At 50.5% G+C, this 70,452-nt stretch overlaps 1 protein-coding gene across 4 annotated transcripts; it reads left to right on the plus strand.

The window, feature by feature from the left end:
* The first annotated feature begins 3,874 nt into the window (after positions 1 to 3,874).
* On the plus strand, positions 3,875 to 54,927 carry BCL2L1 (BCL2 like 1). Of its 4 annotated transcripts, none has more exons than XM_020807867.3 (3): positions 3,875 to 4,116; positions 10,609 to 11,281; positions 51,601 to 54,927. In XM_020807867.3, exons 2-3 carry the CDS (start codon positions 10,736 to 10,738, stop codon positions 51,736 to 51,738), a joined length of 684 nt encoding a protein of 227 aa, XP_020663526.3. In that variant the 5' UTR covers positions 3,875 to 4,116; positions 10,609 to 10,735; the 3' UTR covers positions 51,739 to 54,927. The 4 variants fall into 4 exon arrangements, with proteins under 4 accessions (XP_020663526.3, XP_020663528.3, XP_020663525.3 ...); XM_020807869.3 differs by having other exon boundaries at positions 3,875 to 4,070; XM_020807866.3 differs by lacking the exon at positions 3,875 to 4,116 and adding an exon at positions 8,974 to 9,126.
* The last annotated feature ends 15,525 nt before the right edge of the window (positions 54,928 to 70,452 follow it).

Below are 70,452 nucleotides of genomic sequence, written 5' to 3' on the forward strand. Positions count from 1 at the left end.
GGGTCCATTTCAAAGGGACATGTTTGCACATCAGAGCAAGCCATGGTTTATTTTAACTTTGGCTTGTTGCTTTAACCATACATTTCTCAATGGAAGACCTCACAAACTGGGGCTTGTCTCCCCCAGATCTGGTTTGTCTATCTCCTGCCTGTTCCTTGGTCATCTTTTGGGGTGGTGAGCTGGATAAAAAAGCCACAGTCAAGACATGATTGCAAGTTTGGATGGCATGACAAGCCGTGGACTGAACAAGTCAGAGTCAACAGCAAACTAAGGGTCCAGGTTGTCAAGATATGGGGAGAAACCCCATTGTTAGGGTGCTAAGGGCATAATGAAGCATCAGCGATGCTATCACAAAGTCACACAAACTTGTTAGAAATCCGATTTAATGCAGGAAGGGAAGGAAGCCACTCACATGCTCCCCTGTTCCCTTCGCATGCAAAATACACACACACAGAATACAACAAAATATACACACACGGACACAACTTAACTACTAAACAACAACAACCTCTTGCCAGGATATTCATCTTATCAGAATTTTGAACCTGGAATAAAAAGGCAAACCAAAATTATTCGCTTTTGTGTGAGCATTGCAAGCCACTTCTTCAGACACACTGAATGTTCTTTTTTAAGATGTCACAATACTTTTGTATTTGTTGTAAACACTAACGTTAATAATGCACGTCTCATGTATCCCTCTTCACAACCATGTACATTGTGGGTAAATATTTTGTGGCCTCAATACGTATTACAGTATATCACAGAAGTGAGTACACCCCTTCACCTGTCTTAAATATTTTAGTATACCTTTTCATGTGACAACACTGAAGAAATGACACCTGGCTGTAATGGAAAGCAGTGAGTATACACACAAAACACGTAATAAAAACAATTAATATGAAATAACAGATTCCAGCATTAACACAAAAGCAGAATACTCTAGATAAAGATAAAGAGAATTACATAGTGTCTGGAGGGAAGGCCTGTCTATATAACCAGGTCTTGAGTTGGTTTTTGAAAATGCCCAGCGAGGGGGCCAGACGAATCTCGGGGGGGGGGGGAGCATGCTTCTTTAGCAAGGCAGGGGTTGTTTGATCTGTAGAACCTACTTATTTTTTTTCTTTCTGGCAGCCTCTATTCTCTTTAAAGCTCTTCTCTAACATCAGATTTCAAGTGAATTAAATATTTTCCTGTTGGTTTTCTCCACTGCCCAGCTTTGACATTCAAACAGCATATCAGGAATATCACATAAACAGATGAATGTGTGTCTCTAGTGTCACTTCCTAACAGTTGGGGAAAATTCTGTCCTGGTGGCCTTCCAGGTCTCAGTCTTTTTCTGAGTTCTTGGTTGCAGTCTACAAAATCTTTTTAACAATTTCAACGTTTTCATTGTCAGCATTAAAGTAATGCACTGTAATTCTTTAATAGATGTGATTTGTGTCTTTTTAAGTATTCAACTGCAGTCTTGCTTCTACACTTGCTTCTTTCAACTTCATCTTGAGTCATTTCAAGTTATTGCTGCTTTTTGACAGTAAAATAATATCATCTGCATATCGCCAGAAAACCACCGCAAGTCACACACCCTGAATCTTTTGTACAATGAAACAATTACACAGGCAAAGCACCATTTGGAGTGGTTAGAAAAACTTAGAAGCCCACGGCAGAGGGTGTGTGTGTGTGAGGGTTGATTCATATTGTCCTTTATGTTTTGTGAATCACTGAAAAATATTTTGAATTCACCCATGCCAACTCCAGAACTCCAGATCAAATTGCAAAGTATTTTCCAAAGTAGCTGCATGCTTAGATGCAGCCATTCTCTCTCTGAACTGTTTTCAAGGCCAGCCCCACGTAGAGCACACTGCAGTAATCCAGGCAGCCTGTAATTTATTGTCCAAGAGAAGTGATGTGATCTCGTGATGTCCAACTGTATATGGGGAACGAAGGGAGAGTCAGAGGAAAAGTTTTCTTTTTCCGAAACAGGATCATTATTGCCATATAGCCGCTCAGAGTGGTATAGATTTACCAGATGAGCGGGATATAAATCAAATAAATAAATAAATAAATAAAAGCCAATATTGGCTCCCCACCTGACTCACTGATTAACATTGCGTTAATGAGGGCTAGCAGGTCAGCCAGCTATTTTATTTTTTTAAATTTTGCTCAAGAAGCAGTCAAGTGCTTCTTGAGCAAAACTGTGCAGTTATGAAGGTACCAACAACTTCCTAATGTCTCTTCAGCAGCTGGATCGTCTATCCTGCTGCTTATCTAGTTGTTTCTTTGCTGCTTCAGTTCCCCCCCCCCCAAAAAAAACCCTTTCCATTCTATGTCTGATCATTAAATCTGCCAATCACACTCGCTATAACTGGAAGCATCACAACTCTGAAGCACAGCAGACGCAGCCATGTAATGTTATATGCCATGAAGTTACTTCCAACATGACAGAGTCCTTATGAATTTGTGACCTCTGAAAGCTGCCTCTCTTAACAGCCCTCTTAAGGTCTTGTGAACTCAGCGCCACGGATTCCTTTATTACAACAGTCCTTCTGCTGTTCGGCCTTCCTGTTTTCCCAGCATTACTGTGATTTCCACCAAGTCCTATACTTTTCCCAAACCTCTTAACTTATTTATTACTTGTATCCTGCCTCTCTTCTACTCCATGTTATCGCCACAACCCTGTGCTAAATAGGTCAGGCTGAGTTTAAGCGTCACCGGACCCAAATCACCCGGTGAGTTCTCCATCGGCTGAGTCTGGGTGTTAACCTGGATCTCCCACTCTAAGATTCAAACCCACGACGCCACACTGTTTTCCTCATTATAACACAAGTTCTGTATGAGCTTAACTCTGGATGAACTCCTTGTGTATGAAGGAGCTCACCTTAACATATGTCAAATTTAAGGAAAATTAATTTTTTTGTAATAAATATTTATCCTGCTTTGCAGTGCGGTTTCCCAACCTTTATTTTGTGACACCTCTAACTGCCACAGATTATGGAGTCCAGCAGGCCGAGGCCAAGAGGCCGTCCCGAAAGCAGCAAAACCAGGGAGCTGGTCAGGGGACGGATGGTGTTTGTCTCCAGTGTGGAAGGGATGGTGTCACTCCCGAACTGGCAGCCTCAGCCACACTGGACGCTGTTCTAAGACATCTCTATTCAGAGCACGTTGCCATTGTCTCTCAAGACTGAAAGAGGCCTAATCCTATGGAGTGGAATATATACGGGATGTATACATTTGGAAGGACCACTGTATCCAGTGGGTATGAGTGCTCAGTAAACATGGAATCAGATCTGGTGGCAGGTTGCAGCTCTGCTGCTTTGGAAATGTGCCCTTGCTAAAGAATGTTATATCGGAGACGGACTCTGGTGCGTGGATGGAATGGATGCTCACGCTGCTTTTGTGCTGGGGATTCCACCTTCCGCTTTATGCTCCCTCAATTCTCAGCATAGCATGCATGGGAAGCAATTACAGCTACCAATTCTGCAAACGTGATTTGTTTTAGTGCTTTTATCTCCTGCCGAACCCAAGGCGGCTTAATATAAAATTGACCCTGATCTTACACGTTGTTAAGTCTCCTTTGGGGTTAAATTATACTGGGAAAAGCCCACACTATGATTGCCCCTCTTGACCATAATTTTCCAAACGTCCGCCGGTCTCATTTTCCCAAGCGGTTCCTACCCTCAGCCAGAAGGGGGCGCCAGTGCCTTGCCTTTGGCTGCCAGCTTCTCAGTGCGCAACCGCATTAATTCCGTGGGCGAGCGTCTCCAACGCGGCCCCGTTATGTTTTTTCGCATGCGCACTACCGACGGTCGGACCTCGAAGCCTCTTTCCCCCCCACATGTCCGAGGTGCGCATGTGCGGCACCGGCTCGAGCCGGAGCTGTGATTAGCGCATGCGCATTTCTCTTTCGCCCGGCCGGTCAAGGAGCAAGGCAGCGCCAGCGGAGAAACCGCCGCCTGCTGGGCGGCAAGAAAACCTGGCCGTAGCCGCTGAAGGGCCCGAAACCCTTTCGGGGCCTTCCTCTTGGCGGCTCCTCCATCCCGCTTCATCCCCGAGATCGCCGGTCACCGCGGCCGGTGAGGAGAAGCGGGGGCAGGGGGCGGGGCTTTGTCGGTTTCTGAGGTAAGGGCGGGGCTGGAGCAAGATTGACAGGCGCGCGGCCAGTCAGAAAGGTCCGGCTCGGGGAACGAGTGGGCCCGCCTCCCCTTCTCTGTGATTGGTTCAGCCTCAGGGAGGGCGGGGCTAAAGTGCCTCATTTGAATGGGAGAAAAATGAATGGGAGAGAAAAGCGAGGGAGGAGTTTGGAGGTTCAGGAGCGGAAGCGGGAAGCGTTACTTTTTCTGAACTACAAGACACACACACACAGACAGACAGACAGACAGACAGAGCTGGTTGAGAGATTCTGCAAGTTGTCGCTCAGAAAAGCCGTTCTGCTCCAGCTTGCCTGTCCAGCGAAGGATGGTGACCCTGGTTCTGCGCAGCCCCTGGCCTTTTCTGGATGTTAGGCATTGCGTGGTACAGAGGGACGGCACCGAGCCTGGGAAAGGCCTTTCCTTTCAGGGTGACAGATCTCAGAACTTCTCTTTCCCTCCCCTTCCCACAGACACGCTGTTGCTTAGGGCCATTCTGGGACCTGTAGTACTCTGCAAGAAGGTACACCTTTTTTTTTCCCCCAGCCTGTAGGCTAATTGGGGAGCCCTCTGGGTGATGGAGTCAGGAGGGATCTGAACACCCTAACCCTTCCCGGAAAGGGGGAGGAAGGAGATGCTTAGCCCGCAGAAGAGAAGGTGGTGTGATGCTTGGAGGGCCGTGGCAGGGAAGAGGGAGCAAGCTTGCTTCCTTCTGCTGCTTAGGGTCAGATGCAGTACAAGCCATTCAAAGGGTCAAACAGGAGATTCTGACCAAATCTTGGGAAGTGTTTCCTAAGAGGAAGAGCTGTTAGAGGGTGGAATGGGGACCCCCTTGGAAGAGGCTGTTTTGGTCCTGGAGGTCTGCTGAAACCTCAGGTATGTGGGGGGGGGCTCCTGGAGGGTTTTAAAGAGTGGCCACTTAACTCTGGATTTACGGCCTCGGTGGACTTGAGGACTCGTGGGATCGTTTTTCCGCGATAGGATTCCGTGATTTCCCCAGAAATTTCAGGGATGGGGAGCTGTTGTGCTCTGGCAACAAAATTGATAGATGTGTAGAACCTTGAGGACTAGCAAACCTCTCCTGGTTCTGCAGCCCATTTTGTGAAGGTTTATCGGATCAAGCTTATGCCATATAAACCTTGTTAGTTTCTCACATGCCACCAGATGATCTTTGGCTCTCCGAAAGAAGCGGTCTGCTTGCGGCTTCTAGAAAGCCTGCTGGCCGACTTTCCTCTTTCCCTGGTTGTGTATTGCAATTAATTAAAAGCTTTGCCAGGTGGAAGAAGCCTGCAGGGTTCAGCTTGGTAAAGAATATGCCCAAAGCAGAGGGGGTAATAAGGATCTGGAGGGAGGGGCAGGGGAAGGGGTGGGTGAGGGGGTGAAAGGGAATTGAGCATGGTTTAAGGAACTGGACAGGGCGTGAAGGGGGAAATGGGACAGAGAAGGACTGTGCTGTGCCTTGTAATCTGCATAATGCTTTGCAATCTCATTAGTCGTGGCCCTGAATTGAATGGGTAAAATAGGTCACTGTTATGCCTTTGTTATTCTTTATTTATACAGTGTGCTCTGTGTACATGGTCCTTTAAGAGTGGCTTGTAAGCAAGGAGAGCCTGCCCTGCCTGCTCTGCCTGCTGTCTGCATCTTGTGCCTAGTGTAGAGTCAGGGGATGGATCCAAAAGGCAGACCAGGGTTGACTCCAAGCGCCACCCTTCTTAGCCCTCCTCCCCGAGGAGAGGTCAGGGAGCAAGCAGGCACCTCTCTGCATGCAAAGTCTGTGTTCTGCCCCTTCTCTGCCAGACTGCGTCTGCTCCCTGCTCCCTTATTAAACAGTTCCAGGAGGAAGCTGCCTTAGTCTGGAAGGAAGACGTCACAGGCTGAGCCGCTCACTGGATGGTGTAGAGAAGGTCTTTCTGTGGGATGTTGCCTCCAAGCACCTGGATGAGAACTGTCCTTAGTTCCTCCACCTCTGAAGGACACCTGAAGGCAATGGAGTGGTCTCTAGTGCCCATTGATCCTGACCGTTGCCTGTGTTTTCTGGGACTAATGGGAGTTGTAGTACCTCCCTCTGCCTCAGATTGTAGAAGAGAGCTTTTGGTTTTCTGGAAAACTTTGCATGCGGTGCCAGTAAAGTGCAGTTAGAGTAGACCTCACAAGATATTGAGAAAGTAGGCGGACTCTCCTTCACAGGAAGGGTGATGTAAGTAAACATTGAGCAGTGGAAGAATGATGCGGAGAAGTGTGGGTGAGAGAGTCCGTGGGCAAAGTGAACCTTCCGAGGAGCTAAAAGAGAGAATGGTTTTTAGCAGCCAGGGAAACCTCTTGCTCCCACAGGGCTCAGCTGCCCTGGTGAAGGAAGGCTTTCGGGACAAACCCACAAGCCATCAGCATCCTCTGTCTAACTGGAATAAAGCTTCAGACACCAGAAGGAGGAGCAAGGCCCTTTGTCTACCCCAAAATACCTAATATCCCTCATAATCACAACTGTATCTGCACTGCCTTGAACCCTCCCTGTTTGTTGTTCTTGCTTACGCAAGCAAAACCCTGATGGATCCAGCCAAGGATTCCTCTGGCCCACACTTTTATTCACACATCAGGATAAGCAACTTTATCTCTGTGAAGGCTACAAGCCAAATATGAACTGTTCCAGATAAATCGTTCCAAATTTCTATTTGTAACACATCTACGTTTTGATTATCCCAATCTTTTTTTAAAAATTATATACACCTATTCGTTGGTTACCTTTCTATTCCCCCTGTTTCCCCGTTCTCTCCACTTCATGTCCAAATTCCTCACTTAATACTGAGAATTCAGACTTATTGTCACCTTTCTCACTAATATAAAGTGTTCAGAAGTAGTTTCCTGGCACCAGACTTCTTAGTATTCCTTTTAAAAAAAAATTAACCTGTCAGGGTCTTCATGTGATGTGATAGGATTAACATTTTGAAAGGAAGAGCGTTCTGGTGCGGGAAATTAATTTCTTTCCAATTACTTCCTTGCATCACAGCTTGCTTCTTTTTAAAGTGGTAATTGTATGCGGGGCTGCCTTTAAAGACAATTTGGACACTTCAGCCGGTTCAAAATGCCGCGGCCAGACTGGGACCAGTGATAGGGAGCGTATAATGCCCCCGCTACGACAAATATGCCAGCTACCAGTCCATTTTCAGGCCCAATTTCAAAATGCTGGTCATATGATCTATAAAGCCCCATACAGCTTTGGTCCAGGCTATTTGAAGGACCATCTCCCCCCCCCATATGAGCCTTTTCGGCCTTTAAGATGATAAGAGGAGGCCCTCCTGTAGGCACGACGGATGGGAACACAAGGGAGGGTCTTCTCGGTGGCCGCTCCTGGAGGTAATGGGATGCTGTCCCTCCGGAGACCAGCCTGGCCCCCTCCCTTTTATCCTTCTGCCGGCCGCTGAAGACCCACCTTTTCGGGCAGGCTTTTAATAATTGAGTCTTGTACTGTATGTGGATTTTTAGCTTAGTAAATTTGTTTTTAATGTTTCAATCATTTCATATATTTTTACTTCTTGCAGTTTAATTCCTTTCCAATACATCATTTATTGTATTTTTAATGCTACCTGTTTTAATGGAGTGAGCGGCCAACATGGTCTCCTCATCAGGAGAAAGGTGGCCTGCAAAGGATTCAAAATTTAATACAAACCAACATATAAATAGGACTGCGGAAGGCCCAGGTGTTTAGCTAAGGAATCCTCTCTCTGTCCTTCCCGCAGCCCCACAGGGAGAGGGGCACACGGGGGAACTCGGATTGAACGCACACGATACCCACGGACCAAACTCTTACTTTTGATTCTAGTTCTGGATCCCTCCCTCCCTCCCTACCAAGCTGGCCCATTTTGCAGACAAGAGAATTCACACACCGAAGTAAGCATCCACTGTGAAAGCTGAACCGGGCGCCTGTGATGCAGAATTACGTATTTTTGGGGGGGGAAATGAAAGTCCCCTCGGCAGTGGGGCTCGCTTGGGATGCTTTCCTGAAAGCGGGCAGGTGCCTTGGCCATCAGCGAGGTGTGGGAGGTGTCCGTCCTGCCCTGGCACACCTGCCCTGGCGGCTCCCAGGCCAGTCCCTTCTGGGTGCGTGTTGATTTCTCTCCCTCGGGGGCATCTCTTCCTGTTTCTGCCCAGTTTTCTCGCCAAGGAGAGTGGAGGCAGGACTGTGGGGCCTCGGGCCGGTTCTGTGAGGGTCCTCAGGGCGTAGCGGCCAGAGGGGCTGCTGGGGTCCCGGAAGACGGGGCTTGGGAGATTTGGGTGCAGAAGTCCCAGTGGGCCAAGGAGGCCCCGGGACTTGGGACCATTCATGAAATACCTGGAAGGCCAGGGTGGGTGGGTGGCTGGAAGAGCTGGAGAAGAGCGGAGGGGGGTCCGCACAGATGTGGCCGTGGGTCCCGGGCCTGCTCATATGCACCGGGGCTTCCCCTCTTTCGGGAAGTGAAGTGGGGCCCCCCTTCCCCTGTTGTCTGATCCCTGGAAGCGTAGACCCCCGGCGGGGAGAGGTGGCCGAATCCTGCGAGGACAAGCTAGCCTCAGAGCAGAAGAATGGGAGGGAACCGGCGTCCTCCCAGAGGGGAAGGATGTAGAGGACGGCAAGCCGGATGTGCGCACCGAGGAGGCCGTGCTCTCGAAAGCGCAGCCAGTGAGGCTTTTAAAACAAAAAGCCGACAAACCCGAAACTTCTGAAGAAGAAGCCGTGAACTGGCGGGGGGGGGGCAAACACTGTCCCCTTCTCCTGGGCCAGAGCCTTGACATTTGCAGAGCGCCTGCACAGCTGGGGGTGGGTGGGAGTGGGGGCTTGGCTGGAGGGGGGCGGGCCCAATCTCCAGAGGCGGGGCCCCGAGGATGACAAGGAGGGCTGGCGGAGCCTGGAATGCCTCCCTGCCTCCCACCGCCTCCAGAACATCCTCGCGCGCCAGAGGCAGGCGGCAGAGTTCCCTTCTCCGGCTGAGATTCCCCAGCTGCGCAGTCGGCCTCCCTCTCCCAGGGGGTGAGTACAGTACCTGCCAGATCAATGGGTCCCGGGACGTGTGCCGCCTCCCCCCCCCCAGTTGCTGCTGCCACTGTGGGGCTCAGCCGCCTCCCCTTCTCAGCTGAACCTCCTCCTTCCTCCTCCTCTCCCCGGACAGGGAGGAGAGGTGGCGGGTGACAGGAGAGGGAGGGAGCCCGCCACCATCAGCTGATCCCTCCGAGTCATCCGACATCAGGTTGGGTCCTTTGATGTGCGGGGCAGGAGCGCTTCCTGCTCTCCACCCCTCTGCCTGCTTGCTTGGTGCGTAGCTTCCCTGGCGGTTGCCTAAAGTCTGCCAAGACTTGGCTCAGTCTTGTATGTGACTCATTCCAGTTTGTGATGGTGGTGGGTGGCGGGGAGTCTGTGCTCAGAATCCTGTCGTCCCCCCCAGCGTTGCCCCTTCCTTGGGTCAAAGACCTTTGGCTGCTCCGCCTCCCCCCCTCCATGCTTTACTTTCACGACTGCAACCTTTAAGCGGTTAATACCTAAACGAGGACTTGGAAAAAGCCAGAGGAAACTCTTGACTTTGCTACCAAAAGGGGCTGCGGGGAGGGGATGGAAAGCGAGCTGTTTTTCCAGTGCAAAAAATGGAAAGGCTGAGTAATAAAACTCTCCCCTCCCGGCCCTTGGCTGGCCTTGAAATCCAAGTCAAGGTGATCTCTCCTGGCCAGAGCACACCTGAGCTGCTCCCCCAAAGTTTGATCACTTTTTTCAATTTTGGCAGCCCCAGGCACCCCAGACTTTCCTGGCTCTTGGGAAAGGCATCGTCCGTGGCTCCCAAGGAAGTACGCGGAGGAGCTTCCTGTAGGACTTAATCCCTTTAACTTAAAATCAAGAAGCGCTTTGATCAGGGAGGGAGCAGGAGGGAGGGAGAGAAGGAGGAGATGGCGAACGAAGAGGGAGGGCTCTCCACGCTTGACTGCCGAAGCCGTCGTCACAAGCGACAGAGCCGCAGCACTCGATCAAGGTGGCAGAGGGAGCCCTCCTGGGTTTCTTTCCAGCCGCCTGGTTCTCTGCATCTTTCCAGCCTGGCAAGCGGCAAGATTGCTCCAGTCAGAGCCGGTTTGGCATCCAGAGCTTGTTCTGAGATGAGGCAAAGGGACCCCCGGCCTGACAAGCGTCTGCCCCCCCTTGCACAGAGCTTTGGGACAGAGGACCTGACTGGTGGCACCTGAGTCTGGTAAAGCAGGGCTGCCTGGACCAGGTTGTGGGGGGGGGGGAAGCCCTGTCTGAATGGTTTAGGGAGTGAAAAGTGGGAAGGAGATGAGCTTGTCGGCCACTCAGTCGCTAGCCTGGCTCTGCCTACGGATAAGCTGCAGAGGTGCTGATTAAATTTTGAGTTTCTCCGAGTTGGGAAGGGGCAGTTCCCATTCGCCTGCCAGGGATTGGAACTGTTGTCCAGTTCTTTTAACTGTTTTCTCGCTTCTCTCTCTCTTTCTCGGTGCTCTTTCTCTCTCGAAGCTTTCTGCTTGGCATCTGGATGGTTGCTACCGGCATGGAGAGGATCGGAGTGAACCTGGCTCGGTAAACCTGCAGGCCAGCTGGTGTTCCAGACCATGGACTCTCTGAGACAAGCTGAGGTGTGAAAATGTCGAACGGAAACCGGGCGCTGGTGGTAGACTTTATTTCCTACAAGCTGTCGCAGCGGGGCTACAACTGGAATGAGATCGAGGGGGAGACGGAGAACCGGACTGAGCTGGCGGAAGACATGGGCGGCGTCCTCAACGGGAGCCCCTCGTGGCACCCCAGTGCCAGCCCCGTGGTCAACGGAGCCACCGGGCACCTGAGCATCCTCGAAGGTCACGAAGACAACCCTCAGTGGGATGTGAGGCAGACGTTGCGGGAGGCAGGGGACGAGTTTGAACTGAGGTACCGGCGGGCGTTCAGCGACCTGACCTCCCAGCTCCACATCACCCCGGCCACGGCGTACCAGAGCTTTGAGCAGGTGGTGAACGAACTCTTCCGAGATGGGGTGAACTGGGGACGGATTGTGGCGTTTTTCTCCTTCGGAGGAGCCCTGTGCGTGGAGAGCGTAGACAAGGAGATGCGAGTGTTGGTGGGGCGGATCGCCAGCTGGATGACCACGTACCTCACTGACCACCTGGACCCGTGGATCCAAGACAACGGCGGCTGGGTAAGCCATGGACAGAAGGGCACGGGGGAGCTGGGCAGGGGGGAGCAGCACCTCCTTGATTGAAGCAACAGAGAGAGCCGTTTTTATCTGCAGTGGCTTTGGGTGCCAATCCTGAGGATGCTGAGCGAGAAAGAGACCCGTCTGGCATCGTAGGTGGCTGCTGGGAGGCTCCCTTCATGAACCTCCCCTTTGGTTGTTTCTGGGAGTTTGTTCCTCCAAGAGGGATGGAAGCATCCGTGCCTCTTCACTGAGTGCCTGTTCCTGCCATCTGCAATGGGTTAGATTACCACTCCCATCCTCCCCAGCTGCCGCGGCCAACAGCCTGCTAGTTGGAGGGATGGAGGGTGTTGTCCATCTTATCCAGAAGAGTTGGCAATCACAAGGCTTCTCTTTTAAGGTGCCTGTGAAACCCTTTTTGTTGGAAGATGCCCATGGGGGTCTTGATGACTGACTTGCTTGCAAGCCCTGAGCTATTTTCCCTGCTAACCCCTTGCTCATTGAGGCTAAATGTACTTTTTCTTTCTTTTTTGCATGTGCTGCAGACATGCATCTCTAGGGTTGATGACGTGCCAGCTGGTATTTTGCCTGTTTCAATCCATCACTTTGTTCATTAGAATGTTCTTCTTTCGTTAGAACATTCTGCATCCCACAGCCCATCGAGCAGAGTTGCAGAGATGCTTTGTATTGTCTGTGCAACACCATTAGGTACAGAAAGAGAGGTCCTTACCCCATGGCTTTGGTTTTTGGTTTTATTTGTAAACCGCCCAGAGCAGACCCTTGGTCTAGATGGGTGGGACATAAATCTAATAAATAAAATAAATGAATGGCTTCTAGGGAGCCTCATGGTTGAGGAGGGGGTTGAACTGCCCCTTTCCCACATCCAACACCACGTGCTGGATGGGTCAGCGTGCCGCCAGGGGTCTTCATTGCAAGGCTCCAAAACTGTTGTTCAGAATCAGGGATGATGGAAGATGTCAGCCCAGAGATCAGCCGGTTGCACAGCCCACAGCCTGGCATGCCGGGGGCGGGGGCGGGGCCGGGGGGGGGGGAGAGCCAAGGAACAACGAACCCTTGAGTGGCTACTAGGCTTGACATCTATATTATTATTTCTTCTTCTTCTGTTAGCCCAACTCAGGGTGGCGACCAACACTTGCCCTCCTGGTGCATGGAACTTGGTTTGTCGCTAGCGTGTCTCTCTTAAGCACGGTGAGAGGTCTGTGGAAAAGGTTAGCTCATGCAGTTGATCCAGTGGCTGCCGGGACGTGGCTTCAGAGGCCCCGGATGTGTTTCATTTGGGACTGGTGGCTCCCAGTGTTTTCCCACCCCCTTTTGCTTGAAAGAAGGTTCCGTGGTCACCATAGCCGTGGTTTTCACAAGTGTTCTCCGCCTGTGGTGAGGCATGGAGTGTGATGGGGTGCAATTCAGGGCTGACACGGAGAGCGTGCCTTCACATCCTAGAACCCCAGGGCCTGGCCCTGATAAAAATTTCTGTTCTTGGGTTTCGGAAGAGAAAAACCCCTTCGGCCAGACCTTGTCTTTCCACGGACCATCTGTGCGTGGCAGAGCAGCCTGTGCGGTAGGCGAGCGAATTGATGACCTAGCTGAAACGAAGTCTCACCCTTAGCTGAGTACAAAGCCGCTTTCATCCCTGTGGTTGCCATTTTTGTGTCTGCCTTATGTTAAAGTTGGTACGAGGCTTCCTTATATCTTTGCCCTGTTTATCTGTTATCTCTGTTGCCAAGAGATTGGCAAGACTTGGGCATTGAACCCTTCCCATCCCAGGTCTGCTGTACAACGGTCAATTGAGCCTTTACAGTTATGTCCTTTACCTCTTTTAGCTGCGTTGCCAAGTCAGGGGTTGAAAATATGACTTTAAAAACAAAACAACGAGTGGGCGATTATAGTCCCCAGAACTAACATTTCCACCCTCCCTGTAAACTTGAGGAGACCCTTGGCCAAGCCTTAGCGGCTGCTCCCACCCAGAGAGCCCTCTGCCTCTGTCCAGCAGGGCTGAGCTGAAAGTGTGGTGCTCAGTGGCAAACTAGGAGCCCGCCAGGATGCTGAATAATTTACATACAGTACGTCCTGCCTTTCCTCTGGTGAGCTGCAGACCAGATCCCCTGACTCTCTTCCCCACTTGATTCTTACAACGACCTGGCGAGGTAAATTAGGGTCTGAGCATTCATGACTCAGGGAGGACTTGAGCCTAGATCTCCAGGCGTTTAAAGTAAGTTTTGTCCCATTTGCAGGACAAAACTTTGGATCCACCATTTAGAAGAAGAGCATGCCCCTATTGGATCATTGCTCCTCCTCCTGCCTCTACCCTGTGGGAGGTAGGATGTCATCCTGGCTGGTGGGACACCTGAAGATGTGGCAGCTCTAAAACAATCACCTTTTGTTGCATTCACAACAGGTTGTGAATGCAACACAAGGTTGTCAGCCCACCGAGGGCTTTTCTCATTCACTTTTTACCGTGTGTGGTCAGCTGTAAGGAGCTGGCCTTCTCCCTTCCCCTTAGGTGACCAAAGGATCCACCTGGCTCAGTCCGGTGGCTCCATACAGCTGGAAATGACTTGAGGGTCTAGAATGCTCTGAACTGCCCAGAAGGAAGGGTGGCCGGCAAGGGGTCAGAGGGAAGAGAGAGGTAGGAGCCTGCAGTGAAGTCCAGGAGCCGAAGAGAGCTGGGCTGGCAAAGCAAGAGAGCAGGTGGGGGTGGGGATGGGGAGGAATATTTGCCAGGTATGCCCGGAATGTGCTTGTTTATTGGGGCCCAACCTGAGGTGTGCCTGCCCAAACAGACCAGACTGGTTCCTCTTTCTCTTTGGCCCCCTTAGTGCTTTTCCTGTCTTCTCTCCTGATCCCCTCCTTCCCTCCCTCCCTCCCTCTGTCCCCCCCCACCCCCTCCAGTTCCTGTTTGCGAGATTAGTCCCGGGCCCAATGGAGATTTCCACATCCCAGTCGCTCTGGTGACGATTGGGTTGTATCCTGGAGACCAAGGCGATAATGTAATCTGATTTTGTAAACGAACTCCCTGGGGGGATTTAGATTAAAGCACTGATGGAAAGTCACCACTGGCCCCTCCTTGACAGGAGAAAGAGGTCCCCCTCCTCTTTCCATCCTGCTCTTAACTTGTCCCTCTTCCCCCACGCCCCCACCCCACAATCTTGCCTTTTTGTGTCTGGGCACAAATGCATTGTTTGTGCGAGTATGGTAGGGGTGCCCAGGTGGCCAAGCCCGTGGTCCCTGCTCTTCAGACCTCCGCTTGCCTGCCTTCCCTGCATTGTAGCCTCTCCTTCACCTTTCTTGAAAATTATTGGGAGTGAGCGGGTGGAGGTACGGGTGGCTTCAGTGGTGGATGAGGGAGGTGTTGAACAGCAGCAAGAAGCACCCAAAGCTGGGCAGAGCAAAGCTGCACAGCCCAGGCGGGCATAAGTGACACCCTCTCTGGTTATCCTGAAGCAGGTTGTTGTTGTTTAGTCGTTCAGTCGTGTCCAACTCTTCGTGACCCCCTGGACCAGAGCACGCCCGGCCCTCCCGTCTTCCACTGCCTCCAGGAGTTGGGTCAAATCCATGTTGGTCACTTCAAGGACCCTGTCCAGCCATCTCATCCTCTGTTGTCTCCTTCTTCTCTTGCCTTCACACTTTCCCAACATCAGGGTCTTTTCCAGGGAGTCTTCTCTTCTCATGAGATGGCCAGAGAATTGGAGCCTCAGCTTCAGGATCTGTCCTTCCAGGGAGCATTCAGGGTTGATTTCCTTCAAAAATTTTTTTTAAAGGATTGATTTTTATCCACCTTGGTAAGGAGTAGGTTGAAGTGAAGTGAAATCTGAACACCTATAATAAGTTTGTTCTCCTTGCAGTCCAGGGGACTCTCAAGAGTCTTCTCCAGCACCACAATTCAAAAGCATCCATTCTGGAGGGGATCAGGAGAGAATTATCTCAAGCAGGCCATGCAGGGGGCCTCATTGCTGGACCTTGGCCGGCCGGCTTTGTCCACCAGGCTAATCCCACCTTGCTCAACCCACCTTGGTGCTCTCCAAAGGTCTTGCATTCCAACTTCAGTTGACTCCCGGGTTTTACCTGAAAGGCAGCCTGTGTGTTCTAAAGGAAAGAATGGTTGTGGAGTTCTTGAATGCTTTGTGCTCAGCCTCCCTTCCCCACCTATAAAATGGGAATATTAGACAATCGCCTACCTTACCGTTTTTTTAAAAAAACAAAAGAGGCTATGGTTACTGGAAAACAGTCAACAGACAAAAGCCTAATGTGGCCTAACGGGTTGCACGTTAACATGGACCAGGAAGAGCTGGGTTCAAATCTCTCCTGGGCTGTGAAGTTTTGGCACTAGTTGCATTCCTTCTTGTACCTTGACTCCTCAGTTAAGAGTACATTTGGTCGCCAGCTGCTCTGTTTAGCAGTTTCAAGACCACTTCGCTTCTCCACCCAGTTGGGGCAGGCACCCTCTCCACTTTGCGAGTGACGCTTTTCCCTGGGGGGGGGGTTAGTCAAGTGCTGCGCACAGGAACGCTGCGGTCCCGGGAGCAAGAAGAGGCCTCCCCTTGGCCCCACGGAGGATCTCCCAGTAACCTGCAGGGAGCACAGCCTTCCCGTTATCCCAGCAGGCCTTTGGCTAGCCATAATAACAAGAAAGCTGGCGGATAGCAGGGTGAGCGAGGAACAGATGGCCAGTCAGGGCTGTGCAGAAAGGAGCAGGCGTGAGCGAGTCTTAATATTGCAGCAAGCAGGGGCAAGGGACTTAGGCAGCCCCGAAGAAGAAGTGATTCTGCGGAAAGGTGTGTTGTGCCCCCCCCCCCCCCAAATAAGCAGATTGCATGCCAGCCTCTCTCCTCTGTATCCTTGCAGGATGCAAGCCCTCTTCTTTGCATATAAGGAATAAGTAACACACGTTCAAGTGCTGCTGGCTTGAATGGAACCGCCGTTTTTTGTAGCAGTCCCTCTGTGGTGTTCTTAGACAGGAGAGCCTCCAGGACAGAGAGCCTGTTCTGTTTTCTCCAAATGCCCGTGGCGACTCTAGTGCCAGCCTTCAGCTCCTGTGCATCTCTATCTCTATCTCAATTTCTTTCTTTCTCTTCCTCCCGCCCCCCTTCTCTCCCCCCCCCGCCCCGAAACAGCCTTGGTCTTGTTAGCCTGGGATTAGCTCTCCCTCGGTGCCTGGGGAGCAGCCTTTTGCCTGGCCCTTTTCAGACAACACTGTTGTGAGAAGGCGGAGGGCGTAGCTGGCAGGAAGGACCCATGGAGAGGCCTGCAAGTCCTGGCAGGCCTGGCGTTGGCAGAGAGCAGAGAGGAGAGAGAGCGCTTCACGAGCGGCTGAGCATTGCAGGGCCGGGAGGCTCTGGGGAGGGAGCGCAAGGCAAGGGTAGCGGCCGCGGCACACACTTCAAAGGCGCTGCCAGGATAATGCTTGGACTCTGCCCACCTGGGAGAGATCAAAGTTATTCCCACGTGTGATAGATAAGCAAGGGCACATTGAGAGGTGGTCAGCTGGGCCAGAGCAGAGGGAGGGGGGACGACGATTCAGGCCCCCTTTCTTTTCCTCCCCTTTGCCAGCTTCTCCTAGAACCCTTTTGAGGCATCCAAGCAGGCTGAGGCGGTCAGAGCGGTGTCTCTCTCTCTCTCTCTCTCTGCCCTCAGCTGGATCTATGTAGGTGATGGAGGGCAGAAAGTGTAGCTTTCGTGGTGTCAAGCGTGGTGCCTCTCTCTCCTGTGCTGGAGGGCCCGTTAAAAAGAAAAGCAAGCTGGCTTCAAAACAGGACGGGCCAACCTCCCTAAAAGCAGAACCTCCTGCTCCTGCCCGACCCCGGGAAGTGGGAAAGCCAACGCACAAGGGCTTGCAGAACCATTTGGAGATGTTGCCGAGTGGAAGCAGTGGTGGCCAGTGAAGGTGTGGATGTGGCTGTTTTTGCTTGCTTGCTTGTTCCCGGAATTGTAATGTAAAGACATAAAAAGAGTTCCGATGGACCAGACTGAAAGCGTATCTGTTTGCACCGTGGCCAACCAGATGCCTCAGGGAAGCCCACAAGGACGGTGTGAGCAGAATCGCACCTTGCCCGTGCAACTCAGCAACTTGTATACAGAGGCAGATGGTCTCTGATCCTCAGGGCGAAATATCATCATCATTATTAGAAGCCAACCTATAGCTTTATCCACCTTGAAAAGGGAAGACCCCAGAAGACCACAGGAAGACCTTTGGAGCCCACGGACCCAGTGTTTTCTTGGTGGTCCTCTTGTTTCCCTTTCTGATGGTATGCAAGAAGGTGTGTACCAGGTGTGTCGGTGATCTGGATGACTTAAGCGCTTTGGCATGATGGACTCTTCATAGCTTCTAGCACCCTTCAGATGGTTCCGCCAGGAACATCCAGTTTGCTCAAAGTTGACACCCAAAGCAACCCATTTACTCCTGGCCTATTGATCTGCCTACTTGCTCTTTAATGCCTTCCTTGTCAAATGAGGCGGTGTTCTTGTCTGTTTGGAATTCAACTGGTCTGGCAGGGCACACCCATGGGTTGGGGCTCGCTCATTTACATAGTAACTTTGCAAGTCAAAGATCACATCCATTTTGCCAAGAAAAAAGCAACCACTGTGGCCTGTATAGAAATGCAGTGTCCATAAGGGAAATCACTGCTGGGACCACATAGTAGGGGTGTTGCGCGTCTGCGTAGCCCAACAGTGTGGCTGCAGCCCCTGGGGTCAGAGGCTTATGCCATCTAAGGAGGTCCCGGAGATCGGTTTTGCATCCTCTGTTCGTTTATTTATCGCTACATTTATTCCCCACCTTTCCACTGGAAAATTGTATTCAAGGTGGTTTACAAGCTTCAAAAACAAACAAACAAACAAACTATGAAACCAAATTCTTAAATATAAAAATATGCAATCAGGAAAAGCCAACCCTGCCGTAAATACCATTTGAAGCAATTATATATATTAATACCACTAAAATTAACAAAGAGTACATTCAAAACATCACAAACAGGCAGGTTAAATCCCATTCACCAGTTCTGAAAATAAGTGTTTTTGCTCCCATCTTAAAATCGGTCATTTTCACCTTTCCTCCATTTGCGTGCTTGTGACTTGTATCATAGCATTCCCTGACTTCAGCAGTGGTTTTTTTTTCCTTTTTAAATTTGTGGTGCCAAAGGCATCCTATTTCCAGCTTTTACATGGTTGTGGTCGTTATATCAGATAATATTTTTTCCCTCCGGCTGAATCCATCGTGCCTTGGCTGCTTCCACCGCCAAATGTAGTGTGGAAAACTACCTCCTCCGTTCCTCGAGATGTTTAGCCTGTCGGGTTGCACAATCATGGAAGTTCAGTTGTGCAAGTGTCTTCCACACCACTCACCACCCCATCCCTTTCCGGTGGACTCTCCTTTGCACGGCTGTCACGAAACTGATTCTGCGAAGGACTGTCGGTAGGAGGGGAGGAAATGCTGCTCCGTTGCCTTTGTGGATTCTGGCCACAGCTTTCTCCAGGTCTTAGAAACTAGGCCCGCAGACCCCATGGACAGCTATCCCATCAGGGACTAAACGGGGCGGCTGCAAGGCTTTCCTTGTTTCTCCCTCTCTCTCTACACCTTTCCGCTGACTTTTCCGATTTACGGACGAGGAGGGAGAGAGCGATCCAGTGGTTTCACTATTGGGGGGGGCGATTGTGAACTAAACTTCATCTCCCATGACTTTTGTACATGCTTCCGTGCATGATCTGTCTGGTGCTACTCTTGCCACACTTTTAGAGGGCCACATCCCGGCAAGACCTCATCGGTGCCCTGAGTCAGTTTGACGGGTCAAGACCACAAAGGCCGTTTTTGTGTGGTGCTTGCGTGCACAGTCCTGGCAGATCTGCCCCAGGCAGCATCTTCTTCCTTTTGCCTCTGAGGAGCCAAAGGGTTGATCCTGGCCTCCCGGGCTTCAGGATCTGATTGCCTCCGAGCCACGCCAGGGGCAGACCCAGATGTAAGCTGCAGGTAATGGCTGGCAGTGGGACGGAATCCTCCCCATCTCTGCTGTGTTCTCAGGTCTGGCAGCCGCTCAGCTCCGTTCGGAAGTGGGAGGGTTTTCTGTCGAGCGCTTCAGGAAATGCCGATGGAATGACTTCCCCCAGCCATTTCCTTTCCCAAGTAGCATTCCTGCCTCAGAGAATGTGAGAGATGAGAAAGAACCCTTTTTTTTTTTTTTTTTTGGCAAATCACCCTCCTCCTGTTTCGTCTGCAGCCTCCATATGGAGGCCCTTGTTTTCCTGGTCTGGGTGGCTGCATTTCTGCACATATGCTTTTTTTAAATTTTAGGTATTGCGCCCCTGCTTTTAGGTTGGGAGCCCTGTGAGTTTTGTGTGGCTTCTCTGTAGAGATACTTTTTGAGGGTTATTGTGAAAAGCATATTATTCTCCCTTCCTCCAAGTCGCAGAAGGAAAGAAGAACGAATGCTTCCAGGGATCTGTCCTGAAGATTGCGTGATGATGCTTTGGCCACAAGCAGATCCTGTTTGTCTCTGTTGCCGTGGGGTGCTGCTGACTGAATCTGGGCCCCCCAAACTGGAGCTTTCTCTCCTGTGGTTGCGGAGATGTGGGGGCCAGCATAGCTCTGCGTGTGTGGGTTTCATTCACAGAGCAGAAAGCGCCGTCCTGCCTGGCACGCCAGCCTTGTGCCTCGGAACATGACGTCACTGGCCGTTATATAACAAGGACGTGAACACGCTCCCTGAGCCCTGGGGGCACCCAGTGGGGGTGGGTGGGGGGCCAGAGCCAAATGCCAGTTCTGAGCGTTTGCCTTCCCACCCCCCCACGCCATGGTTGTCTTAAATTATTAAGCAAAATCTAGAAAGCTGTGAGCGTAGAGTCTCCTTCCTCTCTCAGGTGCTGATAACATCGCCCGGGAGAGCTTTCTTTGGAGTGGGGGGGGGGGGGAGAGACCGATTTGATGCATCTTTCCAGCCATCCAGGAGAGCCGCCGTTTGCCTGGATAATTCACGAGATGGCAGCCACCTCAACCACCCCGGTGAGCCAACCGAGGCTTCTCCAAGCATCATTGGGGCTTGGCTCATTCCGGGGGGGGGGGTGGGTTCAGTGTACGGCTGGACCGAAATCTCTTAAACTGGCTAAGCGGAGCTCTAATCCCACCCTAGTTGAGAGGCGGGCCAGACATCGATGGATTGCCTGGACTGGAATGTATGGTTCCTCTTGGACTTCACATTGCGACAAGGCCCTGCTGAGCTCCCCCCACCCACCCGAATGGATCCCAAGCCTCTTGTAATAAGGACAACGTTTGTGGAGGGCCTTCCAAACTCTCTGGGTGACCCTTTCAAGGAACTGCTTAGAGAGGCAAGGTGTTTAGTCTCATCATCACGCCTATATTGAAGGTGGGGCCTGAAGCTGAAACAAGGGGTTCAACTGGAACTACCCTGCAGCTTTGTGAATGAGGCGACATTGGAAAAAAGGAACTTCTAGAGTCCCACTCCTGGCCTCGGTATGAGACACAACCATCACCCACCGAAGAAAGCTGATTGAGTCAACCGGATCTTGACAATTGCTTGAGAAAGCCACATTATTATTGTATTCTTGAAGGCTTTTCACAGTGACAGATAATCTCTCCCCCTTATCACAACAAAAACACGATGATCACCCTATCTCCTGAAAAGGACAAAAGCTGTTCCCACAGCTATAAATACTCAACTATCCAGCAAACAGAAACAGAGCATGGACAGAGTTCCTACTCCTGTCCTCTGAAGATGCCGGCCACAGAGACTGGTGAAACGTCAGGAAGAACAACCTTCAGAACACGGCCAAAGAGCCCGGAAAACCCACCACCACCACCACCACCACATCATTATTGTTTTTTGCAGAATATCTCCCAGAAATTCCAGCCAACCAACCGTGCTGGCTGGAGGAATCTGTGAATCGCTGTCTCCCAGCGTAATGGCTTGGGTCCTGGCACAGATATTATAATGGATGTTCAGGGTTCGGGTTTTACCAGAGCGCCCCTGGACCTGGCACAGCAGGAGGAAAGGGCACAGTGTTTATTTCTGCAGCCCCTTCCCTGTCGCTTCCCTACGAGACACCCGTAGGTCTCCTTGGAAGCAAGTCTTGTCTCAAAGGAGGCCTTAGCCCCCTCTACTACTCATGAGGCAGAGGCTTTCAGGAAGCCAGCCCGAACCCTTCCCCTTACCGACACCCTATCAAGCAGGGAGGAAGTAGACCGTTTCTAAGAGAGGCAGGATGGGTGCGGGGCGTTTTCCAGGGCACAGTCTCAGATCTTTCTCCCTCTTGGGTATTTCTTCTTGTTGCCCAGCTTTGGGGGGGGGATTACACTTTGGCACACAAGCAGTGCACCTGGGGTGTGTGTCTGAAGGGGAGGCATGGAGGGTTGGGTGTCAGAACTGGGGTGTTGGTTGACAGATGGTGCCAGCTTTTGGGGGGGTTTCTGGGGAGCAGGCGTGATGCTGGGGAGGCAATGTGGCAGAGGAACCCCTCAACCAACAAGGCTGGTGAGGGTTGCTCGCCTGCAATGACGGGAAGCTGGCCTGACCCAGTTCTTGTGCAAAAAACAGCAGCTATTTTTTTATATTTTTTGAACGTTGGGCTTATTTTTATCCCCCCCTCCCGTTTTATTTTAACTAGACTGAGCACCAGAGAGGAGCAGGGGACGGGGAAGGGGGAGGAGGAGGACAGCCTCCGGCGAGCAGGAACACCCAGCGCAGCTCTTCTGCGCAGCCTGTTCATCCGTGCAGTTCCACGTGTTAGCTCCCGGGAGCCGGCTCACGTGGACTTTGCCAGCTCCATCTCTCAGGATTCCCGTAACGCTGGCTGGCTGGCTCGCTCGCTCACTGGCTCGGCTGCGGCCTCTCTGGAGAGGGTGGGGGGCAGGCGATGGAAAGGGTTGAGGAGGAGCAAAGGGGAGTTAACCAGGCTGCAGCCCGCATGTCTCTGGGGAGGCGGGGGGGGGGAGTTCAAGTCAATGTTTTTCCCTTCTGAGGCGGGTAGGGAATTGCAGCTTGGTTGCAGTGGTGCTTGGCACCCTGTGGACTGAGCACCAGCTGGTTCTGGCTTTAACCCTTGTGAGCCTGGAACCCTGGCTTCTTTTTGCTGTGGCCAGTTAAAGCATTGGGGCTTATTTGTTGGCTGGTTTGCATCGTCTTCAAGAGCTGTTTTCTTGCATTCCGCTCAGGAGTCTCGAACAGCCTTCCTCTACCTGCTCCCCTCCAGGTATGTTGGACTTCAGGTCCCAGCAGCCGAGGCCAGCATGGCCAGTGACCATAAATCCTGGGAGTTGGAGTCACAAACTTCTGGAGATCCCTAGGCCGAGGACAGCAGCCTTGTGTGTTTGAGACCACAGTTCTGTGCCCGTTTGTTTTGCAATAACCATCCTTGCACCCTTGTAAAGCTGTCCAGGGCTGAGCTACGTGCCTGTGGCTTCTCAACCAGAGCCACGACTCAAGCGGACTTCTGTGGGCTGGGATTAAATCGGTGTGGTGGGGCAATGAAGAACAACGTTGTGTTAATGCTTAATCTAACTTGAACCTTGGAAGGCAGAAATTCCACCCTACGTCTCCCTCCCGGCCACTTTAAAGCCTCCGTATCTTTGCTTCCCAAACGGGGAGGGGAGGATTCACCTTGAAATGTGAGAATGTGGGACTTTTTACTAAGCTGTTGTGTTCACTTTTATCTTTAAATTGCAGTCGTAAGTGGCAGCTAGAGCAGTTCCGTTGAATCACTGGGGATTGGGTGAGTCCGTTCCTCTGGAAGTTCCATTGATTCCAAGGGGCCAGCTTTCATTTATGACTTCCAGTTGGATTTCAGGCATTCAGATGTTTTCTCTGGGAACAGGTTGGATGTTGAGAGTAAAGGAGTAGTAGAAAGGTGTGAGGATTTCTCAGAAATCAAAAGGTGGGGGGGACGTTCCCTGAAATTTTGGGAATGGCTGCTCCATAGGGAGGGAGTTCTGCAACGACAGATCAGCCAGTCGGATGTTCTCTCTGCACCCTGTGTATCTTAGGTGTGGGTCATGGCTGGTGTGGTCCAGTGGCCTCTCTCAGTTGACCTTGCAAATGACAGTGGAAAATGGGAGAAGGGAAAGCAGTATTTGCTCTTGATTTCGGAGGGGTAGCTTTGACTCTTCCATCCCAGAGTAGTTTTAAGCTGAGGGTGACTTCAGGGACTGAATCATTCATGAAGTGACAGCTTCATGTGAAATTTACAGGAACTGAGGCTGAAAGCTACACCCCCAACGCTCCAGTTACATCACCTGAACGAGCCTGGTGACAGCTTACAGAACAAACAGTAAGTTACCAGGGCAGTCTTTAAGGCGGAACAGGTCTCTTTGTCCTTTGGGCTGCAGCAGATCAGCATAGCTGCCCCTCAGGGCTCAGAAGGTACTCTTTTAGCTAAAGGTGTGCTGCTTTGGAATCAGGGACGTGGTGGCGCTGCGGCTTAACCCGCAGAAGCGTCTGTGCTGCAAGGTCAGAAGACCAGCCGTCGTAAGATCGAATCCACGTGATGGATTGAGCTCCTGTCGCTTGTCCCAGCTCCTGCTAACCGAGCCGTTTGAAAGCATGCAAAATGTGAGTAGATAAATAGGGACCACCATGGAGGGAAGATAATGGGACTCTGTGTCTAGTCGCATTGGCCACATGACCACGGAAACTGTCGATGGACAAACGCTGGCTCTACGGCTTGGAAACAAGGATGAGCACCGTGTCGTAGAGTTGGACGCAACTGGACTAAATGTCCAGGGGAACCTTTACCTTACCGTTGCTGCTTTGGAAGCTTGGAGGAAAGATGCTCTATATGTGCAACATGGAGGATGGAATACAAAGAGGATCCCCACACAGAGACTCCCTTGCCGACCTAGATGGAAGAACTCTATCATCCTCTTAATTTGCCCAGATTTTGTAATATGAGGATTGCCATATTTTTGGTGACTTCTGCTTCCAGCTGAAACCAGGAACCCTCTCCTTCCCTCAAAGGCTTCGGAGAGTTCACTGGGTGACTGGCAACCTGCTCTCTGCAGGAGTGGAAAAAGACAGTTGATTCTGTGTTCCCTGGGGTGAACCTGATAACATCCACACCTCAAAGCGATATGGTTAGAATCTTTGGTCTCCATCTTGGAATGTCAAAGGCCCGACAGCTTTGAACCGCTGAGCCAGCATGATTTTGGTGCTTTTCCTTTTCTTTCTTGTGTCCTCCCCCTTTTCAGCTCACCCTCTGGCTTTTAGCACTGGCCTGCCTGAAATGCAGAAACTCCTGCAGGCCTCGGTGGTTCACCTTTTGATGGTATTTTATTCATGCAGTAAAGTTTTTAAAGAGGAATTTGGAAGGGGGGGGGACCTTGTACAGTATTTGGATTTGGCACCTGCACCAGACGGTTGTGTTTCCTCTCATCATTCTCCTTTCTTCTCACTGTAATTGCTGTTGTTCTATGCTGTCAAATCATCTCCCACTTAAGGCGATCCTATGAATGAGCCATCTCCACAGTGCCCTGTCCTCAACAGCCCTTGAATTCGTTTGAGAGAGGCTCGTTAGCTTTCTGTCTCGAGTGACTAGGTGGCGTAAGGTGGTTCCTTGCGTCTCTCTCTCTTTCAAGATTCCCAAGGCCAAAAATCCTAACCAAGCCCCTTGCGCACAGCCTCTGCCTGGGTTTCTCTTGAGCAGCCTCTGCCCACTGCTCCAGGCTCTCCGGACTGGCTGCGCCAGCCCACACAACACCAATACTTTGGGACGAACCTCAGGAAGAGGACATTTGCCATCTGTTTGCAACTCACTTCACCTTCACCTTCCCTCTCGATGAAGCTGACCTGGGTGGGAAAAGGGAGCTTGCCAAACACTCCCCAGCCTTTGCGAATACACTCCCTAGACAACTCTTTCGTCTGACCCCAGGGCTTGGTAGAGCCATTCCCAGATTCTGGGGGTTCTCCATCCTCTTCCGAATCTGTGTGCTCTGGCTGTTACAGAGAGTGCCAGCCTTTATCATCCATCCGAACCAGGCTGTCCAGTTTCCTTGGGAAATGGGGAAGTGGCACCTGCAAGAGTTGGCACATATTCCAAGCCCTCCCCCCCCCCAAGCGATTTTGAGAGCCTAGGAAAGGGCTGCCTCCTAAGTTCAGCTACAGGAAGCATTTGGATCTAGAGATCAACTCTGAGAACCCCACAGCCCTCTTCGCTGAAGACTGTCCGCTTCAGAGAATGGTGGACTAAAAAGCCAGCATTGCTGCCTAAGATGACCAGTGAAAGACGCCCACCTGATGGCTTAATAACATTCGCAGATGGAGGTGCTTCTGCTTTACAAGGGAGAAAAATGCAGCGTGTGGCACCCATGATCTACATTCTGCACTAGGAAAAACAAAATTCTGCAATGCTCTTGTGCAGATTAGAGAATTCAAAATGAATGGGCGAGCTGCTTGTTTTGTCCACTGTATTCTGGGGTCTCACCGAGCAGAAGGCACGGGCCTTCTGTGGGAAGCTGAAATCTTTCCCCAAGGCTCACAGATTTATCACACACACCCAGCGGCCTTCAGAGTTTCTAGAAGGCCTTGCCCACCTACGGTGTGTCCCTTGAACCTGAGACCTTCTGTGCTCCAAGCAGACACGCTGTCCCTGAGCCCAGATTCCCCTGCCCATCTTCAGGAGGAGACGCACGTGACAGGCAGCTCCTCCTGAGTGGCTTTGGGCCCTATGCGCGACGTGCATTGCGCCTTCCTCCTGCCCCCCACACTTGCTTTTGCCAGGAGCTTGAGCACACAGGATATTTTACAAGCCCCCAGGGAGAAGGAAATGGCCGGGCGAAGGGGATTCTGTTCACTTTCTCCCCGGCTGTGCACTTTCTGTCTTGGGCATGGCCAGATGGTCCGTCCCTGGGCAGCCCTGTTTCTCCAGAATGGCTGTGAGAGTCCTGCAGCTCAGAACACACGAATGGCTCCGTTTGCCCACCTGAAAATTGTTTCCTGTGGCTTTTGTCCCCGAGGCGATGTTCCTTTTTTTGTTTGGCAACAGATAGGCCAGCTTCCAGCATTTTCAGAAACAGGACTTCCCACCAACCCCAGACTTTCACTGGACATCTACCTGTCGTGCTCGGCTTGGATATATTCCTGTGTTTCCTCCTTCTGCACTTGTCGGCTTCTCCTTCTCTCCATCTTTGTCAGTACTTAGCCGTTAAGAAGCAGGGGTGTTGACGCTGTCCCTGAGTTAGACCCCACTGCCCACTGGCTGGTGACAGCAGTTGAAGGCTGGTGGGTCCCTGGGCTGCCCCTTCTTCTGAACCCTGGTCTCCACCTGATGGGAAGATTCCAAAGGAAAGCTGGTTAACCTTTGGCCTCGGAAAAGGTGCGCTCTACAAATATAGCAGTCCCAGCAGGCATCGGTCCACACTTGTCCTGTCCTGAAACACAGGGCGAACGACCGTGCATCCATCGGGTCCCACCTTGCCTTCTTTGTGAGGTATGGAAGAGACTTAACAACGGCCAGCACCACTCTTGTGTCGTCATTTTGTCCCCAGGGATCCTGGATGGTGAAGAAGGTTCGGAACCAGGAGACCCAGGCCGGAGTCTCCTCTCCGTTGTGGACTGGCGGTTGGGTTGGCCAAGCTGTTGCCTTGTAGCCTTGAGTGGAACGGGAGTCGTCACGACCCACTTTACTCGGCCCGTTTTTTGTGATTTGGCGCAACAGAAAGCCCATTAATCATACCGTGGGCTTTGAAATGCACTAGAAATTAGAAATAATAAGAAGCTTAATGTGTCTCTGCCTACCGAAGTGCAGGCGGGGAGGGGGGGACGTCTGTGTTTTGTGCGTCACCATGTCAGACCGCAGGTAGACGTTCTGGCGTGGTGTGTGTCTCCCATTTGTGCCCCTCAGGAGTGTGGGGGGGGGGAAGAGAAAGGGGCTCAGACGCCATATGTCCACAAATGGGTCCATGGGGGCAGGAATGGGCAAAGCCCCTATTTTCCGAAGGGCATTAGCTAGGATCGTCAGTGGTAACAGCCTCTTCATCCTCAGCAGGTGTTAATCTCCGGCTCGACCTACATGTGTGGCCTTTGTGTCGAAGCATTCCCGCACCACCCCTCCCCTCCCCATCCGTGCCCCTTCCCACCCCTTGCTCACCAGACCCCTGCAGCTGCTTCATTGTGGCATGTGGGGTGGGTGGGTGGGTGAGTATTGTCCTTTCCTGTGGAAGCTGGGTGCTGGGACCCTTTCTCCCCCAGGGACTGAGGGCCACGTGCACCTGGCTTAGGTGTGCAAAAATGGGAAGCCCGTGTAACTTGCAGCATTTGGCAACTGCTGTTCTCCTAGGTAGGAAAGCTGTGGCATGGAACAAAACCCAATTCAGACCTTCTCTGCTAGAGGGCAAGGCCGGGGAGCTATGTATGGGCCAGAGGCTCCCCACTCCATCCAAGGTCATTGTGGCTCGAGGAAACCTGGGTTCTGGTTCCACCATTACCCTATTCTCCTTCTGCAAGCCTGGCCACAGCCCACGGCCTGCGTGGATCCCACTCCGCCTTTTTAAACATGTCGGTGCCTCCAAAACATTTCTGTAACTAAAACAATAAAACCATGTCCCAATGAAGCCATGATATAAATTGCTCTAACTGGGAACGTTCACATTGCATTCTAATGGGAACGTGCAAATAGCAGTTCCACTTCAAAGAGCCATCTTTTTAGCCACTTCCTAAATTATCCCCTTTTCCTGGCAATTCTTCGTAAAGCTGGGAGCCACCACGGAAAAGGCCCCATTTCTCCTTGTTGAACCTCGGTGCCCCAGGCACTGGTGACACCTAAGCTGGAAAGGGACAGTCTTATGTTTTCTTTGAAAGCCCCAGGAGATCTGCTTTTGTGACCTACCTCAAAAGCTTAGCTTGCAAGCGACACATACTGTATTGTCCTCTCCCCCACCCCCCCGGTGTGATTTATGTTGTGGCAGCCAGACGTCAGCCATCTCTTTTTATCAACGGGGTGAGTGATGGGTGGCAGAAAATGAGTTGAAATTACTGCTTGCTTTGGTTAAGTACTTCTTCCTTCCTTCCTTCCTTTCTGGAAGACCATTGCACTAAAATGTAGCTCGCACTGAAATATGGCGGGGTGAGTCTTTAAGGTGCCCCAACAGCCTGGTCTTTGTTTGTTTGTTTTGTTTTGTTCTGGACTGACTTTTGTGATACCCACCACGTTGCAGAGGGACAGCCTCATGAGGAGAGATGTTCCTTTGGGAACACTGAGGCAGATTTCACACCCAGTTTTGTGAAATCCGCAGATTTGATGGAGTTCCTGCATGACAAGGGGGGTTGGACTCTTCCAACTCTGTGATTCTGTGACTGTTTCGGATTAGCACACATAGAAAAGATCTTGTTGATGATGATTAGCAGCCGCCTCGGCCGTTGAATGAATCTTATCGCTGGCCAACATGAATCGGAGAGCTGGGCATGCTGTTACTCCTCCTTTCTACGGGGTGCTTCCCAAGCAGGCGTGACGTTCCATGGGCCTTTGCGTCGTGCTCTGCATGTATCAGGTACGTGGTACTTTTAAGATCACAGTTGTAGATCTGAACGTGCTATTGCACACACACACACATCAAGAGGGAAACAAACCATGGTTGGCTGCAGCTTCCTGCCTAGCGTGTGCCTCGCTGTTAGTGGAACAAGATGCACACCAGTATAACTGTCATCTAGTGATTTATGTGGTGGTTTATTGATGGATGGGTAGGCTGATAGATTCTGATTTACCTCTGTCCTTTCTTCAAGGACGGGACCCAGGACTGGGGCTGCAGAGCTGTATGCCTCTGCCTGTACAGATACGCTTCCTTATATAGACGTTGAGCCAAGATTCAATCGGGTGCATTGATATCCATTGTCAGTGGAATTGGGACTCTGTGGCTAAGATCCAGTGTCAGAATTGCAACTTTGGATCCTGGTAGGTATGTAAATGCCCAGTTTTCTCACATGCAAATGAAAAGCCTCAGAAGCTTATTTCTCATCTGAGAGATGCCCAGGTACACTTGGATGCTCCCTGTAGGAATTCTCTTGCCAGTGAGGCTTCCTTTTGCGGCTTTCACACAACTTGGGGAAATGGTGCAAAACCACAGGAGCTGCTGCCTTGTTTCATGGATTGTGTTGATAGGTTGCGCGTGCGTGGTTTTGATCAGCCAACCAGTCCTTGTCTACTTGCCATGGGTGCGCTGCGTGTGAGCCCCTGAGCTTTGTGTCACTTCATGAGTAGAAAAGACATCTGCAGTGGTGCCTCGCTTAACGGGCGCCCCATTTAACGACGAAATCGCATAGCGATGAAGATTTTGCAATCGCAAAAGCGGTCGCATTGCCATGTTTTGAATGGGGGAAAATCGCTTTGCGATGATCGGTATCCTGTTTCGCTTACCGATCATCACAAAGTGATGATTTTTTAAACTGCTGATCGGCAGTTCCAAAATGGCTGCTGGTTAAAAAAAATGTCCACCCGCTGTGTTTAGGGACGGATTCCTCGCATAAGAGGCAGTGAAAATGGCCGCCGTATGGAGGATCTTCGCTTTAAGGTGAGTTTTAAGCCCATAGGAACGCATTGAAGGGGTTTCAATGCATTCCTATGGGCTTTTTAATATCGCATAGCGACGAAATCGCTTTGCAGCGATTTTTGCTGCACCAATTATCGTCACTATGCAAGGACCACTGTACTTTGCTCAGAGATGTTTTGCACAAATTGTGAAAATCCTTTCTTGTTCTTGGGTCAGAAACAAGAAATCCTGCACGGTCCTGGATGAAGTTCCAAGGGTCCGATGCCTTATGGAGGCAGTCTGTCTTGTCAACAAGAACAAGTCAGGGAACAAGATTTGTCACATTCCCCCCCTCCTGGCCTTGGTGGGGTTCAAAGTGGCTTTTTTTACAGCCCAAATCCTGTGGCAGGGTACCATCTTGACAGGCGGTCAGCCTGACCGTCCAGCTGACATGCAGTGCAAGCCTGTGAGACTGGACAGGTGAGAGGAGAGGCCTGGGGCACCACCCTTGCAGAACACCCTGGAGCGTCTGGAACCTGAGCCCCAAACTGGGAAAACTGGGCTGAAGTTGCTAGGGGGCAAGGCCAAGTGGAGGGATGGGCAGAAACGGGGTGGGGGTGGGGAGGGGACTGTGTTTGATCCTTTAACCCTTTTGCAGTTCGCTTTCTTGTTTAGCATCAAGTTGCTTTATTGCCTCCGCCCTGGGTTTGTTTGCTCTGTGAGCTGTTGAGCCCAGAATCCCCTCCTTTGTCATTGAAAAGCACCAGCTGCTCTCATGTAGGTCAGTCATTTGCATAACAGTTTAACCGGAGTCCCTGAAGCCTTTGCACCTGCAGCGTGGCTCACTGGGGTGTCTCCCTTCTAATCCTGCCTCTCCAGTTGGGTGGGTGTCGGAGTAGAGGCAGGGGGCTGAGCAGCTGAGCTTGGAGAGCAGATGGTGGTAGGAGCCCCCCCCTCCCTCAGAATTTAGGGTTTCCACCAATGTGGAGGTGAAACAAGGGGGAACAGGCTGCCAGACTCTAACAATGCATAAGTAGCAAATCTTCATCGCTGTGCGATTTCGTCGTTAAACGGGGCGCCCGTTAAGCGAGGCACCACTGTAGATGTCTTTCCTACTCATGAAGTGACACGAAGCTCAGGGGCCCACACGCAGCGCACCCAGGGCAAGTAGACAAGGACTGGTTGGCTGATCAAAACCACACACGTGCAACCTATCAACACAATCCACGAAACAAGGCAGCAGCTCCTGTGAGTGCTCATTGTACTGGCTTGTAGTGATCTACCCAGTAGCCTTGTAAGGTGGGACATTTCTGTTTTGTGGATGGGGGGGCAGGGTTTGCCTAACGTTCATCATGTCTGCAGTAAGGTTTGATGTGGGCATCATTACATCTGAACCACTGAGCTACCTGAGATTTCAGCTGCTGATGGTTAGCAGGCGGTTGTTGTTGCTTAGTCATATAGTCGTGACCCCCTGGACCAGAGCACGCCAGGCCCTCCTGTCTTCCACTGCCTCCTGGAGTTGGGTCAAAGTCATGTTGGTCGCTTCAATGACCCTGTCCAACCATCTCATCCTCCATTGTCCCCTTCTCCTCTTGCCTTCACACTTTCCCAACATCAGGGTCTTTTCCAGGGAGTCTTCTCTTCTCATTAGATGGCCAAAGTACTGGAGCCTCAGCTTCAGGATCTGTCCTTCCAGTGAGCACTCAGGGTTGATTTCCTTCAGAAGGAATAGGTTTGTTCTCCTTGCAGTCCAGGGAGAGTCTCCTCCAGCACCACAATTCAAAAGCATCAGTTCTACGGCGGTCAGCCTTTTCATGGTCCAGGTATCACTTCCATACATCCCTACTGGAAAAACCATAGCTTTGACTATGCGGACCTTTGTTGGCAAGGTGAGGTCTCTGCTTTTTAAGATGTTGTTGCGGGCGGTAGATCTTGTCTGATCCTAGACTTTGGATTTTGTGGAATCAGTGGGAGGGACAGGGAAACCCTGGGGCTTTTGAAGCTGTTCCGACCCGTGGGAATAACTTGTCTTTGGGTGTTCCTGGAAGCCCTGGGTCGCAATTTTTTTCCTTCCCTCCCTCCCCCACCTTACCACAGTAAGTTTGTTGCTGGGATTTTGACTTGGCAGAGCTTTCTAGCTCCACGCCTAGCTAGTAAACTGGCGAACAAAGGTTCTTATTTGTATGATAACAAGGAGGAATGCCAGGTTTTTTGTTTTGGATTTGGGGGGGGGGGGGCTGGGAGGGAGCAAGCCTTGCTGAGCAATGTTGTCTTCCTACCATACCTCTTCAAAATCAACAGATTGATCAAAGCCCAGAGATCTGTAGGCCACCCCTGTGATATGGGAAAACTTCACACAAAAATTTGACCTTAACCTTTGCCCAGTTGCAAGGCTCCTGGGTTGGGCTGGGCAGGAACATTCTCAAATTAACAACATGGGCTAGAAAGTCATGCATACCCCGGGGGGGGGGAGGAGGTGTGGCATTGGGAAGGTTTTTCCTGAGGTAGGTGAACAGGCTTTCAAGTAGCAACTGGTTTCTCAAGAAAAACACGGACATGGAACATGGAGCCATCCCAGGCTTCTTGGAAGAAGGAAGATATGTTATTCTAGCACACCTTCTTAGGCATCCTTCAGTCTTGAGAGACTCTGGTAACGTGCTGTGTATCGAGGTCTTGGAGCAGCGTCTAGTGTGGCTGAGAAGTCCAATTCGAGAGTGACCATGCCTTCCACACTGAGGACAAATACATATCTTGTCCCCTGTCCAGCTCCCTGGTTTTGCTTGTTTCGGGACTGCCTCTTTGCCTCGGCCTGCTGGACAAGGGTCTCTTATTCAAAATGGGAGAGGCCATGATGCACCGCCTGCCTCCAGGCCGAACGCTCAGAGGTCAAGGTTTCCCATCAGTTGAGGTCCATTCCTAAGGCCTTCAGATCCCGCTTGCAGATCTCCTTGTATTGCAGCTGTGGTCTCCCTCTGGGGCGATTTCCCTGCATTCATTCTCCATACAGGAGATCTTTTGGAATTCTTTTGTGCTCTGGAGAGGACACTCCAGCTTCACATACAGTGTCAAAATAACATCACCCCCATGATGTGTGGAATTGCCATGTGTAAGTCCTAGTCAGGCTGCTCAGATCAAGGTCTCCCATCTGTCCCACCTGGCATGACAAAGTTCCAAGTAGTGTAGTCCTAGAACAAGCTGGAATTTTCAGCATGTATACATTCCTGAAACCAGCGAGGTCTACGTTGGCTTGGGCATGTCGTGAGAATGGCTGATGGTCGGATTCCAAAAGATCTCCTGTATGGAGAATGAGTGCAGGGAAATCGCCCCAGAGGGAGACCACAGCTGCAATACAAGGACATCTGCAAGCAGGATCTGAAGGCCTTAGGAATAGACCTCTGGCACAAGTGTGCCGTATAAAGAGAGGTTGTGTGTGGAGTTAGGAGATGTTGCATTTTGGGGCCATAACTAGTAGGATGCCCCCCCTCCGGTCAAGCCAGTAGAGCAAGCGATCCTGGGCGTTGTCTCTGAAAAGCAGTACCTTCTCCGAGCTTGACTTACTTGTCTTTGTTTACGAGGACAGAAGGCTTGAAACGTTTCCCTGACGCTTGTGGACGATGGGGAAGGTTCCCTTCTGGCTGGCCCCCATAGCAGTACAGCACAGATTGCATGAGGAGACCCACACCATCCCTGTTGTCGCCGGGGCTTCCTCCATCCCTGGCGACCCCCTTGCCCAGTAGTTTTGGAGGGTCTTTGAGGCGGGAGCCTGTGGAAGGTGCCCTAGTTGACGACAGAGCATCTTCTCCCTGGCGAGCTGTCGGGAGTGGAGGTGTTTTCTGGCCTGATCTTCTCTTGTCTTTGGTAAAGCAGGTTCTGTGTGAAAGGCTTCCCTTCTGTTGGACCTTGCAGGTTGAACACAGTCTTCGGCCTGGCCTTTCATCCGTCAATGGGTGGGTCTTCCTGCTCTGGACTCTTCTAGTAAGCTGTCTCCAAGGCTGGGCAGCCTCGCTCTGCTATCACACCTTCCTCCTCCTCCTTGTTCATCCTGACAAGACAACACCTATGCACACCGACAGCACATAACTCTCACCTACCCCACAGGGAGCTCACACGGCCTCCTCACACTTAGCCCTCCTCATATTACTGCTGAGCTGTAGAAATGTTGCTCCTCGCAGTGAGGAGACTCCAGCTGCATTTTGCAGTTGGGTTGCATTTTACTTTGTTTAGGAAAATCTGGTTCCAGCCCTTAATTAGCAGGTGAGAGATGCAGCCTGCCTTCCCTGACTATAGTGTGCGTCAGGAGGGTTTTGCCCAAAGGACAGCTGATTTGGGATTTGAACTCATCTCCTCTGTATTTAGTAGCAACCTGTCCTCTGGACGTCACCACATGCATTCTCATTCTTTAGCCCAGCATGACTCCCGCCGTGTCCCTGGGCTCTTATAGGAGAAAGTTAGAGCAGATTTTGGCTTTTTCTGTCTGTAGTTAAGAGGAAGAAAGGATGGTTCTCAGTGTGGTGCCAACTGAGCCAGCTCCATTATTTGTTCTTGTATTATTATTATTATTATTATTATTATTATTATTATTATTATTATTATTATTATTATTATGGCACTTTCCCCTCGCCCCTTTCCCAAGGAATCTTTAAGGAGAGCGTGCTGCTCTTCTTAAATGCCACAGCACTGTCCACTTTTGTTACAAGACTGTCTGAGGTCAGCAGGGCTGAATTCTGCTGTGCTCAGGTAAGCGTGTGCCTGGATCCCTCTCCGGAACTCAGGGCCGGGCCAGAATCCATGTGGCTCTCTGCTGTGTGACACAGTCAAACCCACGAGGTACCGTGAGTCATGGAAAGCCACTCGAGGCAGAGAACATTCTGTCCTCCAGTTGAGTGTGCAAATCGACAAGCAGCTTAGTCACCCCCTGCGTGTGTGTAACAAGGCGGGCTGTTGCTACCACCATCGTTTGAGTAACTCTGGAATGCCAAATATTTCCTCGGAGAGGAAGGGGAGGGTGGACTTGCCTGGACAAGTTTTGGGTCCGAAGGCTTGGCTGGAGACGCCAGCGTTGACACGTGGTTGCTTCTGTGCTCCAGGAGGCTGATGCTCGGAAGACATTGTGTGGTCAGAGGTCCTCTGTCTGCTTCATGGGATTCGTTTTCAGAACACATTGGGACACTACTGGGGACTTGGGCTGCAGAGAGGGAAACCGAAGCGGTCTCCGTTTTGATCATTTAAGAGACATGGATTCTTCAAAGAGCACGGGGACCATCCAGAGGCCACTTTCTCCCTGTGTGGTCAGAATACTTCCTTGGACCCACACCAGCCATTGTGAACATTATTTACATTATTAGAGTTTCTAGCACTTCCTTGTGCTTTAAAAATCCCAGCAGAGGAAGGTGAAGCGATCACAGGCTGAGGAGTCCTCCAGCTGCTCTCTGCAGATAAATGTGCACAGCCGAAGGACATGCCCTACCTCTTCCCCATTTTTCCGGTGCACAAAAATGCAACTTGAGCAAAGAGGAGTTTGATTTTGGAGAAGCCCAAAGGACCAGAGCCTTTACATGTCTTTGAATCGCTTGCCCCGGATAGCGTTCCATGCACTTGCCTTGGCAACCAGGAAATGTGCATCGGCACATCCAGGGGAGTGAGAAGGCCGGTAGAAAAGCAACCGATTGCTCCATCCCTCCTTTCGGAGCTAACCCATCTGGCATGCTATGCTGGTCACTAAAGGAGGGGGCTTCATGTCCCCTGCAGCCAGCGTGGAAGCAGAGCAGGACGTGCGTACCTCTGCAGCCTGCACACAGTTGGGTGGTGGTGTTGGTGGGTTTTAAGGTGTCCAATTTTTTGTTTTTGGACTTCAGTGCCCAGAATTCCTGAGGCAGCTATTTTGGAAGTTACATTCCAAAACACAGGTCTGCACACCTCTGATTTTTTTAAAAAAACTGTGACCTTATGGGTAAAACCAGATATTGTACTTAACTTCTGTTCTGTGTTAGTGAGTTTAGAGCAGTGGTTCCCAGCCTTGGTTCCCCAGATGTTCTTTGACTGAAACTCCCAGAAGCCACCACTAGCTGTGCTGGCCAGGAATTCTGGAAGTTGTAGTACAAGTACATCTGGGGACCCAAGGTTGGAAACCACTGCTTTAGTTTAGAGGGTGTTGTGTTAAGACCCATTTACAACAATAGCCAGTAAACTTTCTGCTACCTTTATAAGGACATTGTGGGAGCAAGAGAGTAATTTGCCCCCGTGCTTTGTGAATACATGGACCCTTTTCAGCACTTCAAATTTGCCACCTGAGCAGCAAGCTTACCCCCTAGTTGATGCACCACAGAATGTTACCTTTGCTGAAAAGGACATTCCTTCAAAGATTTTTCCCTTCAGTTCTCTGCTATTAAAATGTACACAGATTCAAATGCTATTACTCGGCAGTTGTGGCTGCAAATGAGCAGCGTGCGTCCTTATGCGTCGCCAGTCCATATCCGTGATTTGGCTGTGTTCTGTTACCATTTCATGCGATGATATCATCAGGACACATAGCTGCATTTGCACCAAACAACAAGCTAAACTTCTATAGAATTTCAAATGGATGGGGACAAAGCAGTGTATTGAGACGCAGTTATGTTGTGAGTGGTATCAACTGAACCCTTTCATCGTGGTTTGTTCACTGTGATGTCCATCCCTAGCGATCTAGCTTGCTCCTCTCTTGAGCAAACCAAAGAAATCGACCGGAAGCAAACCATGGATTGTTTTCTCTGTCTTTCTGAGAGAGAGAAGCAAACCTGATTGCAGAGTTTGCACATTGAGGTAAACTCATGGATGGAAGGTCTGATATTTGTTCAGCCGCTCCTGTGGGCCGGCTGCCTAACTGTTGAAAAGCCAAAATGCTACAGAATCCTTACTTGTCACTGCCTGCGGGTACAGTCAGAATGTCACTTTTCCTCTCTGGGAGAAAGGCATGTAAGCCAGTGTTGTGCACCCCCCCCCCCCATGCTCAGAACTCCTGATGTTGCTGAACATTATGTGAACTTAAGGGAAAGAAAATCAGCATAGCTCCAGAAAGGCACGGATGGCACAAGGGGGAGGTCTTCTATGAAATGTGCTTCTTCGCGAAGGCCACAGAAAACAAAACTAGGAGATTGGTGGGTCTGTGCATGGACTGCTCTGCACACATGGCTGGCCGGACAGTGAAGGCAAGCTTGCAACTCGTGATAGCTCTTTCTGCTTGGTGGACGTTTTTATCTCCTGCTCAGCAACTGCTTCTTTTCTTAGAAGAAGGGCTTTCTTGGAATTAGATTTCCACGAGGCTGGATGCAATCTGAAATCTAGAATAAAAAATGCATGGAGCCAAGCTGGCTGGCTGGCCGGCCGACCGGCTGGCTGGCTCTTCTCCAGCAGTTCTTCCTGCCTTTACGCATCCTGTGTCGGATTCCCATCTCCGTCCTCTCAAGCTGTTGGCAAGTTTTTGACATTTATGTAATGCCAGCAGTGCAGTAGATGCTGGAAGAGAACTGCAGAAGCAGAAGAGGGTCTGCCCCGAGGACTTTCAGGCAAGAAATGGGGAGAACCATGAAGATGGAATGAGTAGGCCTACCGTTACCCCGTGTTGCCTATTCAGCGGGGTCCTCCTCTCCTCCTCTGTACATTTTTCTCCTCCCCTTTATGTACAGGATGCCTCTGCCACTGTCTACCTCCCTAAGACATCAGCCCCTGAATTATGTGGATTGCACAAAGCAAACACTGAAATAAATAAATCATTTCATCCGCAAGGGTACTGCAGGGTATTGTTTTTTTCTTTGCTCTTCCTGCTGAAACAGACTTCATATGGCTCCCTTGTTTGAATACTGATCCGGTTGTGGTATCCACCTCCTCCATTCTGTGTCGGTGAGCATTGCAAATCCTTTCCAAGAATGACTTCTTGACTTTTGCCCTTGTATGCCCAAGTGGTGGTTTTCAATACACTGCCAAAAATACACCATTCATTTATGTGGCAATGACCTCTTCACTGGGGGAGATTCCTTCGTGCTGAAGAATTAAGTAAACAGTGGATGCTGAGGAAAGGTCAGGTGGTCCAGCTATCGACTATCATGAGATGATTGCTAGCATGAGGCACACAGTGTGTTGGTTTGAATCTCTTTTCTCCCACGAAGGACCCTCTGCCTTCTCCAACTAGAGGGGGATTCCAAGGTGAGATACTTCCTCTGCGGATTAGTTCTGCGGTTCTCTTACCTTTCCAGAGGGTTCGCATCCTCTTTGGTATCAAAGGGGGTGTGTGTGCTGTGTCGAAGGCCTCTAATTTGGCAGCGGACAAGTTTTCCTGATTATGAGATGGGTTCTGAAGTGACCGTGTCAACAGTCAGGGAACATACCCTGTTGAGACAGATACTTCTCACTCTCCTCCCATTTTTTCTCACTCGCACATGGTTCCACATACCCACCCCAAAAGCAGCACAGCTGGAAGGTGAATGGGCAGCAACCATTTGGATGGAGCGGCTACTGTCGGAGGTGGATGGGTGGGTGCTCACCTGTCTGCCTGAATCCCGCTGGGGCAGCATCAGGTTCTTGGAGGAGCCTGGCCAAGCGGTCCAGAGGGCTTTGGCCTCACAGGGTCAAAGGTGTCTCAACCATTGAAGCTGTGATCATGCTACCTGTCCGCCTTTGTTCCAGGGGGGCTTGCCTTGATGCCTCGGCAAACCCTTCTGGGCCTTCTGACTCCTCCTAACCTCTCTTCTGGTCTTCCTCCTGGAGCAAGCCCTCAATGGGTCCTTTGGTTTGTGTGCGCCTGTCTGTAGAAGGTGGGATGAGTTCTGAGAACAATAGGATATTGTTTTGAAGGAGGTGCTGTACAAAGGAAGGGTTTTCCCAAGTCTTGTGCTTCCTCCTTCCTTCCTTCCCTCCCTCCCTCCTTCTCCCCCTCCCCTAATAGCTATTGGTCCCATGAGAACAAAGGATGGGCGCTTCCTTGTCGGAAGGAAAGAAGCAGAGATGGCAGGAGCCCAGCGAGGCTGGTGGGGAGGAGAAGTGAGGCAGGCCATTGTCTCTCGGGTGTCTTCCAGGGCCGGCCAAAGGAAACAGAAAAGAAAGAGGCCTTAATGAAATCTTTCTCTTTATAGCAACGAAGGTCTTAACCAGCAGTGAAGAATAGGGAACAGTGGCTCTAGCACCTTAGGGAGACAAACTCAGTTATTGTAGCAGGAGCTGGTGTCCATTTGTAGACCACTGTCCGAAAAAATCTGAAGAACAAAACCTTGCCATTTCTTTTGAATTATTGTTATTTATTATTTATAAAATGTTTTCTACCCCACCTTTCTCCTTAAAAAGGACCCAAGGTGGCTTACATCCTTGAAAGACAATACTTAAAGCAGACAACAATGAGTAGACAACGGTGGTTACACATCCTCAACCGATTATATTTCTATAAATATCTAGACGTGTCTCTATGTTTGGATGCACACACATGTAATGCATGCATTCTTGCGTTGCTGCTCACAAAGGAAACGGTGAAGGGCTGGGGTTTGAAATTCTTTAAGACATAATGTAGATTATGTGGGGATTGGACTGACAGTGCATGTTTTGCCAGACGCTGCAACAGAGGACACTCTGCCCTCTGAGGTTTTGCAAGAAGCCCAATTTATAGCAGGCCATTTTGGTAGAAGTCCTGTGATATTTATCAGGTTCAGACCTGGAAGCAAACTTCAGGGTTTGGTAGCTGTTTGTCTCCAAGGAAAGATAAGGATTAAACCCGCTGAATTCTTCTTTGTTTTGGATTAAAAATCTGAGCCAAAGACAGTTTTTCCCCATCTTTAAACAATGCTTTGCAGGGCAATTTCCCTTGCCGAAAGAGTTCCTGTGATGGCTGTAGGTTGGCTATTGATTGATTGATTGATTGATTGATTGATTGATTGATTGATTGATTGATTGATTGATTGATTGATTGATTGATTGATTGCGATGGAAAGGCATCTTGGTTGCTCTACTTAATTTGTTGTTGTTAGTTGTTAAGTCGTGTCCGACTCTTCATGACCCCACTGCCTCCTGGAGTTTAGTACCAAAATCAGTTTGGTAGCTTCGGTGATCCTGTCCAGCCATCTCGTCCTCGGTCGTCCCCTTCTCCTCTTGCCTTCACACTTTCCCAACATCAGGGTCTTTTCTAGGGAGTCTTCTCTTCTCATGAGATGGCTAAAGTATTGGAGCCTCTGCTTCAGGATCTGTCCTTCCAGGGAGCACTCAGGGTTGATTTCCTCAGAATGGATTGGTTTGTTCTCCTTGCAGTCCAGGGGACTCTCAAGAGTCTCCTCCAGCAGCACAATTCAGAAGCATCAGTTCTTCACCTGTCAACCTTCTTTATGGTCCAGCTCTCATTTCCATACATTGCTACTGGAAAAACCATAGCTTTGGCTATGCGGACCTTTGTCGGCAAGGTGATGTCTCTGCTTTTTAAGATGCTGTCTAGGTTTGTTATCGTTTTACTCCCAAGAAACAGGCGTCTTTTAATTTCGGGGCTCCTGTCACCATCTGCAGTGATCATGGAGCCAGGAAAGTAAAATCTGTCACTGCCTCTATACCTTCCCCTTCTATTTGCCAGGAGGTGATGGGACCAGTGGCCATGATCTTAGCTTTTTTAATGTTGAGCTTCAGACCATTATTTTTGTCTATATCTTTGCACTGTTCATTTAAGAAGGCCCTCTTGTCTCTCCTTGCTATTCTTTGGAAGTCTGCATTCAGTTTTCTGTAACTTTCCCTATCTCCCTTGCATTTTGTTTCCCTTCTCTTCTCTTCTCTGCTACCTGTATTTGTAAGGCCTTGTTGGACAGCCACTATGCTTTCTTGCATTTCCTTTTCTTTGGGATGGTTTTTGTTGCTGTACAATGTTACGAGTCTCCATCCAAAGTTCTTCAGGCACTCGGTCCACCCAATCGAGTTCTTCGTAATACTCACTTTGAAAAGAAACCCTGAGGAAAGCCAACTGGTAAACTGAAAGCCTGGCCTTGTGGAGTGGGCTGTCTCTGACCAACCTGAGTAGGAAAGTATATTTCTTTTAGATCTAACATCCCTTGGGAAATGATGTGGGCCCTTCTCGATACATGGGGCGTGGGGGGAGTGGATGGGAGGGAAAAGAAGTCAGGTAATCTCCAGGGCAAAGAATGGCTTATCCATGTCTAAATTCTGCATATTATTAAAGGGATCTGAGTAGGAGACATTGATGTGGCCTGTGATGAAACTGTCAGAATCGAGCCGGAGAGATCCAGGATGTCATAAAATACACCTACCATCTCCAAGATAATCTTCAGCAATTATTATCATTGCTATTCCTTATCTCTGTCCCACCCATTAAATTATATTTGCTTTTTTTCCCTTTCCCTTTTAAAGCGAGAAGGAGCATGGTCCTCTTCAATAATGGCAGTATCAACAAGGTTGCCTCTGGTTAAAGTGAGGTGGATCTGATTAATTGGGCTTCTTAATTGACTTGTCCTTGTTGCTGCTAATGAGTGTTTGGTTGATATCAGCATAAGATGGTGGCAAAAGATGGAAAGCATAGTATCTGGAGACACTGACTTCAATACCAGTGGGACAGCTTCCTGCAGTCGAAGTGGGCAAAATAAACTATTAATCCTCCCCCCCCCCCCCGAATTTTAGCAAAGCATTTCATCTTTAGTTGGGTAATAGCTATCCTTTTAAAAATGGAAGTCTTTCCTTTTTGTATAATGGGAGCTTTGCCTTGCTCGTTATGATGTTAGTCATGTCATTTCTTGTCAACTACTGGCCATGACAGTTTAGAAAAGCTGCCAAAGACAGGCTGGTTGGAGCTTTAGTAGCATAGGCGTTGGCCATTCTTCATTTTTTCCTTTCAGGTGCTTTAATATACAGTATATATATATTGGTAAGGGCAGGCCTGCAGTGACATCAGTCTTTGGCACCTTTCCAGCCTTCCATGAGAAATGCGCTTTGTGAGTTCAGAGGAAGTCGAAGGCATTCACAATTTCTCTAATAATAGCCACAAGGTCTGGGGTGTAACCCCTTGGGAGGAGGAGGAGACCCTGGAGGAAGAGCTTCCCGTGTTCCTTCTCAAGGGTGGTGCCCTGTGGAGGAGGAAAGGGAAGCTCTTTAGAGGTTTTGGATGTTTCTCCCCATCAACATCTGCCAAGCTTGAAGGCTCTCTCCAGCCCAAGAGAATTGGGTAGCTTTATTGCAGCCTTTATATCATGGCTGAGGAGCCTTTGATTCCTCTGAGTCTGAGGGGGGGGGGGAGAACAATTGGGAACTCTGAGGGATTCCCCCACCCACCCTGTCCATAGATTAATGGCCTCAAGGACGCACATTCCCTGTCTTCAAAACTGTTCTGGACACGGGTGCCTCACGCAGAGAAGGAGGAATTTAGACTCTGGCTTAGACCTGTTATCAGCCACCCCAGTCTGTGTTCTCAAGGGATCCTGCTCAGGTGAGGGAACTCTGGAGCAAGGACAGGCCACTCCCTTCTGAGTAGAGCGCTTTGAAGGCGTAGGTGGATAAGATGGCTCTCAGTCATACCATTTCCAAAGCTCTCCCTTCTCTGTTGTGGTTTCAGTTGATGTGGAAGGGGAGCTGCATCCATCCAGTGGCACCTCTAACCAGTTGTTTAATCATCATCATCATCCCCTTAGAACTGCAGAGCTGGAAGGGACCCTCTGGATCATGGGAGTCCATGCCCTTGTCAAGGAGCCCCAGTGGGGGGAATCGAATTGCCAACCTCTGGCAGTCCAGGCTGTTTCCAACAACAGGCAGGCTTTGGTGGCAGACTGACATGGGAACCTGGATCCAGCGTTTTAGGCTCTAGAGCCAGAGAATGGGTCGTGCTAATTCATGCCAAGCAATTTGAGGGCAGGTCTTGCCCTTTCCTTCAGTATTCATAGGATGTCTTGGGTGGGCCTATGATGACCCATGCTCTCAAGTCGGAGAAAAGCAGGCTGGCTTCCTGTGTCGATTTCCACCTCCCTCTTCAAGAAAGGTGTGGAGTTCATTTTCCATGTGTTAAACTTTAAACTGGAACATAATCCGTTTGTTGCACGGCTGCAAGAAGACATTGCCAAAAAGGACCAAGAGAGGAGAAGGGAGTTGCTTGGTCTTGATCCACCCTCGAACTCATAAACGTGGTGAGTTCTTTGCCAATCCCACAGTGCTTGCGAGCTGGAGAGCAAGGCAGACAGGAGCAAGGAGCTTTACCTGGGAGAGGTGGGGGGACAGGATCAGAGTGACCCATCCTGTGCCTTTCTCTCTGTGATGGTTCGATGATTGTTTTGTCCTTTGTTTGCTTGGGAGTTTTTGTTTCTTTTTCCTGGATCCTGCCTTGTGTTGCGTGCGTGGTTTTGACAGAAGGGCCTTCTGCTGCTTCAGATGAGTCTCTCGGGGTGTCGGGATCAAAGCCAGCGGCTCTAACAGCTCTAGGGATAGCCTGACAGTGCAGTGGAGTTCATGATTCAGAGGGTGTCAGCGGGAAAGTCATGTGGGACATCCATAAGTCTTCAAAAGCTTGAGAAGGAGGTCAGCTTGACTTGTACAAAGGAGGCTCCAGAAAGAGCTTGGAAGAGTTAGTTTTTTTGGATTACAAGTCCCAGAGCCCCCCCATACAGCGTGGTCACCTCGTGGGAAGAGTTGGTAGTCCAGAAATGCCCAACCACCTCATTTTGACCCAGACAAAGGAAAGAATTAACAAATGAATTTACCAGGTGGGCAAGGAGACCAGAGCAGAGTCTGCATAGGCCAGCCTTGCTGCCGGTGGTAAATCACCGAACTTTTTGGCTAACAGAGAACTATAAAGAAAAATGGCTACCAAGGTAGATGGAGTGGAGTGAGGCAATCTAGACTGTTCCATCCGATGCCCCCGGTAGATGGTCTGTCTGCTGAAGCAGTCTACATTCGGAACTGTTCCCTTGCTGCTGTTAGGCAACTCGTTTGTTCTCTTGAGACCAAAACGTCTCTCTTGGAGAAATTTGAGAGAATTCTGAGAAAAGCTGATGGATGAGAACTCGAGGGATGCGTGTGGTGTCCTCTACTCGAGGTGGCAGCTCACCTCCCGTCACAGAAGAAGGGGGTTGGTCTCAAGGAAGAAGGACGTGACTCTTTGATACTCGACTGCCGAGGAAGAGAGTCTGTGAAACGAGACCATGAGCGAACAGAAAGTTGAAAGAGAAAGTCCAGGCGTCAAGAGTCCTCCGGAACGCTCAGGAGTTACTTAAAACCTCAATAGCGGAAACTCGGCTTTCATAATGAAAATGGAGACAGTGAAAGACATGCACACACACACACAAAAAAAAAAAATTCGGAAGGGGGAGAGAGAGCTGCACCTTCAGCGAATTAGCTTGCCACACACTTTGTGAAAGGAACCGGTGTTCATAAAGGTTAATCTCTCAAGCCGCACGTCCATCTCTCTTGCCATCTGCTGCACGTTCAGACACGTGTCTGGACGTGGAGTTGCCTTCTCAGCCAGAGGCAGCCGGGGAGCCTGGCGGAGGGCCAGCTGCAGAGGTGGGGGGGGTCGCTTGGGCAGGTCCTCTTGTTGCACTGCATGATTCTTACAGGTTTCTGGCCTTTCCTCCTCGTGGTGAAAGAGCTGTGGCCACTGAAGGGGTGAGAGGAACGGACCACTAGTTAAACTCCAGAAGTTGGGGGTCACCAGTTCAAGGGACAGCCACCAGCCGGGACAAGGTTCAAAGGGGGCTGGCCAAACTCCTGGATTGCGACCTTATCCATGGCTTTCATTCTTGGTAGCTGTCGGTTTACCTCTAGGATCAAAGGTTAGATAGTGCCTTTGTCGGTGGTTGCTGAGAAGCGTGAGCAGGTGGCGGGTGGCATTGTGCCCATGACCTGGCTCCGGGCTTCTCATAGGCATTTGGTTTGCAAACAGAATCCTGGACTGAGTACTTCTTAGAATTGATCCTGCCAGGCTGTGCTTCCGTTCTCCTCACCGTCAGGTGGCCTTCTCTTGGCTTTCATGAAGTCTGTTTTCAAGGACCGTAGCACATCAAAACGTCTCTTTTCTGGAAAACGTTTCAAAACGAAAACAAAAGTCAGACCCGGGGCCCGGTACCCTTATTCCTCTGTTCATTCTTCCTGCTCAGCGAGGTGTTTCATGTTTGAAGATGATGGCAAGGTTTCTGCCAAAAAAGCAGCAGGCCGGCCTCTTGTCCTCTCTTCCCCAGAAGCTGCCGTTCCTATGGGACATGCGCCCAGGCGTTGCTCCCACTTTTCTGGGTGCTTCTGCCAGGGAAATTCAAAGTGTGAAGACAGCACGTCCCTCACAGGCCAGGTGGGAATTGAACAGGAGAAGAGGAGACCAAGATGGGCAGGTTTGGGTTTTGAAAGAGGACCCGTGCCTGCCGAACCGTTCTGTTTCAGCAGCCTCAGCAGAAAACAGATCTTTGGCTTTTAATGCTCAGTTTTCAAATGGGGTAAGTTTCTCTTCAGAGAGCTGTCTCTGTCCCCGGCAAACCCCTGGCCTGCCTCAAGCGTTGAGTGCCACTTATACCTCCTGATTCTTGCCGCCCCTCAACCAGTGTTCTTGCAAACATGTGGCCTGACATGTCTTACAGCCCCCAAGCCACCACGCTGGCTTTTGTTTCCGAGAAAGAGGTCCTTGTTGGAAACAACTGTCCTGGGGCCAGGAAATGCTGAAGACCTTATTGTCATGGGGGAGACTCCTTTTCTCTCCCTCTCCGAATGATCCACCTGGGAGATATGGCCCTGAACCGTGGATTGCCTTTGATCAGGACCTTGCACTGCCCTCCTAGCCTCTTGGAGAGTTATTTGATCCGTGCTCTCAGAGCGACAGTTGTTTTCATCTGTGGCAACTGAAGCAGCAAAAGGCTTCTGGGGCCCCTTGCAGACTTATCGTATTCTGTTTGGCACAAACTTTCCTAGAATCATGGAGTCAGAAGGGGGGCCTCGAAGGCCATCGAGTCCAACCCCCCTGCTCAAGTCAGGAAGCCAAACCCAAGCAGATCAGAGAGAGGGTGGTCTAAATTTCCCTTGAAGGCGTCCAGCGTTGGAGAGCTCACCACATCCCGAGGTCATTGGTTCCATTGTCGTACTGCTCTAACAGTTAAGACTATATGGGTTTTTCGTCAACTACCACCTATTTCTTCTAATGTTTCTGCAAAAGTGGGCTGCAGTCCAGGAAAACCTATGCAAAATCAAAGTTTTTAGTCTAGTACTAGCCGCTGTAGTACCTTAGTTGGAGGTTCCTGCTTCTCCAAGTCAGTGTCTCCCTCTCCTCTGAGCCATCGTTTTGCTCTTGTTTCTGGTGGGTTTGTGGATCTCTGTTTATTAGAGTGCCCTCGACTCAGTGTCTTACCCATCTGTGTTCAGGTTTACCAAGTGGGCTGCCAAGGAGAGTCTTGAGGAAGACCAGAAAGCTCTGAACAGGGGAACAGGGTTGTGCAGGTGGTAGAAAGGATGCATTGAGCCTTTTTATGCTTGGGGGACTGCCCTGGCCTCTCTCCTTTTGGGGCACCATCCCAAGCCACGCAACACGGTAGGTGCGGCTGCTTTAACATCCGTCATGCCAAAGGGATTCAGCTCCGTTGTGCCAGCCTGGCGACTTGGAGGCGGATGGCCAGAGCAGCACCTGGGCCCAGGCAAGGCTGGCATCCGCCGGGGGCTCCCTGTGGCCATTGCTGTGCCAAAACCGTAGCCTTTGTGCCCTGGAAATGGTCCCCGTCAGCAACCGAAGGGACGAGGCAGGGCCCATCTTGCACAGACGAGATGATCGCAACCGCCTGGGCTGAATTTGGCCAAGGTACTTTGTTGTTGCTGTTGCTCTGTTTTGCTTTTGGTGCAGTTGCCAGAATCCCTGTGTTAGCATAGCCAGTTAGCCTCGCTCGCTGGAAGATCTTGGAAGCCGTCGTTCAGAAAGTTTCTCACACCGGTTACATGGGGATTCCTTATAGCTATCTGGACTCATGGCTCTTGCTTGGGCATTTATAAATCTGTCACTGTTTTCCCCTCTGTGCTGACCTCTTCTGACACGGAAGACTCTGAGCGTGTTCCTTCCCTTTCTTCCTTCTCTCCGCCGGAATCTCCTGCCAGACCGTTCCACGGGAAGACCCCCACCCCACCCCTTTCCCCTGCATCCTAGTATTATGGAAGGGGGAATCCCTGCCTAATTGTGTATCACCCTACGCCATTCAGCCTTCTCCCACATTTGGATCTCTTCCTTCCGTATGCCTCTCTCCCCCCCAAAGCAACAGTGGGCAGGGGGAGCAAAGGATGGTGGTGGGCCCAGGGTGCTTCGCAGGTGCTACGACAACAGGAGGGGAGGGTCTTCGGCCTGTTCTGTGGCCGACACCGAGAGGCTGGCCGCAAGCCATGGGGGGGGGAGCCAGCTGTCGGCCGCTCGGTCTTCCCAGGGCAGTTAAAGGAGGGACTTGGACTTTTCACCTGTGCCAAGGAGACGCCGGGCTGTGCCTGGCTTGGAGCTGAGCGAGGAGAAGACTCGGCCTCGAGGCCTCTCTTCCAAGAGCTCGTTGTTGTGGGGGCAGGAGGGGGCATGTTCCCGCCTCTCGTAGGTTTATCTCTGCGACCCAGGCTGTGGCTTTGGGATGCATGGCTTCAGACAGCTTTGAGATGGCCTCTAAAGAGAGGAAAGTATGAAATGTCGCTGGCCCGCTGGGAGTGAATCCACCAGGGACCCAGGATCCCAGCATCGCTTGCCAGCGACAGGCAGGTCAAGGCGGTCTGGGCTGCTTCCCTAAATGAGTTCAGGCGTTGAGCTATTTCCAGAAAGGGGCTTCGTCCAGCGCCGGCCTCGTTAAGCCCCTTCCTCTCCCAGCCGGTTGATCCGAGAGGGTGGGGGCGGTGGGGCTAGCCCTTTTTTTGCTAGGTGAGCCTGGGCCAGGCTGGGTTCTGGGTCTGAGCACATGAGCTGCACCGGAAGCCATGCCCTTCGACAGCCTCCACCCACCCTAAACACTTGAGCATTGGCTTTATGGGGAGTGAGCTGAACCCCAAGCGGAGAATTGTTCAGCAGGAAGGCTTTTAAAGGCACGTGCCCCAAAGGTGACCATCTCGTCACAGAACCGAGAAAAGATTGCAGCAGAGACGGAAGAAGATATTTGATGGACATGCTTTCACTGCCTGCATTGCTCGGTCCTGATAGGAGACAGAATGCTTGGTGCATGCATATTTGAAATGCTTCTGCGTCAACTTGTTACCAGGTTATCCTGCTTTCCTTAGCCCCTTCCTTTTTCTTGATGCTCAGGCTGTGCGGTGCCAGAAAGGAAAGGAGGTGCCTTCTGCAATTGCCTAGAAAAGGACAGCGCTTTTAATGCAACCCTTCCTCTGTCTTAAAGCAGGAGAAGGCCACTGGAACCAGGATCAGCTGGGCTTAGGAAAGCTACTGTTGATCTCTCAGCTCCAACATGAAGAAACAGCTCTCTGCATGGCTTCTCATGAGGTTTGGCTCTCGGCAAGGAGCAGGCAAAAAAGCCCAGGGGTTGACACGGACATCGCCCCAGCCCTGGCAGAATTCTACCCGGCAGAGAAGTCTTCCCAAGGCTGGCTAAAGCCTCGGAGAATGGTGTTGCCATTGCATTCTATGGGGCAGGTTTGCAGAAGAACTGAAAACTCTTCGGACAGCCAGAGAATAAAGCTTGGCCCCACGAAGCTGCTTGTTGACCTGGGAAGCAATAAATAAGTGCACAATCAGCGGGGGGGGGGCAGGGAGAGTGAGTTCGGCGGGGGGAGAGTCTCTGTACCGAGACAAATTTGGGGAACAAGCTAATAACGAGCCAGACATATGATGATCTTGTTGCCGGCACAGGGTGGCCCGGCTGATGGCCAGTCTATTTTGGGTTGTGTTTGCAGAAGTACTACATGTGTTGTCAATGAAGTCATGGTTCCGTTCTTTGGAGGGCCGCTCCATACTCTAGGTTTGGGTTCTGGTCCACAGCTTGGACTCCTCTCCCCCCCCCCCCCCCCGGGGAGCTGAACTTGCCAAACCTGGGCAGGATGCCGGACAGTGATGGGGATGCTGGAAGGTCTTGAAAGAGGAGGCTGAGCAATGGGTTGGTCAGACACAACAGACTAAGGCGGGCGTCCACCTGCAGATAACCCTGTGCTTCAGGTCTAGGATGTAGGCCTCCCAGTCCGGACGGCGGCCTCAGGTGTTCCATTGGAGGACCACTGGGGTCACCTGGGAGGAGGCGGGCCTCCCTGCCAGCCATCATTGGGCACTTTCGGGGGGCTATGCAGTCTCACGGTGTCTGCGAAAGGGGTTAGAATGCTTGCAAGGGTTTCTTTTGGGTAGAACAACATCCATGTGGTCCCTCGTGGTGAGATAGCGTTCCTGCCCAGGTCTTGTGGTGGGCCTTCTGTCTAGTAGTGTGACGGCTTTTCCTTCCTCGTGATGAGTCTTGTGTTTTGCCCGCAGTCTTCCTGCCTTCTCTTAATAGCCATGTCGGGCACCCTGGAAGAAGCAGGGCCTTTTCCTTCCTTGGGCAATGTGGGGTGGGTGGATGTGGATGTGTCAAAGTTTGTGCAGAAGGAAATAGCAGTTTTGTGGCCAGATCCTGCAATCTTTTGCAAGTGTTAACTTCGCGTGTTTCTCTTGTCCTGGGCTGCGCCTGCAGGGGAGTCTTTGTTGATTAGCTGGGATGGAGCGATGTCATGGGAGCGCCACAAACATTCCAGCAAAAGCTGTTCTCAGACCAGCTTCTGTGCAGGGAAGGGAAAGTGGTGTCTGAGGTTGAAAGTCACACAGAGCCCTTGAGGGACATGACTGTGAGCAAAGATCAGGAAGAACAAGAGGCCGGGCATCTTGAAAGGAAGTGGTTGAAAGATGACTGCCGTGTAGGTGTTGAATTTAGAAAAGTGGTGCGATACAATTTGGGGGTAACAATTTGGCCTGAACCGACGTGGCATTAAATGCCCGCCTTCCCCATTTGGAAAAGTGAATTAGTCAGAATTTATGTAAATATGCCGGAACAAGACTGTCTGTCCCAAAACGTCCTGTGTCCCAGAACGACATGGTGTCGCTCTAAGGGGCCTCAGACACGGCCTGGAGGACATCAAAATCTGATCCTCATGATATAGAAGGAACATTACAAGGGAGCAAAAGCCATAGACAGAACGGCTGGTTTGTCTGAGAATGGACAGGACTGCCAAGCAGGGTAACTGTATACAGGAAACAGAATGGGAAAGATGTGGCTCAAGTTAGGTAGGCATCCTTGAAAGATGCAGTGTACGCTACTTCTTACCGTTTCCATGCATGCCAAAGAGCAGGCTTTCCCCTCTCTGTTCGACTGCTGGATAGTTCAGTGGTTTGGGCATCCGGCTGCGGAGCCACCACCGTGTCTCCTTGACCGGGGATGGATTCATTGGTCCATAGAGTCCCTTCCAGTTCTCAGACTGGTGGCAGCTATAGACCAGCTGCCATGCTCCAGGGTCTTTAGGAATTGTAGGTTTGTTTGTTTTTTAAAAGTAATTCTTCCAGACTCCGGTGATACTGCACACTTTGACAGCACAGTCTCAATTAATGAATTGAGGGATACCCTCAATTAATTCAGGCTGGAAGTTTGCAAGATCCTGTGTTTCGTGTGCGCAGGGCTTCAGCTGGACAGGTTTCCGTTAACCCTCAAAAGCCACGCCGGCCCATCAGGGCTGTGCCTGATGCAGGAGGAAAAAACCCCCAGTCATTTCCTTCCCCAGTGACTGGGCAAGAAGGAATCCAGCCAAGGGCATCCTACACATCAGCACCGAGAAGGTCTGTTCCAAGCTCCTGGCCAGGAACCGCCATCCGTCACTTCTCCTCCAGCCCCCTCGTTCTTGCAGAGTGAATCCAACAGCTGTGGCAAGCCTTTCTGCAGCAAATTTTGTAATATTCTACTTTGCACAGGAAAGGGACAAGAGTGGCCTTTACTTTTCCTTTCTTTCAACACAAGCCACTTTCTTCAGCGCGCGTGGCCCTACGGGAGTCCTTTCAGGGGCTACCCCTGGAGGGCATGGCTGGGCACCTCCCTGCCATCTGCGCCCAAAAAAGGTTTTCTTAAAGAAAGGAAGAAAGAACACTTCCAGGAGCAGTGGCTCGCCTTTTAAATAAGTTGCAGGTCACTTTCCTTGCCCCCCATCCCACATTGTTTAACACACACATACAAAAGCCCAAGTTTAAAAAAAAAATTGCACTTCTGGGCTCTTCTGTATCCCTGTTGCCAGGTGTCTCGCACGGCTGGCAGTCTGCATGATCCCTAGAGGATTCTGGGGCAGAAAATGGGCCCCCAGACTTAACGGGAGTTACCAGCCACGGCGGTCCTGCCTTCACCCAGACCCCAACGAAAGGTAGCCCTCCTCAATCTCTGGGTGGCTCCTTGAACCTTCGCCCGGCCCTGCCCCTGTTTCCAAATGCCTTTCTTTCCGCAGGCATCCGGGCGAGGGACTTAAAAAAGCCAAACTGCGATGCTGCAGGAGTTGTTCCTCCAGCCCGCATCTCTTGCTTCACCTGACGGAGGAATGCCGTCTGCTCGGCCCTCAGCATTCCAGAGGTAGCTCTGGAATGAGGGCAGGCACCCCGAAGCAAGTGGCCTGTGTTGAAAGAAAGCAGAGGTGAAGAACAGCCGGTCACCTTCCGGCAGGTCACAAGGCCAGAGGCCAGACAGGCAGAAGAAGAAGCCCGTTGGCCTTTTGTGTGGCCCTTTGGGTGTGACGTCAAGGGCCTGGCTGTTTGGTTTTCTCCTTCCGCGACAGTGGTGGGTCCGTTGCTCCTGCTTTCCGTCCCTCGCCAACACTTTCTGCTCACCTTCCAGCGTGAAGTTGGGTCTCAGAGGACCTTTCTGCCTGACTCGTCCTCCTTTTTTAACCCCCTTTTGTTTTCTCTCTCTCTCCCTTTCAGGAGCGCTTTGTGGATGTCTACGGCAACGACGCAGCGGCCAAGAGCAGGAAAGGCCAGGAACGCTTCAACAAGTGGCTCTTGACGGGGGCCACCGTGGCCGGCGTCGTCCTCCTGGGGTCTCTGCTGAGCCGCAAATAGACAGAGACGGACTCCCGTCCACCCACCATCCCTCTCGGCGCGCGAGCACTTTGCCACCATGGCCGAGACTCAACCTTGTGATCATTCCAGGGGGTGGGGGGGTGGGAGAGGGGGGCCACTGCATTACAAACCCCCCACTCTTAACCCCAGGTCTCATTCCCCCACCCCACCCCACCCCACCCACCCCTTGAACACAAACTCACAGACCTCTCTGGGTGCCTCCTCCTACCCCACCGACATCTCCAGCCACAGGTCACTCTTCCAGAGAGAGGGTCTGCCCCGCCACCCCTTTCGGGTGCTGTCGTGCCTCTGAGATGCCCTCCTTACATCTCCCCCCCATCCCCATCCCTAGCGGGCATCTCTTGCTCATCTGAATCGCTCTGACTCCCAAAGCCCAGCAGGGCCTTCCAGCGGTTGGCCCGCATGGCGGCCTCGACACCCCACCCCCCGTGGAGGAACGGGCAGCCATGCTGGGGTGGGTACGAGTCAGAAAAACCACACCAAATGCTCCCCCCCACACCTCCCATAACCTTGCACCTGAGCTAAGCAAGCCAGGCAACCAGAGATGGGTTTTGTGCTTCCAACCTCCCCCCCTTCTCCCCAGCGCTTCCCGGAGACGTCATGGGAGGGAGCTTCCTACAACCAGCAAACACCTGATGACAGCTCTTGGGCTTGAATTCTTATTGTGGAGGAGGAGGAGGAAACGTGCCCTCCTTCCTGTAGGGCAGAGCTTGGCCAGGGAGGGTGAAGGAGGAACAGGGATTCTGGGGCCTGGGAGTCGGGCCGGTGGGCGGGAGGCACTGCTGCCTTCTCCTCGTAGACACCCAAAGGAAAGGAGACGGCACAATGTCCCCGGTGTTTTCTGCTCCTCTCAGGATGGCCCTCCCTTCCCATGCCCGGCTGGCATAGAACGCCCCCCCCCCCCGGCTGCTGTGGCTTAGGACGTACAGTGTATGGTGCAAGCTCTGTTGGGGGGGGGAGGTCTCTTTTCCTGGGAAGCAGCTTTCAGCGCCCCGTGGATAGACATCTTTCCCGCTTCCTGACCTTTTCCGTCCCCCCGAGAGCCCCGTCCCGGGACCCCTTCCCCTCCTTCCACCATTCCATTTGTCTCCTTTCCTCTCCTGGTTCTGCCAAAACCGCCGCCCCCCCCCACCCCGCCCCTCTAGGCACTCCCGGTCCCAACCGCCGTGTTTCTATAGGCACATTTCCGTCTCCCCCCCGTCGGTGCATGAGACAAATACTACACCGTTCCACTGTTGTTGTTTTTCGAGCAGCCGTTGCATGTCTACGCCGGAGCTGCATCTGTGTGCATTTGAGTGCATTTGAGGATGAAGGTCAAGGTGTGGGAGAGCGGGGTGGGGTGGGCCCGCGGCCCCCACCAGGAAGCTGCGGGTGCAGGAGGCCGAGGAGGGTGGCCGAGGAGGGGGGACCATCTTGGCTTGCCAGGCTCTGAGCTGGCGCAGGTCCCCCACACACACACCTGCACGTCTTCTGCCTCTTCCTGAAGGAGATGCCTTGAGCCCTTCTCTGGCATAGGAAAACAGGCTGGGTCCTGTGCCCGTAGCGCCCTGGCTATCTCTAGGGCACAGGCAGGCCCGTGCAGCCTGCCTGGCGTTTGCTTGTCTTGGGAGAGGAGGGGGAGAGCAGGCAGAAGATAGGGTGCAAAGAGCGGCCGGGCCAGGAACTGAAGAGCGAAAGCCAAAGCGCCTCCGTGATCCGGAGCAGCCCCTGGAAGGTGTTTATGATCCCCTGCCAATTGCCACGCGGGCTCTCTGGGGACCCTGCATGGCATGGCGGCTGCCCAAGGAGCGTCTAGGAAGACCCATAGGGTTGGGTAGCGCCAGGAGGTGAGCTTTGTCGTGGGCGGCTGTGCTCCCCCAGGACTCTGCTGAGGATGGGGGGTGGGCAGCCAGTGGGACTCCCCTGCATCCCCTTGCTATGTGGAGTGGGGGGGGGGAATGACAAGTACGTGCAGTTTCTGACCTTCCGGTGGGTGTCGGGTCAGTGGAGATATTACTGGGGGTGGAGGGGGGGTTCTAGTGGAGTGAGGCAGCAGTTGGACTTCTCAGAGGGGGCCAGCCTGATATAGGGCAGCCCCAGATGCGAGGCTGGGCTGCACGGAGCCCAAGGGTGCCACCTCCGCGCATTTATTTTTTTGTCGTTGCAATAATTGCCAGCCTCGTCTAGACGTTGCCATGGTAGCCGGGTCCACGTGGTCTCTGGCAACGGTGCTCGGAGGCCATTTCTTCCGGACAGGCTGCCCTTGGGCTCCGAGCGGAGGGTCTCGGGCGGGGAGACGGCGGGGGAAGCGTCGGCCGGCCAGCCAGCCAGCCAGCCAGCGGGCCTCCCTTGGTTTCTGCAGCAGCCGAGGGAAGGGGAGGGCTCCCTTGGGGAGGGGAGGGTCAAAGAGGGGTGGGACAAGCCGCCCATTCAGGGTAGGGGTGTGGGAGAGCGCGGGGACCCTCCCCTTCCCACAGCTTGAAAACAGGCCTTCTCTGGACAGCTGTGGCCAGGATCCTTCGGCTAGGCCAGGGGTTCGGAAGAAGCCACGTTTCCAAACTCTGGCCCTTTCTAGTCCTTCCCAGTGCCGTGGCCAGACAGGCCTCTGCTTCCCACACCCCCTCCCAAGGGCCCCATGCACCCCCCCAAGGTCCCCCCCCCCGGGCACAGGACACCTTCTTGAGCCCTTGGGTTTGCTAACGTGATGTCGCTGAGCTGCTTACCTGCCCCCCGCCCCCTTTCCCTCCTGCCTTGTACAGGCTAAGCTGTATATATATATCGAAGAGTAGTTTTTATTCAGTACAATAATACTATTTTTGTTAACTGTATGTCTGTATTTATGTGTGTTGGCTGTACTCTTCCCTGTCCCGCCCTGTCCCTATGCTCCAGCATCCTAATTAGCCACATCGTACATGAACCACAAAGGTCTAGTGGAACCCCGTGGAGACCAGATAAGGGGTGGCGGGCGACCCCGTGCGATGGGTACCTGCCCGTCTCTCTCTCTCTTTCTCTTTCTCTTTCTCTCTCTCCCATTTTGATTTAAAGTGCGCCTGTTGAACTTTTAAGTCGCCTGCCCCATCTGTTTGTGTTCAGTCCCTACACAAACCCCTTATTAGAAGAAGAAGGAAAAAGAAGTTTGTGTGTGAAATTGGAAGTTGAGTCCTAATAAAACTGTGAGTTGCATCTCTTGGTCAGAGTCCTGGGATTCTCTTGCTTCCTTCTCGTCTCACGCATCTTGGTTCCTCCCTTCCTTAGTCAGGACGGATAAATGGTGCCCCACGGCTTCACGAAAGCCCACTTTTGCATCTGGAAATGCTTTTTAAAAAACAATTACAGTGGTGCCTCGCTAGACAGTTATCCCGCATGACAGTTTTTTCGCTAGGCATTGACTTTTTGTGATCGCTATAGCGATTCGCAAAACAGTGATTCCTATGGGGGAATTTCGCTGGACAATGTTTGGTCCCTGCTTCGCAAACCAATTTTCGCTAGACAACGATTTTGACAGCTCCCTCCGTGCTCGCAAACGGGTGTTTTCGGGACCTAAGCTTCGCAAGACAGCGATTTAAACAGCCGACTGGCGGTTCGCAAAGCAGCTTTCCTATGGCCGATCTTCGCTAGACAACGATGATTCTTCCCCATTGGAACACATTAAACAGGTTTCAATGGATTCCAATGGGGAAATGCTTTTCGCTAGACGATGATTTCGCTAAACAGTGATTTCAGTGGAACAGATTATCATCGTCTAGCAAGGCACCACTGTAAATGGGAGACTCTCACAGGCTGAAGCAGGAACATGGAAAGATGCTCAGGTTGCCGCGGCCCTAGTTGTGAGAAGTCAGAGGCAGCCTTTCCTCCCTGCGCTGTCAGGAGATGAGGGTTGTCCTCTCCCAACATTTTGCAGGAACATCATGTTGGCTGAGGATGCCAAAAAGGAATGACTGAATGAGAAGCACCTCCTGCTAGATGTTTTTGTCATGGCTTGCTTGAGATAGCCGCCGAAGACATCAGATGACAAGGTGACCCTTGGCTTAGGCTGCTGAATTCACAGAATGGTAGACCCAGATGGGAGGAAACTCACAGCTAAAATATCCCTGACAAATAGCTATCTATAAAACGCATCCTGTTGCGAAACAGCTCTTCCTATCAGAAAAAAGTTCTTCCTAATGTTTGGTCCACATCTTTTTTGCAAATTGAATCCATAGGGTTCAGCTCCAGTCCAGTTGCCATCTTGATCACCCTTCCCTAGATATAAACTAACTCACTAATATTTTTAAAGTTGGTTGCCCTGAACTGGACACAGTATTCCAGGTGGGGTCAAAGCAAGAATACAAGGATACTGTTAACTTGCTTTGGGCTAAGTGTTGGTTTGATTTGATTTGATTTGCTGCAACACACTCAATGTTACCTTTGTGGTCATGCCTAGGTCTTTTTTGTCGGCACTACTGCTGAACCGCTTGCCACACATCTGACGTTTTAGTGCAGACGATTCTCCCTGCCTCAGTGGACCACTTCACATTTGCCCCTGTTGAAGCTCCCTTCTTGATGCGGGCCACTTCTCCAGTCTGTCACGATGGTTTGGCATCCTGATCCTGCCTTCCAAAGTATTAGCTACCCCAGGTCCGAGCTGGGCATCATCGGAAAGGGTTTCTGCTTGCCTTGCTCCTCTGCCCTGTACTCTCCCTGATCCCCAGGTGAGGCAGGTAAACCAGTTGCACCCCGTTGTTTCTACGGCAGAGAGGCTGCAGGATCAGATACCCTTCCAGGAGTCTGCCCGTCGCCTCTCTGCACGTGAGCTATCACAGCTCTTACCTTGCCCCCCGAGTTTGGAATTCCCAGCAGCCTCTGAAGAAGGTTGATCTTTCCAGAACTCAGGAAAACACAACTCTCCGAATCTTCCTGCCCGTTGTAGGTGGTGCCAGGTTCTATCAGCTTTGGTCTGATGCCCTTGAAGGGAGAGCAGCCTCCTTCAGCCACAGTGACAGGAGGATTTCCTCACTGCTACACACACCCACTCCATAATGAGCCTGCAGCAAAAGGATTCATTAAATCCTAACCTCAGACCAGTTGCTCTTTTAGGTTACCTCTCCTTGAACCCTCCACCTACTATTCTTTCATACAGAACGGTAGAATTCCAGGGGGTCGTCTTTCAGACATGTTACTTTCCCGAACTCTTGTGAAAGTCTACCTTTTCCAAGGCGGTCTAATCTCGTGCTGCTGCCATAGAGAAGGTTGGGTGAATACCTTGCATACAAGTCCCTTTCACGATACCCTTCCTGGAGGAAGCTGGGATTTGAGCCCACAGTCTTTCTCAATTCAGAGGGCAGATCTTCCGGGCTAAATGGTGAAGAAAGCCAGGGAGGGGTTGAGAGCATGTATCTCGATGGGCTGAGCTGGAATAGACAAGCAATGAAGGTGCTAGGGAGACACGGCTTAGAATGCATGTCTTCTGCACATATGCTGACTGCAGCTTCTCTGCCAGGATATATTTATAGGCCTCACTAGGACAACCTTCGTACTTGGTCAAACTGTTTTAGAAGGTTCCCTTTCCTGGATTAACTGGGTTATCCATGTTGAGCATTATTTTCATCTCAGTACGTGACGAACCTCCTTGGGTGTCCCCCTGCTTCCATGGCCCCCTTTGTGCTTCAAAGACGACGCCTCTCTTCGGAGCATGGATAACCGAAAGAAAGCAAAACTTCAAAGTCTTCCTGCGCTTTGCCGTCTAACTCATTTGTTTCAGCGTCAGCGTGTCAAAAAGAAGCAGGTTGTCATCTGTGCGAGCTCATGCCAAAATCCATCCGTTAGTCTGCACGACGCTGCGAGAGGCCACTGGCTTGGGCCTTCCTTGTGTGTGTGTTTGTGTGTCAGAACAGAGAAACGGCACTATCTTTTTGACCATTTGTGCTGGGCGATCCAGGTACGTCTCTCAACTCAGTGCCTGGTCCTTCCCCCCCCCCCCCCCGAGCTTTAGGCAGACCGAACCTGCTGCGTCAGCTACTAGCACCGTTGCACTTTCCTTAAACAGACCATGGCTGACTCGGGGACAAAAGTCTCAGGTGACCATCGGTCAATGGCCCTGCTCTCCCGGTGCTTTCCTTCCAAGGCTGTCACCTGCACTCACCTGCCTTATGAGATGCCACAGCTCTGACCCCGGGCAAGCCAGAGGCTGCACCGACAGAGGTTTGCAACCTGCACAGACATTCCCTCCTTAGCTTTGTCGGTGTCATTGAGTTGGGGGCTGCGAACCGCCCTCCCCAGTCGGCCCTGGGGAGTCCCTAAAGGCCATGCAGACTGAGGGAGAAGAGACGCGCCGGAGGCGAGGCCCTGAACCGGCCTTCTCTCGCCTCTGCTCCAGTTCAAACCACCAGCACCCCAACCCCCACCTCCTCCACGCCTCTCGCTTGGCAGATGGGCCGTTCCTGCAAATCCAAGCAAACAGCTCCGTGGGCATCAGACCAGGGTGAGCAAAACAGCGGCCCCTTTGTTCCTCCCCCCCACACCCACCCCCGGGCGCTCAGGAGTGCAAACTGACATGACTGGCTTGGGGTTGTTTACTCCCAAAAAAGGTCCAGTCTCATCAGCTGCGGGCAGAGGGGCCTGGGCTGGGAGCCAGGGCTGCTGGGAGGGTGGGTGCAGGAGCGCGGGCACCCTCTGCTGGCAAGCATCAACCAATGCAGCCCCAGTCCTGCCCGCTCTAATGCAACAACGCTGGGGGGGGGGGGAGTCTCTGGCTTTCTTTGGGACTACAACTCCTAGTATCCCCCAGTCCGGGAATTCCGGGAGCGGTAGTCTGTTTCCAGAACTCTGTTTCCAGAACTCTGGGCCTGATTTGGGCCAAGCTTCCCCTGCACATGTGATTGTCTAACAGTTCCCATCCTCCCCATCCAGTACACTCACTGGTGGGACAACCGAGGATGGTTGGAACTGTAGTAGGCAAAGGAGAACATGGATTTGGATGAACATTTTTCCTGCAGTGAATCTACAAAGTCTTCTGCTGACACTCCGAAGAAGCTTGGACAGCGTTGGAAAGTGTTTTTGCAATTTTTTTGGGGGGGGGGGATGAACTTCACACACATGGAGCTGTATTTGCAGGACCTGAAATTCACACCTGGGATGACCGTTCTGGTGGCCCCAAAGTTAGAAAGGGTGACGCTGAGCTAGAAAAGCACCAGGTGAAAGCAGGTGCTGTAACCAAAGGCTGAGCCTTCTCTACGAGAAAAGGTTACAAGCAGCTCTCCCCCCCCCAATCCAGTACCCTCCATATGCATGGGACTTCAGTTCCCAGAATCCTTCAGGCTGTGTTGGCTGGCTATCCTAGATCCAACACATTTGGAGGGCATCAGAATAGAGGAAGACAGGTGACGGTGCTTCTCTGCACCTGTGGTAGGAGGGACCAGATGTCCTTGAGCTGCAGGTTCAGAATCCCTTTTTCTGAATGTTCCTTTAGGCCACAGCTGGGAGGGGGCAAAGCCAGAGATGTTCTCCCTGACGCTATGACTTCCCAGTTGGTCAATGGACATGTTGACACTCCAATGGGGCATTCCCTGCCCCCAGGAGTCTGCCACAGTCCCACCATCTCTCACACACACAACTCCACATTTATTCTCCTGTGGGCAGAGACCCAATCTGTTGGGGCCAACTGGCACTTGGAAAAACCCTTAAGCGCCATAGAGAGAGCAACCCGAGGAAATCCATGGGCAGACATTTCCAGAGCAGAAGCCGCTCTGATCTGTAGCCTCCCCCAGATGCAAAAAACCAAGAAGTACTCTAATCTGTCTTGGGTCCCGGTCCAGGGACAGTATCCAACACACACCCAAGGAGGGCAGGCAGTTGGTCTGGTGGCACCTGAAAGGACTAACAAGTTGGCGCACGTTTTCATGGACGATGGCTCACTGGTTGAAATGCCAAAAGGAAGAGGCAGGCCGCAGTGCCTCAAAAGCTGGTCTTCCTAGTCCTTAAGATGCCACGAGACCTCTTTGTTGGTTTTGCTGCCCTACGGAGGAAGGCTTGCCCTCGGGATCTTTTCTGCCAAAATGCTCTCGCCTGGCGCAAGTCGTGTCAGCTGTTAAAGAGCAGGGGTGGTGGGCGCAAGACCCACCTGCTGACCCAGCCCACGTGGGTCAATCCTCTACCAGCAAAAGTCAGAAGGCAACCCCGGTGGTAAGGTTTTTCTACAGCTACCCTCCAGGCGGGATGGCTGCTGGGGGGTCCCCACCCATCCAGGGACCCTGGCGCCTTCTGGAGCGGTGGGTCTCACCCGGGGGTCCCCAGATGTTCTTGACGGCAACTCCCAGAAATCCTGGCCAATACAGCGAGGGCTGAAGGCATCTGGGAATGGCCGTCCAAGAACATTGGGGGGCCCCAGTTGGAGAACCCCTGTTCTAGAGCAATTCCAGACTGTTTCATAGCGGATAAAAATTTGGAGGATGAGAATTTTAAGGTTAATATCAACAAGGATAAAGGAATTTTTTTTTAAAAAAATAATTTTAAGGTGGTATATGACTCCGGTGAAATTGAATATAATAAATTCAGATTATTCTAAAGCTTGTTGGAAATGTGATGAAGAAATTGGCACATATTATCATATGTGGTGGAACTGCACATGGATTCAGAAGTTTTGGAAATTGATTTTTAAGGAAATATGTGACCTGTTTGGAAAAGATATTGAACTCAACTCTAAAATTGCTTTGTTGTCAATTTTTGATAAGACAGAACTTGATTATTGTTCGAAGGAATTGATTTCCAATTTTATGACAAGTGCTAAAATATTAATAGCTAGATTCTGGAAAGACAAAAATGACATAAAAATCGAAGATTGGTATAATGAAGTATGGGACGTTGCATTTAATGATAAATTGACTACTGAACTTAAGATGAAAAGAGAGGAAATAAATTCAAATATTTTTATGCATTTGGGTCAGATTTGTTGACTTTGCATTAGTGAAAGGAAAGGGGAAAGCCACTAAACAACAATCAATACAATTTTGGAAAGGAAGTTCTTATTAAAAGTATTGTTCTAAGGGGTTCCGTGGGTATGGGGTGCACAGTAGTTTAGATTGTATAGCAAGTATTTTGCATTTTTGTATTTGTTTTTGTCCTGAAAAATAAATATATTTTTAAAAAAAACAGACTGTTTTGTGGCCTAGTGTGTGTGTGTTTAGTCGTTTAGTCGTGTCCGACTCTTCGTGACCCCATGGACCAGAGCACGCCAGGCCCTTCTGTCTTCTACTGCCTCCCGGAGTTGTGTCAGGTTCATGTTGGTTGCTTCGCAGACACTGTCCAGCCATCTCATCCTCAGTCGTCCCCTTCTCCTCTTGCCATCACACCTTCCTAACATCAAGGTTTTTTCCAAGGACTCTTTTCTTCTCATGAGATGGCCAAAGTACTGGAGCCTCAGCTTCAGGATCTGTCCTTCCAGTGAGCACTCAGGGTTGATTTCCTTTAGTATTGATAGGTTTGTTCTCCTTGCAGTCCAGGGGATTCTCAAGAGCCTCCTCCAGCACCACAATTCAAAGGCATCAATTCTTCGGCGGTCTGCTTTCTTTATGGTCCAGCTCTCACTTCCATACATCACGACAGGAAAAACCATAGCTTTGACTATTCGGACTTTTGTCGGCAAGGTGATGTCTCTGCTTTTCAAGATGCTGTCAAGATTTGTCATCGCTTTCCTCCCAAGAAGAAGGCGTCTTTTAATTTCAGGGCTGCTGTCTCCATCTGCAGTGATCATGGAGCCCAGGAAGATAAAATTTGACACTGCCTCCATATCTTCCCCTTCTATTTCCCAGGAGGTGATGGGACCAGTGGCCATGATCTTAGTTTTTTTGATGTTGAGTTTCAGACCGTTTTTTGCACTCTCCTCTTTCACTCTCATTACAAGGTTCTTTAAATCCTCCTCACTTTCTGCCATCAGAGTGGTATCATCTGCATATTGGAGGTTGTTGATATTTCTTCCGGCAATCTTAATTCCGGCTTGGGTTTCTTCCAGTCCAGCCTTCCGCATGATGTATTCTGCATATAAGTTAAATAAGCTGGGGGACAATATACAGCCTTGCCGTACTCCTTTCCCAATTTTGAACCACTCAGTTGTTCCATGACCAGTTCTAACTGTTGCTTCCTGTCCCACATATAGGTTTCTCAGGAGACAGATAAAGTGGTCAGGCACTCCCATTTCTTTAAGAACTTGCCATAGTTTGCTGTGGTCCACACAGTCAAAGGCTTTTGCATAGTCAATGAAGCAGAAGTAGATATTTTTCTGGAACTCTCTGGCTTTCTCCATAATCCAGCGCAAGTTAGCAATTTGGTCTCGAGTTCCTCTGCCTCTTCGGAATCCAGCTTGTACTTCTGGGAGTTCCCGGTCCACATACTGCTGAAGCCTACCTTGCAGGATTTTGAGCATAACCTTGCTAGCGTGCGAAATGAGTGCAATTGTACGGTAGTTGGAGCATTCTTTGGCACTGCCTTTCTTTGGGATTGGGATGTAGACTGATCTTTTCCAATCCTCTGGCCACTGTTGAGTTTTCCAAACTTGCTGGCATATTGAATGTAGCACCTTAACAGCATCATCTTTCAAGATTTTAAATAGTTCAACTGGAATGCCATCACCTCCACTGGCCTTGTTGTTAGCCAGGCTTTCTAAGGCCCACTTGACTTCACTCTCCAGGATGTCTGGCTCAAGGTCAGCAACTACATTGTCTGGGTTGTCCGGGATATCCAAATCTTTCTGATATAATTCCTCTGTGTATTCTTGCCACCTCTTCTTGACATCTTCTGCTTCTGTTAGGTCCCTCCCATTTTTGTCTTTTATCATGTTCATCTTTGCGCAAAATGTTCCTCTAATATCTCCAATTTTCCTGAACAGATCTCTGGTCTTTCCTTTTCTGTTATTTTCCTCTATTTCTTTGCATTGTTCATTTAAGAAGGCCCTCTTGTCTCTCCTTGCTATTCTCTGGAAGTCTGCATTCAATTTTCTGTAACTTTCCCTATCTCCCTTGCATTTTGCTTCCCTTCTCCTCTCTGCTATTTCTAAGGCCTCGTTGGACAGCCACTTTGCTTTCTTGCATTTCCTTTTCTTTGGGATGGTTTTTGTTGCTGCCTCCTGGACAATGTTACGAGCCTCTATCCAAAGTTCTTCAGGCACTCTGTCCACCAAATCTAGTTCCTTAAATCTGTTCTTTACTTCCACTGCGTATTCATAGGGGATTTGGTTTAGATTATACCTGAGTGGCCCAGTGGTTTTTCCTACTCTCTTCAGTCTAAGCTTGAATTTTGCTATGAGAAGCTGATGATCAGAACCGCAGTCAGCTCCAGGTCTTGTTTTTGCTGACTGTATAGAGCTTCTCCATCTTTGGCTGCAGAGAATATAATCAATCTGATTTCGATATTGCCCATCTGGTGATTTCCATGTGTAGAGTCGCCTCTTGTGTTGTTGGAAAAGAGTGTTTGTGATGACCAGCTTATTCTCTTGACAAAACTCTATTAGCCTTTGTCCTGCTTCGTTCTGAACTCTTTGTGGCCTAAGGAGGAAAGAATTTCTGGGTTTAAAACCATTTCAGGTAAACATCTTGGGCACCAGATGCAGAGCCTGGGAAAGAGTGAAGGTTTTTTTTTATAGTTTTCCACTCTCAGGATTCCCTAGCCAAATGACCAGAGGTTATGGAGTCCAAGAAAGTAACTTTTCCAAAAGTTGAGCAGCTGATAGGATTGGCCATCTCTGCTTAAGACCCTGGAATATTTGGGAAGCTGCTTAAGAGTGAATCAGATCTGTCTGGATGGCCCGCTCTGACTGACAGGAGCTGTACCTCTGTTGGGTTTCATTCATTCATTCATTCATTCATTCATTCATTCATTCATTCATTCATTCATTCATTCATTCATTCATTCATTCCAAGTCCTGCTAGGAGATCCTTAGTAGTCTCCCATCCAAGACCTAACTAGACCGAACCCTCCTTAGCTTCCAAAAGCAGACATAACTGGATATGATCCAGGGAGTTCTGGTGGTATAAATAACCTTGCCAAGTTCTGATCTCTGTCCACCCCGTGACTGCAGAAAGGCATGTGAGCCCCATCATTCAAACAGGGCAGTCTTGAAAAATAAAGCCAGATTTCTCATCTGGATCACAACAGCCAGAGACTCATGGTCCCCACCCTAGAATCACAGAATCATGAAGTTGGAAGGGGCTCCCTATACAGCCATGAAATCCAACCCGCTGCTCAGTGCAGGAATCCGAATCCAAGCAGATCTGACGGATGGCTGTCAATTTTCTTTTGAAGGCCTCCAGTGTTGCAGCGCTCACCCTCTCTTGAGGTCATGAGTTCCATTGTTGTATTGCTCTAGCAGTTAGGAAGTTTTTCCTGATCTCCAACCCAAATCTGGCTTACTGTCACTTGAGGCCATGGTTGTGTGTCCGGCAAGTCTGGGATAATTGTGAACAGATCCTGCCCCCTCCTCTGTGGGACTCCCTTTCAAGGGTTTGAAAAGTGCCATCCTGTCTCCCCTTCTTTTCTCGCCATGTCTCTCCATACTAAAACCCGAGGTCTGCCATGCAGTTAATCCTACTGAGGCCAAGAGAAAGATGTTTCTATCCAGGACAGGTTGGGTGTGCTTTGCTAGTTCATCCTGTCAGCATAATCCTAGTGTTGTGGTTGCCAACATTGGGTGATCCAGGTATTCTTGGACTTCACTTCCCAGAAGACTTCACCACCAGCTGTGCTAGCTGAGGTTTCTGGGAGCTGCAGTCCAAGAACATCTGGATCACCGAAGGTTGGCAACTACTGCTCTAGTAGAACTTCTGCTGGCACACAGCAAGGCAAAAAAGCTGGCTTCAGGTTTTAATTTCTCACCTGCCATGGCTTTCTGCTTCCCACTGCTTCCTCCTCCCCATCTTGGGCTGGATTCACAGGTGCTTTTCAACCACTCCATATCTACCATCAGTGTAGGTATGGGATGAAACACAAGTGTGTTTAGTTGTTTAGTCGTGTCCGACTCTTCGTGACCCCATGGACCAGAGCACGCCAGGCCCTCCTGTCTTCTACTGCCTCCCGGAGTTGTGTCAGGTTCATGTTGGTTGCTTCGCAGACACTGTCCAGCCATCTCATCCTCGGTCGTCCCCTTCTCCTCTTGCCATCACACCTTCCTAACATCAAGGTTTTTTCCAAGGACTCTTTTCTTCTCATGAGATGGCCAAAGTACTGGAGCCTCAGCTTCAGGATCTGTCCTTCAAGTGAGCATTCAGGGTTGATTCCCTTTAGAACTGATAGGTTTGTTCTCCTTGCAGTCCAGGGGATTCTCAAGAGCCTCCTCCAGCACCACAATTCAAAGGCATCAATTCTTCGGCGGTCTGCTTTCTTTATGGTCCAGCTCTCACTTCCATACATCATGACAGGAAAAACCATAGCTTTGACTATTCGGACTTTTGTTGGCAAGGTGATGTCTCTGCTTTTCAAGATGCTGTCAAGATTTGTCATCGCTTTCCTCCCAAGAAGAAGGCGCCTTTTAATTTCAGGGCTGCTGTCTCCATCTGCAGTGATCATGGAGCCCAGGAAGATAAAATTTGACACTGCCTCCATATCTTCCCCTTCTATTTCCCAGGAGGTGATGGGACCAGTGGCCATGATCTTAGTTTTTTTGATGTTGAGTTTCAGACCGTTTTTTGCACTCTCCTCTTTCACTCTCATTACAAGGTTCTTTAATTCCTCCTCACTTTCTGCCATCAGAGTGGTATCATCTGCATATCGGAGGTTGTTGATATTTCTTCCGGCAATCTTAATTCCGGCTTGGGTTTCTTCCAGTCCAGCCTTCCGCATGATGTATTCTGCATATAAGTTAAATAAGCTGGGGGACAATATACAGCCTTGCCGTACTCCTTTCCCAATTTTGAACCACTCAGTTGTTCCATGACCAGTTCTAACTGTTGCTTCCTGTCCCACATATAGGTTTCTCAGGAGACAGATAAAGTGGTCAGGCACTCCCATTTCTTTAAGAACTTGCCATAGTTTGCTGTGGTCCACACAGTCAAAGGCTTTCGCATAGTCAATGAAGCAGAAGTAGATATTTTTCTGGAACTCTCTGGCTTTCTCCATAATCCAGCGCAAGTTAGCAATTTGGTCTCGAGTTCCTCTGCCTCTTCGGAATCCAGCTTGTACTTCTGGGAGTTCTCGGTCCACATACTGCTGAAGCCTACCTTGTAGGATTTTGAGCATAACCTTGCTAGCGTGTGAAATGAGTGCAATTGTACGGTAGTTGGAGCATTCTTTGGCACTGCCTTTCTTTGGGATTGGGATGTAGACTGATCTTTTCCAATCCTCTGGCCACTGTTGAGTTTTCCAAACTTGCTGGCATATTGAATGTAGCACCTTAACAGCATCATCTTTCAAGATTTTAAATAGTTCAACTGGAATGCCATCACCTCCACTGGCCTTGTTGTTAGCCAGGCTTTCTAAGGCCCACTTGACTTCGCTCTCCAGGATGTCTGGCTCAAGGTCAGCAACTACATTGTTTGGGTTGTCCGGGATATCCAAATCTTTCTGATATAATTCCTCTGAATTCAGGTCCCCTGAAATTCTACCCAGTGCCCAGAAACGCGGCTTTCAACTGCTCCAAGTATCTCCTCACCCAGGTTTCAGAAACGATGACCTAGGGAGGTAGAGAGAAATCACAGAGTCGGACGGAGACCAGCGGTGGCCAGCCAGCCCTTGCTAACCCACTTCTAACAAAGCTGCTTTTCGTATTGTCAAAGGAACCCGGCACGTCATGCTTTTTCATCTTGTTAAAATGCAAAGGCAGAATGGAAAAAGGAAGTTCTTTAGACATCGCACAGGATTCATTGATGGAACTCACTGCCACAAGTTGGGCAGAGGGTTCCAAAGGGATGCTGGGTAAATTCATAGAGGACCAAACTGCAATAGGAGTTGAAAGAGAACTTCAAATTTAGAGTGGGTTATCTCTTGGAGAAGTACAGTGACAGCAAGCAGTAGAAAAGATCTTGGAAGATCTTGAAAATGTTACTTTTGGTCTAACAATCCCCAATATTTTCCCACTGGCTGCTAAAACAGCAATTCCGGGAACAGGAAGCTTACATGAGACACTTGGCTATAAAATCACCATATCACAATCAAGAAGTTGATTTCCATCCCCTCTGGCCTCAACCAAGATAACAGATTCATTCGTTTACAAATGCCAGAATATTCACAATAGCAGCAACTCTGCTTTGTAAAGAGTCACTAAACTTATTTTGCAAAATTTAGATTTCAGGGTCGTTGTGAGCACGCCGAGTGTGGAAAAAGTCTTAACGGGGGCTTCCGTTCCCAGAATCTGTCAGCCAGCGACATCGACAAAAGACAGAGGGTGCAACTAGACCGTCCAGCTGGCCACTTCGAGGTGTCCTGTGCTGTTTGGGGTGATCCTTGGCTCCACGCAGAAGAATCAGGCCATTTGGGGAGAGGAAATTACATCCCACCTCAAATGACCCGAGGTAGCCTCTACAAGGAGTGGGGGAAAGCTGCAATATTTAAAAATGGATATCTCAGTAGCACGCGGGTAAATCAGCTGGCTAGCAAGTGACATAGGGCTGAACTTTTAACAACAACCAAAACAGACCCCTCTCTTCATCCTCTCCTGTAGAAAGCTGTTGTTGTTTTTTTTCCAAGTTTAAAAAAGCTGCTATTATGTTACCTTTTTACTTTATTGATCTGTGGTATGGGACATTTGCTCTCGTTTCATCCCCATGATCAAAACAGAGGCTGGAACCAAATCCCAATGGAGCGATTCTACCCTCACCAAAAAAAAAGAATACCCCTTACCAGGGCCCCCCTTCTCCCAATTGTGGGAAGGCATGGATAAAAAAAGTCACGCTGGTTGGTGACGATCAGAACATCATGTGCTAACCAGAAAAGGGAGCAAACCAGCCTCTTCCCAAAGTGGTCCAAACCAGAGAACACGGGGTCACCTGATCATATATCCTGATTTTTTGGCAGAGACAAAGGGAGCATTTCTGTGCTCCCCGGGTTGATTAAGGAGGGACTTTTCTCTTATCAACTCCTCTCTCTCTCTCTCTCTCTCTCTCTCTCTCTCTCTCTCTCACACACACACACACACACACACACACACACACACACACACACACACACACACACACACACACACACACACACACACACACACACACACACACACACACACACACACACACACTCTCCAGCAGGCCAGCATGTATGTGTTCTGATAGAGCAACTGCGATGCAGAGGATGGCAGCTTGCATGGCTTCTCACACTCCACTGTGGTGCACAAACAGAGGCCTTGGCTCTAGGATCTATGTGCCTTTGGACTACAACTCCCAGAAGCCCCAGTCAGCATGGCCGGTTCTAACCCAACGCCCATGCTGGCTAGAGCTAACAAGCCAAATCCATCTTGTCACAAATATTTGGGCTTTCAGCTCTTCTCGCTGGTGCAAGCCTGACAAAGTGACCTCAGTCCACAAAAGTTGGCACATTTTACAAATAGAATAATTTTAGACGTGCAGAGGCTGGAAGGGGACCCCGGGGATCATCCAGTCCAGCCCTTGTCAAGGAGGGCCCAGTGGGGGGAATCGAACTGCCAACCTAGCCAGATGCCTAAACCATTAAGCTATCCAGCAGTTCTGTGATGATCCCTATAAAGGCATGGTGTACTTTTACACTTTCAGTCCAAAAGGATGTTTTCCCCAAAGCTCGGTGATTTCACAGAAATCAGGTTGCCATTTCACCCACGGCGGTGGCCACTGTGGAATCACACAACCCATTGTTCTTCCAGCTGGCTGCCTACCTCAGGGAGTCGAGTACCTGGCTATAGAGCCTGGAGGCGGGAGTTCGATTCCTGGCTGTACCTCCTGGGGGAAGATCCAGCCCGGGTGGCCTTGGGCCAGCTGCCCGGTGGCCCCAGGGTGCCCTCAGAAGAAAAGAGGGGGAAACTTCCTCTGAGTCGTCTATATGCCTAAAAAGAAATCCTGGAATGGGTTGTTAATCTGCAGCTGACTTGATGTCACATACTTGTCAGTATTAGTCTTTCTTCTCCCATTTTCGCCAAAGAACACAACGTGTGGCTTTTAAATCAGTGGAGGGAAGGCTATTTCAAGCTAAAGGAACATGGCATAGAGAATCTAGAGCACAAACTTACTTTTCAGGAACATATAACCGCCCCTTTTCAGACATGATACTTTTTCGGGGGAAAGGGGGCCTCCTTTTATGAAATCTTTTCAGTAATGAACAAACAGCAGGTTTATTATAGGGTGAGTGGTAGGACGTGTATTTTTTTACTGTTTTCGCTGTTGCCCTTTACAGGGTGCTATTAACCCTGTTATTTGTTTTCCTGATGACTGCCTTGGCCATGGTAAGGAGCATTATATGAGCTCTCAGCCCTGCGTGTGGGCTGAGTCTCCCACACACCCCAGTTTTCTTGGTGGTGCAGACTAACTTTAAGCTGAACTTTAATAGGGTCCTTTTTGGGCTATCATTCCTGGTTCTTCCCCCCCCCCCCAGCCAGCGTGGCCACTGGCCATGTTAGCTGGGGATTCTGGGTGGTGCAGTCCATGCAAGGAATATTTCCAGAATCTTTATCTTAAGGGTGCAACAGATAAGTTTCCAGAGGCGGCTGTAACTCGTCGTTGTTGTTGTTTAGTCGTTTAGTCGTGTCCGACTTTTTTTCTTAAATTTTTTTTATTTTTCAACATGAGGGGTAACAAAAGGAAAAAGGGATATGGAATTGATGAGGAAGAGGGGATACAATAACATACTGATATCCAATCTATACCTATTGCCATATCAAGATTTTAAGTTATTCTATTTACTCTTTTCTGCTTTGTAGATAGAGTTCTCATTTCAGTATATGTTATTCAGCTGCTGCCTGTTGATTCAGTCCACTTGTTAAATAGATCCCATCTTTCTGTTGCCTTTTGCAGGGGTTGATCTTTCATGACTTCTGATAAGATATCCATTTCGGCTATTTCCCGTATCTTTTCAATAAGATCTTCTTGTTTCGGTACCATCAAGCTTTTCCAATTTCTAGCATATATAATTCTAGCTGCCGTAACAATATATATAACTATGTATTCCTTTGACTTATCTATATTATCGGGTATCATACTCAGTAAAAACAATTCTGGGGTTAATGGCACCTTACAGAGCAATATAGTCATGTCTGACTCTTCGTGACCCCATTGACCAGAGCACGCCAGGCCCTCCTATCTTCCACTGCCTCCCGGAGTTGGGTCAGATTCATGCTGGTTGCTTCGATGACCCTGTCCAACCATCTCGTCCTCTGTCGTCCCCTTCTCCTCTTGCCTTCACACTTTCCCAACATCAGGGTCTTTTCCAGGGAGTCTTCTCTTCTCATGAGATGGCCAAAGCATTGGAGCCTCAGCTTCAGGATCTATCCTTCCAGTGAGCACTCAGGGTTGATTTCCTCCAGAACAGATAGGTTTGTTCTCTTTGCAGTCCAGGGGACTCTCAAGAGCCTCTTCCAGCACCAGAATTCAAAAGCATCCATTCTTCGGCTGTAACTCAGCATCACCTAAATGGAGTCCACGTCGGGCACTGGTGCCCTCTCGTGGACATATAAAGGAACAGCGGTTGGCTTGGGCCGTGGCAGAGAAACTTCTTAAAAAATAATGTCCATCTGTCTCCCCATATTGGTCTAATGAAAGGGGGAAGGAAGAGAGAGAGAAAGCAAGCAACGTATCCTGG

This window comes from Pogona vitticeps, chromosome 4 (genome assembly GCF_051106095.1).
Source record: "Pogona vitticeps strain Pit_001003342236 chromosome 4, PviZW2.1, whole genome shotgun sequence".
In the NCBI taxonomy this organism is placed as follows: domain Eukaryota; kingdom Metazoa; phylum Chordata; class Lepidosauria; order Squamata; family Agamidae; genus Pogona; species Pogona vitticeps.

What these genes read in the sequence shown, in the direction of transcription:
- BCL2L1 (XM_020807867.3), top strand. Translation starts at nt 10,736, where the DNA reads ATGTCGAACGGAAACCGGGCGCTGGTGGTAGACTTTATTTCCTACAAG. An exon ending in TCCAAGACAACGGCGGCTGG is followed by an intron (nt 11,282 to 51,600) that starts GTAAGCCATGGA and finishes TCTCCCTTTCAG; the next exon opens with GAGCGCTTTGTGGATGTCTA.